We start from the raw sequence: 72,089 nt of genomic DNA, 5'->3' as shown, positions 1-72,089 counted from the left end.
AGTTAATATACATTTAAAAACTTCTGCATTGTGCAGGCAGTCATTTGGTGCAGCAGATTAACTCAGCCATGAAAAACAATGCCATGCTGATATTTGCAGCAAAATGGATGGAACTGAAGATCACTATGCTAAATAAAATAAGACAAACACAGACAGACAAATATCACGTGATTTCTCTTACAAAGGGAAGTAAAACTATGTAGAGTCATAAATATTGTCTTCACTGAATTACACAATCTACATGGAAACATAATCTTCTCTCTTTATCTATGGTCATTGTCATGAATCTCACATCTTGTGATATTAATATTCATACTTTAAAGTAAAACATGCATGTGTATGTACATGATGCCTATATATGACACAAATCTGGCAAAATGCCAATGCTGTTAGATCTTAAAATTTGAAAATATATTTAAAAATGGGACAAAACGGTTGCCATTTATGACACCTGCATTCAATATCAAAGTGTCTTGCTCAAGACCCAACTCTTCGGCCTCAGATACAGCTTTTTGTTAATGCACATCTGGGAGGTAACAGATAATGGTTCAAGTACTTGGGTCCCTTTCACTCATATTGGAAGACTTTGACCCAGCACTGGAAGATTTTTTCTGTTTCTCTCTCTCTCTCTTCCTTTCAAATAAAAATAAATTTTTAATTTTTTAATTAAATTTTTAATTAAATTTTTAAATTAATTTTTAATTAAATTTTAATTAAAATTAAAAAATTCTTCCAACATTGGGAATCCAGGTCCATAGTAGCACAAGGTCATGAGATCCAACAAACATATTTATGGTGAGGAGCTATCCTCTTATCCTTATTCCTGACAATCTGTGGTCTAAATTCTGATAAATTTGTTTAGTCATAGAGTGGTTACTGGCCCAGCCATTTCAGCAGGAATTGTGGTAAACCTAACTTGGCTGTGCTGTTAACTATAATAGTAAAAAGAGAAGCAAGAAATGGGCCCAAGAGAGTGATCATATCCTCCAATTTTCTATATTTATGTACTTGTAAGAAAAACTGACTTTTTGTAGCTTCTGAGCTTTATGACAGCAAGGGAGTACCCCAGCAAAGGAGAGAGATTTCTAGGTTGTGTGAAACTGGTTCTTGTTTCCAGATTGCAGATAATCTCCTTTTTTGCTCCATCTTCTTTCCAGTAAATCTTTGAAATACCTGTAAACAAAGTACTAAAGAGTGGAGTCATAAGATATTGCCTAATAGTAATGAAAGAAGAAACAGAGATTGAAGAGTATCACTTACACTCACATTTATGCTCACAAGTATATGGTATGTTACACTTATAAAGTTGCCAATGTAGAATGAAATAATATAACAATTTGTTAGGAATACATTCAGCTACAAGTAATGAATAGCTTGAATAGCAGTAAAGAGCTTATGCCCTCCACTTACTAAAGACCCAGATCCAGCTGGAGGCAGTCAAGGAAGGCCAGTATGCCTGGGACTTCTGCACTCTCTTTCTACTACTATTGTATCTCTGTAACACTTGTTAATACACAGCCTTAATATGGCTGTTGCACCTGCAGGCATAGCTTTCACATTTCAGCAAGAATTAGGAGGCTTATCACCTGAATTCTGTTCTCTCAGAATTCCTCATCTTCTAAACGAAGTCTAGACACATTAGTGTTTATAGATGGACAAATAACCTCTATTACTAAGGAAGAATAAGGAATGGTAAATGGGGTAAGAATAAAAAAATTGCAACAATCTCAGAAGAAGCTTGGAAAAAAGAAGAGGGTGGACAGTGATATAAACTACAATTTAATATATACAGTACATGAAGGCAAAAATTATAATCTAAGTGGATAAATAAACAGCTAAAGATGGTGGTATAATATTTAGAATTATAAGACATAACAAATGATGAAAAGAAAAGAAAGAAGATAGCAAAGGTTGCCTTTGTAGATTGGAAATGGGGAGGGTGAAATGGGAGAGGTTTTTTTTTTATTTAATTGCAATGTTTTAACCTCTTTGTACACATGTGCATGTGATACAGTTATGATAATTGGAAAGCAGGAGACAAAAATGTGAGCATATTTTATTCTTCAAGTGAGTGAAACAGGATAGATTTATTGTAAATATACCCTGCATACAGCACAATTTCTAGTACATAGTACATACTCAACAAACATGAGTAAAAAATAAATGTATTTACAAAATTATTTTTAAACAAAAAGTAAAAAGAAATCACATTTACACACTCAAAAAAAGAGAATCATGAAAGATTTCAAAAGTTATAAAATGTACTGCACTTCAATTTTTGGAACCTTTGGTAGGGCTTTTGTTTGGAGATCAATATATGTTGGAAGGAGCAAAATATTTGACTGTCTACATTTTTGTGAATTGCCAAAAACACTTCCCCATCTACTACCTTGTGCTTAAAATTCTGTAAAATTTTCATTGCTTTGTCTCAAAGGTTTGTAGACCAGTTTAAATGCCCTAGATGAGCCAATGTTTTAAGGGTGTATATCTCCATGTGAATGCCTTGACTTTGACACCTAAGAACAGATTTTGATGAGCCTTATGGAGAGTTACTATGAAGTTATGTAAAGGAGAGCATAAGGTATCACAACCAAAATGGAGAAAGAGAAGAGTTCAAAACCAGCTTTCTATATTTCATCATTTTGCCAGCATCAAAGAAAAGAATCAGGAAATGACATCTCTGGAGCCAGAGAAGCTAGTTCCTTTAACGTCTTTTCTTCTCAATGTTCCCAAGTGAAAAATGAAAATAAGGCTATCCATGGTAAATTCATTGTAGAGGAATATTTTCATAAAGATAGAGAAAACTATTTACACTGATAATGTTAAACCTGCCCAATAGCGGCCGGCGCCGTGGCTCACTAGGCTAATCCTCCGCCTTGCGGCGCCGGCACACCGGGTTCTAGTCCCGGTTGGGGCGCCGGATTCTGTCCCGGTTGCCCCTCTTCCAGGCCAGCTCTCTGCTGTGGCCAGGGAGTGCAGTGGAGGATGGCCCAGGTGCTTGGGCCCTGCACCCCATGGGAGACCAGGAAAAGCACCTGGCTCCTGGCTCCTGCCATCGGATCAGCGCGGTGCGCCGGCCGCAGTGCGCTGGCCGCGGCGGCCATTGGAGGGTGAACCAACGGCAAAAGGAAGACCTTTCTCTCTGTCTCTGTCTCTCTCTCTCACTGTCCACTCTGCCTGTCAAAAAAAAAAAAAAAAAAAAAAAAAAAAAAAAAAAAAAACCTGCCCAATAGCCTTGAAAAGTAACCAATAGCCATGACTCCCTGCTTTAAAAGTAAAAAAAAAAAAAAATCCAACATTATGTAACAAACAGGTACTGTATAAAAATAACATCATTTCAGGTTATATTATTTGAGATATTCAAATATTTAGTAACTGGTATCATAATGGTAGGCAATAGAAAATATCTGTCAAAAGCCTTAAAATTGTGAATTATCTGTTATTCAACAGTTACATTTCTAGATTTTATCCTAAGGAAATAATCAGAAAGTTTTTGAAAAACTGTTTTACAGTCTATTAGTACAGACTTTATCATATCCAAAATTTGGTTTCTGATATATCAATTTAATAAATCATACTATATCTTCAAATGGAATGCTATGCAGCCATTTATAAACAATTATGCTAGATCTCTATATGTTGACTTAGAAATTATTGCATAGCCAGCATACAGTTAAGCGATGAAGATACAGTTTTAAATGATATACATACTAAAATATTACTGTTATATTTTAAATATTTATTTATTTTATTTATAAGGCAGGTTACAGAGAGGCAGAGAGATAAGTGGAGGTCTTCCATCGCTGCTTCACTACCCAAATGGTCATAACAGCTGGAGCTGTGCCAATCTGAAGCCTGTAGCCAGGTCTCCCACACAGGTGCAGGGGCCCAAGGACTTGGGCCATCTTCCACTGCTTCCCCAGGCCATAGCAGAGAGCTGGATCGGAAGTGAAGTAATCAGGACTCAAACCGGTGCTCATCTAGGATGTCAATGCCACAGGCGGCGGCTTTACCTGCTACACCACAGTGCCAGCCCCACTAAAATATTATTAAAAAATATTTTAATTAACTAATTTAACAGATATGGTGAGAGAGAGAGAAAGAAAAAGAGAGAGAAAGAAAGAGACAGTGAGACAGAGAGCTTCCATTCGCTGGTTTATATCCCAAATACCCTCAAGGGGCAGGATTGGGCCAGACCAAAGCCAAGAACTGAGAACTCAATCCAGGTTTCCCAGATTGGCAGAAACCCAATCACTTGAGCCATCAGTGTTGTCACTAATCCCATTTTTGTGAGAAAATACAGATATGTATATAATAAAGCCTAGAATGAGTATCCTAAAACATTAAAGTATTTCTATGTGATTTATGAATAAATTTTTTGAAATTTTTCTGTATGTTTAACACACTCAGCAGTATGTAATGACTTTTATAATAATTTAATAAAAGTAGATCTGTCTCACTTTTGAAGACTAAAATACATTGTCTACAATCTTATCACAACCCTATAGAGTCCTTTGTCCTGGTTGAATCCTGATGTTCTATTTCCTACATAATGCCCTGCCAACCAAATGAATGAGAACTTAAAACTAAGCACTATATGCTAAAGTTAAAAGCCCCACGCTAATTTCTAAGAATTATATAGTGGTAGTATTTTATACTATGGTATAATTTGAAAGCATAATTACCCACATATAAGCCTTAATCATTAGTAGAAAATGAAAAATGCATTGCATTGGGATTTAGGAAGCTTCAGTTGTTTCCTTCTCAGCCTCTAGCTCATTTGGGTGAATAGCTCTCCAGGAATTCTTAGGGGCCCACTGGAGATTTCACAAGCTTGAGTCTACCCAAATTTTATTTTTATCACTCAAAAATTTAATATTTTTTCTTGTTTTTATCATTTTCTATAAGACTACAATTTAATGGAAATGACTTTCCCTGCTGATTTTTATAGATTTAAAATGGAAGATTTAGATTAAAACATATCTATGTCTATATCTATATCTGAATCCTCACTCCAACACTTATAAATTGCATAGTCTTGGACAAATGTATTAACCTTTCTGAGGTTCATCATCTTAGAAATGAGCTAATAAATTTATCTACCTCTTAAGATTTAAGGAATAAGAGGCCAGTACTGTGGCGTAGCGGGTTAAAGCCCCAGCCGGTAGTGCCAGCATCCCATATGGGTGCTGGTTCAAGTCCTGGCTGCTCAACTTCAGATCCAAATCCCTGCTAATGCTCCTGGGAAAGCAACAGAGGATGGACCAAGAGCTTGGGTCCCTCCACTCCTGTGGGAAACCCAAAAGAAGCTCTCAGCTCCTGGCTTCAGCCTCATCTAGCCCAGGTCATTGAGGCACTTTTGGGGAGTGAACCAGCAGGTAGAAGCCCCCCCCCCCCGTCTCTCTACCTCTCTCTGTAACTCTGCCTTTCAAATAAATAAAATAAATCTTTAAAAAAGTTTAAGGAATAAAATATTACATCTAAATCCCTAGAAACAATTCCTAATACATAGGAAGATCTTGACAAATACTAACTGTTTTGCGTTTGGCTATATTAGTTACCTCTATTCAAAAATTAAGCCCCAGTAATAAAATAATATATAAAATTAGGAAGAGGAAAACCAAAGTTTTGTTAAATAGAGCAGACTTTTATGTTGATGATAAGTAGGAATTTACTGAATTGATAGGAAAAAGACGAAATGACTCTTTACCCAGAATTTCCTGGATATTATAAAACAGAGTCCTTAATGCACAAGAACTTGAGTCAACTTTTTTTTATTAGTAGTAAGACCAATTCTTTTGAAAATACTTAACAGCAACCATAACTTAGAATAATTTAATAGAATCAGCCCTTCATTTCATAATAGTGGTTATGGTTAAACAATGACTTCATTAAAGTATTTATTTTGGTAAACTCTTGATCAATTTCCACTCAAAAGTCTTCCTCAATAAGTTACATTTCAACAGGTTTAATATCCAGGCTTGTACAAAGATTGCCTGTGATCTTAAATAAGCAGTCTTTAAAATGAAAAAAAAAAAAAAAAAACACTTGAAAGTGCTCTTGCAATTCAACCCCCAATTTCTGACTTCCACATGGAGAGTAAGGGATTTATCAGATATGTGATGAAGAACCATGTTTTCATGTTCCTTCATTTTGGCAGGTACTCTTGTTTCAATTGAAAACATTTCCTCACTATTAACAAAAACCTAGAGGGCATTCATGAGTTAAGATCAGGAAAATAAAACTGAGAAAGAAGACTGGAACAACATGTGGTTGTCGTTTTCAGGGCCACAGAGAGGGGAAGTGGTTTTCCACTGCTAGTGAAGCAAAGGCAAGTGCAGGGACCACATTAGCGTAGAGGACAGACAGTGAAAATGCAGAGATGGTGGTTCACCTTTTCATTCATGGTGAAGCAAGCGATGACTTGCCCTGCAGCCAGGACTGCTTCGTTCACAATCTGAGGCCATTTCATATTTGAGATAATCATTTTCTATTTATATTTGTGACCTTTCAAAACTATTCTGAATGATGTGGTCATCTTAGTTCCTCAGGCTCCACTTCCAAAGAGAAGGGCCTTAGTGGTCTAGGACTTTCCCAAGTCTGCAAGTAGAAGTTTGATTGAAAATCACTATGCCTGATTTTTCTTTCTTAGCAAATAATTGTGTTATTATGCCTACAAAAAGAATAAGAAACAAAAAAGGAAAAAGTTTCCTTTGTTTTACAACACCACATTATAAAATGAGTGTTAAGCTATGCAGATCATTATGTCATTCTTCCAGCCTCCTTTATAGCTGTGGTTACCTTTGCTTTCTTTCCTATTTCATTTCCCTCTTCCACTCCACACTTAACTCCTGCTTCTCAAGAAGATATGTACCTAAGATAGCTTAGTATTTCCTTGGGGATGGCAGCTCCCCTTCTTCCCATCCCCTGATGGTCATTGCTACCTGATTACAGCACACTTTCCAGCCAGCCCAGATAAAATCTCAGAATAATTCTCACTCCAGAAGACTTTGTTTGGGATGAAACTTACCATTTCCAATTTAGAGCACAGACTCTTTAACCTTGTACCTCCTTTACCCAAAAACATCGCCCCTGTCTGTTGTGGGTCCTGAGTGCATTTGTTAACCTTCCTGAAGTTCACCTTCCTCACCTGTAAAGTGGAAATGACATCACTAACTCCACATTGAGTCTGGGATAAGGTAATGCATACAGAACACTATAGAATGAGCATTATGTCCTTAACATTATCTAATGATTTCTTATTCCACTAATTTTAATTGTTGCTATCCTAACTAGCTTTCTCCTTCAGAAAATTCTGGCCCATCTTTGACACAGCACAGTGCCAGCACACAATCTGCCTCAAATATAATTACCCATTCCTTACTTGCTCCTGTTGATGTCATTCATTCATCAATAGTTGATGTTTATAGTATATTCACACTATCACATGCCCCAGTTAGATAAACTGCAAAGCATACATTTCAAAAAAAGTGATTTTAAAGCAATATCTTGACTAGTTTCACTACGCACTCACCCACAGGTTTCTGCAACATTATTTCCTTTACAGAGGGAAAACCCTGGTTAGAAGTGTGTCAGCAGCAGCCAGGCCTTCCGCTCCCTAACAAGATAATGATGGAGAAGCTGCTGCTGCTGCCTCCGAGAGTGATGGGGGAAGCAGTGGTTACAAACGCTGACCACACACTTCCTCTTACCAGTCATTGATAACCAATCTTTATAACAGTAATAGGTAATAATCGTGTTGTCTTCACATTAGAGATCAAGAAATTAGTGCATAAATTTTAAACTACTTGCCAAGGTCATGTAACTGCAAAGTAAGGATGTGAACCTACCCAACTCTTGAACCTATACCTTCATCTAAACATATTCCTGCTTCCTCTTTCGCTGCCCCTCTTTAGGAAAGTGTGGGGTTTATGTCAAACACAACTGGGGACCCCTGGAAGGGTGTGCTGATGGAAGCATGGAGGCACAGTCTGCCTTTCTTTCTTGAGCCTCTTACCTTCATCTGTAGAACTCACATACACTGACTTGCACCACTCAATTTTCCTGGCCCTCAAAATGTATGCCTTAAAGTATGAGTTGGGTTTTCCAGTTCTGCATAGAGAATTTTTTGATATCTTGGGTAATATAAAAGTATGTATAAAAATGTGAATACGAATGCAGTGACCCTAACTTCTTTGTTGCTGTTTTTGTGTTTGTACCCTTAACATAGCATCCTATACATGATAAATCTTCAACAAAATTAGGAGGAGCAGGTCCTGTTAACAACCTTTGTTAATTATTAGCATGTGTGAGATCTTGGCAGCCAGCTGAGACAAGGCTCTATGATGGTGCTTAATTACCATAAGAGCAACTAACATTTATTGTATAGTGTCAGGGTTCTTGATACTATCTGGAATGAACACTTTACATGAATTGTGAGCTGAACCCCAGAGAATTCAAATAATCTACATCCATTCTGATTTTTGACAGGAAAAAAAAACTAGCAAAAACATCGGTGGAAATTTGACATAGTGGTTAAAATGCTGTTTGGGAGACCCATCTCCCTTATTAGAGTACCTGGGAATGAGTTCCAGCTCTGCTTCTGATTCTAACTTCCTAGGAATGTGCACCCTGAAGGTAGCAGGTGATGGCTGCAGTAGTTATGTTCCTGCCCCCGCCCCCCCTACCACATAGGAGACCCAGATGGTAAATTGGGCTCTTGGCTTTGTCCTGGCCCAGCCCTGGCTGTTGTAGGCATTTAGGGAGTGAACCAGTAGATGGAAACTCTTCTCTCTCTTGAATTCTAATTCTGATTCTCTGCTTTTCAAATAAATAAAACTGTAAGATCTAAAGAACAGAAGCAACTTGATATTTCTGCAGGTTTCAAAAACTGACCAGTTTCAAAGGAAAAGTACTCCCCTTGCCAACCAAGAAGGGCTACTGCAGATCTCCAATACTCTGAGCCCGAATGTCTCCCAGTGTTGTTTGAATCAAAGCAGCTTAGAGAAACTCCTCAGTGGACCTGATTGGTCAATAAATAGAGAAGACAGGGCTGTGCTTGAAGCAGGAAATCAGGGAGGGAGACATTCACCTGCACAAAAGACTTGAACCCAAAAACTATTTCTAAGGGATCCATGACTATTTGTGAGAACACATGCTGCCCTGACCCCCCTCATGGCCAGCGGTGGCCTCATATTAATCATGACATTCTCCCACAGCACTGGGTGCTCCCATACTCCCACAACAGGCTTTCTGTTTGCTGATTTCTTTCACTACACTGAGAGAAGATTCAACTTCCTGGTATTGTCTTCACAGGGAGAGAAACGAAGTTTCTGAGAAAAAGCCTACTGTGTACCTCTAGGAGTACTCAAATGCTTTTTTGTGATTTCTTCATGCTTCTACCTTTCAGATGCTTTCTTTGCTAAATCAAGAGTCAAAGTTTATCCTGGTACACATCAAAGGCCAATTGTGGCTTCAGAAACATTTCACAAATTTTTCAAAATCTCTGAAAACTTTCATTTATGTTAGTGAATTTAGCAGAGTGATTATACTACATGTAGTCTGTAAGGTAGTAGAATTGGACTATACTAAAATGCACTAAAAATGACAGTAATAATAATGTGGTCTTTTAAAAATATTATTTCAGAAGACATTTTCTTATCCTACCTACACTGACTTGGGATCTACCCCTTAGAAATTACTTTCCACTGAAATACAAACATATCCATAGCAACAATCAGGAATCCATCCTTGACTATTGGATAACAAGGAATGTACAGTATTTTTTTTTAAGTACTGTTTTCTCATAACTAAGAGAGATAACTAAAAATATAGGAGGAAGTGCCTAAATACACTTAAGTTTCCACGTTAAGAATCCACTAAGAGAACTAAAACAAAGTGAGACTGAGTAAAAAGGAATGAGTATACTACTTGGGTCAGAAAAACTGGGTCAGAATAAGGACCAGGTCTTGGTAGCCGTTATACCATGTGGCTGGGCAGTCAATTTCCTTACAACTCAGTTTTCTTCAGACAAAAACTATACCAATAACATCTACTCTTCATGTTAATTGGGAAGATTAAATGAGATATGGTATATAAAATCACAAAGCAAAATGTTAAATACAACATAACCTTAACTCTCCTACCAAAAAATACGCTTAACTTTCTTTACACTTCAGGATAATATTAGTACATTATTTGCCACTTAAGTTGAAAAAAATTAATCAAGACCACATAATTATTTAAGAAGCAATTACAGATGTGAGAAAGACAATATCCATCCACCATAACCACTAACAGGATGAAGTGATACTAGTTACATGAATAAAATTAATCAATTTCTATTGCTTAGGAATAAAAATATTAGCACCAAAGTAAATTGCCATACCTATAAATTATGTAGCTTAATAAGCAATTTTTTGAATTTAAACTATAATATAATAGTGTGCCAGACACTATCTCTACAGATACATACACATAATGTGATGGTTGGTTTTGTAGATCAACTTACTGAGTTAAGGGTTACTCAGATGACTGGTAAACTATTATTTTTTCTCAATTATTACATTAATTTTTTCAACGTCCCAGTAAGTACTCAGCCCATCCCTCTTCTACTGAAAGGGTAATCCAGGTGGATTTGCATTTGGTTTGAATGATTGGGCTGCCCCAAGTGTGTCTGCAAGTGTGTTTCCAAGGAAACTGCCACACGGGAGAGTAGGTGGAATAGTGAAGATCTGTCCTCATTGTGGTTGGTCTCCATCTAGTAGGCTGCGGGACTCGGAAACAAAGAGAAAAGGCAAATTCTTTCTCTGCCTTCTGAAACATGAATGTCCTTCTGCTTCTGTCCTGGAACATCAGAACTCCAGATTCTCCAGATCTTGGACACCAAGACCTGCAGTAGTCCCTGTGCCTACCTCCTAGCTCTTGGGCCTTTGGTCTCCAACTGAGAGTTACACTACTAGCTTCCTTGGTTCTGAGGCCTTTGGACTTGAGCTGGTCCACTCCACTGGCTTCCCTGGATCTCTAGTTTGCAAATGGCCTATCTTCCCAGCCATCTTCCTGGCCTCCGTGACTCAGAGAGTCAATGCCCTTAAGAAATCTCTTCTCATGTATCTCTATATCCTATCAGGAATATCTCTCTGGAGGACCCTGATTAGAACATTCACCAAAGTATAATTTATTCTTCACCATAATGGTATAAAGTTGGAACCATTCCTTTACAAATAAAGAAAGAAGCCTTGAAAGGGATGATTAACTAACCAAAATTCCTTAGGTACTAACTCCAACTTGCTCATCACACTCATTATTTTTGAAAAGATATTTAACTACTTTTAACAATACAACATTATGGCTTAATTATCACTTTAAAATGTTTTCAGTTCGCCACCCATCAGTGTTATCTTCTATCCTGATACTCTAACACTTGTGATGATTGCAATTCCCAAACACTGGTGTTGTCTGCATTTTTTCCATTCACACATAAAGGGTAGATCCATTTACCACTACCAAGTCCACTCAGAGCTAAGCATACAAATCCTGAACCCAGCTCCCAGAATATGTTTATAGCTCATGTTTTCAACTTGGTATCCTCACACAGTGTGAAGACATCTCTCAAATCACCAAAGCCAAAGAGATTAAATACCTAAGCACAAAAGATCTTCAATACAGTGTATTTGGGGTATAACTAACATTTTTTCCATATATCTGATATTGAAGGAACCTTTTGACTAAATTTGTTCTCTTTGAGAGAAGAAATCCTTCAGAAGAGCCAAGTTGAGAATGTGAGGCCAGCTTCCTTCCTACTACACCACTGGAAATAGTTTCCTTCTCCCTTTATTACATAAATCTAATCACCCATTTTCACAGCACTCTTCCCTTGGGTCTTCAAACATTCACAGTCTCCCAAGTGTGCAAAAAAGCCTGTCTTGGTAACAATATCCATGATTTTTCCGGGATGGTATTATTTGCCATCTCCAGGGAGTTGTTATGGGATTATCTGTTGACATTCTCAATGGTAGCTGTTTCAAATGGCATTAAACAGCATTTCATGAGTAGCTGCTCCTCATCTGGCATCAAGCCAGATAGGGTGGAAGTGGGGATGCAAAGATCCTGCTCTCAGAAAGCCTGAAATGGAATGAAGAGGCAGACATAGAAGTAGTATTTACAGGTTATAGTAAATGGAAAGCCTGAACAGGGATGAGGATCCAAGGAGAAGGAGCTAGGATAGAGGCAGAGGACAGTGGTGGGGCACCAAACTTTTAAAGAAGGAGGAAATGGCTTAAAACTGGCAGAAAAGCCAAAATATAAAGAGTGCAAAGCATGCCCGGGTTGGCTGTGAGTGGAAGGAGAGATAAGACAACAGCTGGAGCAAAAGACACAGTCCAGGAGGAGGGCTACTAGTTGCATTTTAACATGCCTTGAGGGTGAGGGATTCAATTGCCTTAATATGATGGTTGTCCCCTATGGCTGACTGCTGCCGAGGAAAATGTAATGGTGATGGATGGGTATCTGAACAGCTTCAGATGTAATTAAATTACATCTGGAAATTGGAGGGGAAAGCATGTCCTCTGAACACCGACTGGAATTTTAGATTCGTGTAAAAACTACCTGAAGTTCTGTTTGTTTGATGAATACCATATTCTGGAGTTCTGAAGCAATTTATTTCGGCATTTGTGAAACAATTATGTGTGCAAAGGCACTGTTAAATTTTCAGAGTAACCATGAGTTCAGATCCTAACTTCACTGTTTGCTGGAGGTATTCACCCTGGATAACTTAAAATATCTCTATTCCAGTTTCCTTATCTGTAAAAATGAGATGATAATAAATAGTACTCCCTTTGCAGTTTTGCCGGAGGGCAAATGAGTTCATTCACATGAAGCGTGTGGAATATTGACTAGCAATAGTCAAACCTTAATATAGTTAGCTACCATCAGCAATTGTTCTAATTATTAATACCATTATCTGGTCTTGCCTCTATCAGTTTTCACAAACATCAGGTCATCTATATACCCAATTTTTCAAAAGAATCAAATTGTCTACCCATGGCAAACGATTTGCTTTGAACACTAGATCAAGCTAGAATGGCAAGACTTCCAAATTTTCATTCATACAAAACCTCTGTTGAACATGAACAAACCTTTACTCCAAAGGTACCACAATTGCAAACAGTCTGGAATTATTTTTACAGAAGAACTGAAGCAGTAAAAAAAAAAAAAAAAAAAAAAAAAAAAAAAAAAAAAAAAATAGGCTCAGGTTTTTCTGTTTATTACAGTTACATTTAATCACAAGGCCTACAAAAGTTAAAGAAAATCTCATTGGGGAACAAAAAATAACAATAAAAACAATTAAAACGCTGGCGCCGTGGCTCACTAGGCTAATGCTTCGCCTGCTGTGCTGGTACCACGGGTTCTAGTCCTGGTTGCTCCTCTTCCAGTCTGGCTCTCTGCTGTGGCCCCAGAAGGCAGCAGAGGATGGCACAACTGCTTTGGCCCTGCACCCGCATGGGAGACCAGGTGGTAGCACCTGGCTCCCAGCTTGGGATCAATGCAGTGCACCAGCCGTAGCAGCCATTTGGGGGGTGAACCAACGGAAGGAAGACCTTTCTCTCTGTCTCTCTCACTGTCTAACTCTGCCTGTCAAAAAAAATTAAAAGTGTGAAATGTTGATAGGTATTGAAACATCCAAATTAATTTCACTTATAAGCAGCCCTGAGCATTAGAAAGTCTTGAGATTATGGCATGAACACAAACAGAACAGCAAGTCAACACTAAAGTTTTATGTAAGAAACACATCAAGGAAACCAGTTTCAAGTTTTCTCATTTCATATAAATCCCTGAAATACCAGCACATATAGCACCTTGCCTGGTCTGTGACACAAGCTGCTTTATTGAATTGAATGGAAAAACAAGTTAAATGGTTAAAAGAAAAATCTAAACTCCCCTTTGAAAATTGACAGGAGTATGTAATATCTATTACAAAACAGAAAGTGAAGTGAAAACATTGAAAAATTCATAATCTGATGCCGGTGCCGTGGCTTACTTGGCTAATCCTCCACCTACAGTGCCAGCATCCCATATGGGCGCCAGGTTCTAGTCCCAGCTGCTCCCCTTCCAGTCCAGCTCTCTGCTGTGACCCGGGAAGGCAGTGAAGGATGGCCCACATGCTTGGGTCCCTGCACCCGCATGGGAGACCAGGAGGAAGCAGCTGGCTACTGGCTTCAGTTTGGCATAGCTCCAGCCATAGTGGCCATTTGAGGGGTGAACCAACGGAAGGAAGACCTTTCTCTCTGCCTCTCTCTCTGTCTAACTCTGTCAAATAAAAAAAAGAAAAAGAAAAATTCATAATCTGTAATTAATGGAGATTATTCTAAAGAAATAAAGCTAAATATATTTATATATGTTATATATAATATATATTTATTAAACATTGGAGTGTACCAAATAATTGCAAATTTAAAGAATAAATTTATTTTCCGTGCTGTGCATAAATGAAAGTAAGACACAAATAAACTTTCCACAGGTCATATTGAAAAACAAAATAAAGAGAGGGAATGAAGAGAGACGGGGAAGACATTCACTTAGAAAAAAGTCCTAAGCAAAATACAGTCAATAACAGTAATTCATATTAATAACTATTAAGTTCTTCCAACTTAAGAAACTTAAGGTCATCAGTATAAATAGCATAATATAGCAAGTTTTATTTACAACTATGACTAGTTCTTTTTTTTTCTTCTTTTTAAGACTTATTTATTCATTTGAAAGGCAGAGTTACAGAGAGGCAGAAGCAGAGAAAAAGAGAGAGGGAGGCCTTCCATCCACAGGTTCACTCCCCCAAATGGCCGCAAGGGCCAGAGCTGGGCCAATCCAAAGCTGGTAGCCAAAAGCTTTTTCTGGATCTCCCAAACAGGTGCAGAGGCCCAAACATTTGGGCCATCTTCTTCTGCTTTCCCAGGCCATAGCAGAGAGCTGGATCAGAAGTGGAGCAGCAGGGACTTGAACTGGCATCCACATGGGATGCTGGCACTGCAGGCGGCAGCTTTTCCTGCTACACCAGAGCACCAGACCCAACTGTGACTAGTTCTTGATAGAGGGTTTAACTGCATTTGATATTATATTTTATAACAATTTCTAAATATTTGCTTTTTTTAGGATTCCTATGATTGCATTTTAACAGTCAATTATGTAGAAAATAAAATTCACCTGTAAAACTAATTTTGATTGTGGACATGATGGGAATAATTAACAACCCACCATAAATAATTTTAAAATTTGATAAAATAGGTGAGTCATCTGTTTTCATGCACTGGGCAAGAGGTTGATGTGGCTGTGATTCCTGAGGAGACTATGTAAGATAAGCTACACATTTGCATTAGATGAGGGCATTCTCCAAATTGTTGCTCAGGAAAGCAAATCCTAAGCAGAGGGCAACAGTCTTGCCAAAGTAGATTTTACCTAAAAAAAATAATAGGAACCTAATCCATCAATATATAAGAAAAGAGGGGAGGTTCCAAGGTGGCAAAATAGTGTCAGGGAGGTCTGATTTAGGGTCAGCGAAATTAATATTAAAAAAATGGAGGGGCTGGCGCCGTGGCTCAATGGGTTGATCCTCCGCCTTGCGGCACCGGCACACCGGGTTCTAGTCCCGGTTGGGGCGCCGGATTCTGTCCCGGTTGCCCCTCTTCCAGGCCAGCTCTCTGCTGTGGCCAGGGAGTGCAGTGGAGGATGGCCCAAGTCCTTGGGCCCTGCACCCGCACGGGAGACCAGGAGAAGCACCTGGCTCCTGCCATCGGATCAGCGCAGCGCGCCGGCCGCGGCGGCCATTGGAGGGTGGGCCAACGGCAGGGGAAGACCCTTCTCTCTGTCTCTCTCACTGTCCACTCTGCCTGTCAAAAAAAAAAATTTTTTTTTTAAATGGAGGAAGTTCACTCTCAGGGTAAAGTTGCAGGGGAAACTGCAGTGGGAAATCCTGCAAAAGCAATAGGAACAACCCAGACCTGTGCAGAAAGTGCAAACATGCAGCAAGTTGCAACAAGACAATGAAAGACCCAGTAGCTTGGATCCAGGGAAGAAAACACCTGCCCTGGCAAACCAGGTGAGATAAGACTGCACGAGCCCACGACACTGTTGATTCAACAGGACTGAGATCTTAGTGAACTGCACCTTTTTGAGTCCAGCCCGGACCCCTCAAGACAGCGGGTGACTGCTCACCCAGAGGTGGGGGGGAGGGGAGAAGCGGAGCATCTCTCTCTCCCTTTCTCTCTGCTACAACAGTGACCTGCAACCGATGGTGAGAGGACTGGCACCATTTTTGAACACTAGAAGTAGCAACTGTTCCAGCTCCTGTGTGTGCACCCAGCAGTTATTGGGGTCATCCTCCACCCAGTCGGATAGGGGCAGCCACAGCAGTTCAAGAGCAACTGACAGTCTCTACCACACCAGCTACACCCACCTGGCAAAGGGAGAAGAGGGGGAGCCATTCCTAAAGAAGGGAAGTGCCATCCACAGGGCTCTCCTACACACACATGGCACAATTGTGAAGCGAGCTGGCTGCAACTGGCAGATATTTTGCACACCTGTGATCCAGATAGCTTACCAGAGAGAAAAACCCACATTGAAGCTGGTTGGGAGGACTGGACTCAATCCAGCGGGCTGGCGCACACACGGACAGCAGCTCTGGGAACACCTCAGCCTCCTGGCAGACAGGATGGGTTAGTGAAGTGGAGTGGCCCCAGTGGCATTCTTTGACCCTGAGAGCCCTGGAAGCTGAGGCTGAGAAAACACTGTGACTGCGTGAGAGGATGCAGGGTGTAGTTGGATTCTGGGCAATCACGGAGTGCTGCTGCACACTTTCAGAGCTCTTCAGTTGCCAAGAGCAGCTCATAGCAGCGGGAATTGTGCTCACAGGAAGGACTGTTCATATCATTTGTGTGGTGCATACGACAGTGTGGATGAGTGTTGAATGCACTGGGGGCTAACACCTAGGTATTCCTCAGCCTGGAGGAGAAGGGGTGGTCGACAACAGAGTTGATCATTCTTCTCCATCCAGTTAACCAGAAGATAGCTACCACGCCCAAACTGGGTGTTAACCTGAATACTCACCCCATCCTGGAGCATTGACCAGAGCTCAAGACCTTTTGGTATTCACTGAAAGTGTAGACATTCCACTAAGCCTCAGAGGCCTAGATCAAAATAAAAGCCATCAGAGGAAAAATGAAACAAAACAAAACAAGGAAACATTTTACAAATACCTAAAACTAAATGCAGAAATTCAAGAAACAAGAATAAGGAAGACACTATGACTCACCAAAAGAACAAAACACTTTTCAAAATTAGAATGTGAGGGGCCGGCGCTGTGTCACAGTGGGTTAAAGCCCTGGCCTGAAGCACCGGCATCCCATATGGGCGCCGGTTCTAGTCCCAGCTGCTCCACTTCCTATCCAGCTCTCTGCTATGGCCTGGGAAAGCAGCAGAAGATGGCCCAAGTCCTTGGGTCCCTTCCCACATGGGAGACATGGAAGAAGCTCCTGGCTCCTGGCTTTGGATCGGCGCAGCTCTGGCTGCTGTGGCCAACTGGGGGGTGAACCATTGGATGGAAGATCTTTCTCTCTCTCTCTCTCTCTCTCTCTCTCTCTTCCTCCCTCTCTCTCTCCCTTTCCTCTCTCTGTGTAACTCTGACTTTCAAATAAATAAATAAATCTTAAAAAAAAAATTAGAATGTGAATATAAAGAGATTGAGGAAATGCCAGAAACAGAATTCAAAAAATTAATCATAAGATTACTCAAAAGCAATCAGAAGCAAATCCACAAAATAAGAAAACCTCCATATGATATGAATAAAAATTTTTCCCATGAAATTGAGATGTTAAAGAGAAACCAAAAGGAAATATTAAAAATGAAAGATTCAATAGATCAAATAAAAATGCAATGGAAAGCCTTAACAACAGATTTGGGGAGGCAGAAGAAAGAATATCCGAGATAGAAGAAAAACCTCTGGAAATTATACAGTCAGACCAAAAACAAGAAGAAATTTGAAAACAATGTTGGAGATATATTGTATACCATCAAACAACCCAACATATGGGTCTTAGGAGTTCCTGAAGGTGTGGAAAGAAAGAAGGGACTGGAAGGCCTACTTAGTGAAATAATTACAGAAAACATTCCTAGTTTGAAGAAAGGAACATCCAAGTACAGGAAGCACATAGAACTCCTAACAGACGTGACCAGAAAAGATCTTCACCACAACACATTGTAGTCAAACTTTCCACAGTAAATCATAAAAAAGATTCTAAAATGTTTAGGAGAGAAATGTCAAATTACTTTCAGAGGATCTCCAATTAAACTCACAGGTGACTTCTCATTAGAAACCCTACAGGTAGAAGACAACAGCAAGATATATTGCAAATCTTAAGAGAAAAAAACTGTCAATGAAGAATAATGTACTCTGCAAAGCTCTCATTTATGAATGAAGGTGAAATAAAGACCTTCCATAACAAACAAAATTTCAAAGAATTTGTCACCACTCATCCAGCCTTGTAGAAGAAGCTAAAGGATATGCTACACAGAGAAACACAGACAGAAAGTCATCATCATGGAATAATGTGAAGGCAGAAAATCCCCCAGTAAAAGTACAAAAGAAATCCAAATAAATGATAGGAATATTTACAGAAAAATGACAGGGCCAACTAGTTACTTATCAATAGTCATCTTGAGTGTAAATGGACTCAACTTTCCAGTTAAAAGATACAGACTGGTGGGATGGATTAAAAAATAAGACTCATCTATTTGCTACCTACAAAGAAACACACCTCACCAACATGGATTGGAAGAATCAACAGCTTCGAAATGTCCATACTACCAAAAGAAATTTATAAATTCAATGTGATCCCAATAAAAATGCCAAAAACATTCTTCTCAGATATAAAAAAAATGATGCTAAAATCTATATGGAAACAAAGAGACTCTGAATAGCTAAAGTAATCTTAAACAATAAAAACAAAGCTGGAGGCATCACAATACCAGATCTCAAGACATACTACAGGGCAGTTATAATCAGAACAGCCTGATACTGGCACAAAAACAGACATGTAGACCAATGGAACAAAATAGAAACTCTAGAAATTGATCCATACATCCACAGCCAATTTATCTTTGACAAAGGAACAAAAATCAACCCCTGGAGCCAAGGCAGTCTCTTCAACAAATGGTGCTGAGAGAACTGGAACTGAACTCCACATGCAGAAGTATGAAACAAGACCCCTATCTTACATCTTACATAAAAATCCACTCAAAATGGTCCAGAGACCTAAGTTTATGATATGATACCATCAAATTACTAGACAATATCTGGGAAGCCTACAAGACATTGGCATAGGGAAAGACTTCTTGGAAAAGACCCCAGAAGCACAGGCAATCAAAACTAAAATTAATAAGTGGGATTACATCAAACTGAAAAGCTTCTGTACTGCAAAAGAAACAATCAGCAAAGTGAAGAGGCAACCAACAGAATAAGAGAAAATATTTGCAAACGATGAAACTGACAAAGGATTAATTTCCAGTATAAAAAGCTCAAGAAACTAAACAAGAACAAAACAAAAACCTAGTCAAGAAATGGGCAAAGGACCTGAATAGATATTTTTGAAGAGAGGAAATTGAAATGGCCAATAAACACATGAAAAAATGCTCAGGATTGCTAGCCATTGAGGAAATGCAAATCAAAACCACAATGAAGTTTCATCTCACCACCAGTAGAATGGGTCTTATACAGAAATCAACAAACAGCAAATGCTGGTGAGGATGTAGGTAGAAGGGTACCTTAATCCATTGTTGGGAATGAAAACTGGTACATCCACTGTGGAAGATATATGGAGATATCTCAGACAGCTGAATATAGACCTACCATATTTTTTTAACATTTATGATATATTTATTATTTTTCTGATCCAAGTGCAATGATTTTTAAATTTCCTTAAACAAATAACTATGAAAAAAGTATTCAAGAAAATAAAATACAAATGGGAACTTTAACCATTAAATTGCTTCTTCTAATTTACCCTATCCCTACATTTAGTATAGATAACAAACAAAAACTTTGAAGTGTTAACTAAAAAGAGAACTGAATTGTTTTAGCATAAATCTAGCACATGTGTGTCAAGGTTCCACCAAGCTCCATACAATCACAAACATCACATCACAGAGCACAAGGAACACAATCCATTAAAAGCAGTTCTTGTCCCATATCTTCAGATTATATCAGAATAAAGCTGATAGTTCTGCCAGGCTCTGAACCTTCAGGACCCCCAACCTAACTCTTGGAAGCAAAGAGTGTGCCCTGTCATACAACTTTGTACAAATTATAATAAAACAAAGCCTAAACTTTCTTACTCTTCTATAGCAAATGGTCAGTTATTTGCTAAATACTAAAACATTGGTAGGAATCCATTTTATGAGTTTGTTTACCAAGCACGTTGTGCAAGGACTGACTACACAGAGTTCCTTTGAAATTTGGTCCACAAATTCACTTAACAGATTGAAAATTTAAAACCTGCAAGAAAACAGGAAGTGGGAGTCCCCAACCCTAACATATTGTAATTACTAAACATGCATATTTAAAAAGTCTTGCTCACAGAAGGCACAGACTATAAGAGATTTTTTTTAATAAAAACAAAGGACTAGCTGGTACCCTTCTTTGTTTTGTGAGCACCATAACTAAGATTAAGTTAAACCTGAATACACTATCTAGTCCTGTGACCAAAACAAATTAACATAAAGAATTTAATTTGTCTTTAACTAAATACTTTCCAGCCATTAATCTGAGATGTAATTTTGAAAGATTAAAATTGTCTTCAAAAGGGTTTGTGACAGCAGCTATCAAAGCAATATTCAAGCATGATGTCAAGGAGGACTTCAAGTTTAGAGTTAGCCTTCTTTGTCAAAAATTTTCACAACTTCATCAAAAACTTCATCAACAGATTTAGAAGCATCTAAAGCCATCCAACTCCTTGGGATTTATCCAAAGAAAATGAAATCAGCATATGAAAGAGTGTTTTGTACCACAATGTTCATTTCAGCTCAATTTATAACAGCTAAGATACAGAATAAACCCAGCAGCCATCAACTGAAGACTGGAAAAAGAAATTATGGTATATATACATTATGGAATACTACATAGCAGTAAAAAGAAATGAAATTGTGTCATTTGCAACGACATGGATGCAACTAGAAACCATATACTTAGTGAAATAAGACAGTCACAAAAAGACAAATACCATATGGTCTCTCTTATCTGTGGTTGCCTATAGAGTACTTAAGACGTAATCTATAAGAGCAAAACTGACACTTTGGGATGTGATTTTGAACAACTCTTGCCTTGACTATCGAAGAATCATGATTTTCTTGTTTGTTTATTTGGTTTTGTTCTTTTTTTCGTACTAATTGGTGAACTCTGCTTAGTGTAGGGGTAAAAAAAACTTAGGAGTATAAAAATTAACTGAAAATTGATGTCTATAAAAAATAAGAAGGGGAAAGGAAGATGGAGGAGGAAGAAAGGCTGGAATATAGGTGGGAGGGAGGTAGGGAGGAAAGAATCATCATTTTCCCAAATTTGTATGTATTAAATGCATGAAGTTGTATTCCTTAAACAAAATAAAAATTTAAATACATAAATAAAAAGAAATATAACATGACTTAGCATGGAGTTCATCCCAGTAATGCCAGGTAGGTTCACCACATTGACAAATATGATCTCAATTGATGCAGAAAAGTCTTCTACAAAATTCCACAGTTGTTCATGACCAAAAACAAAAAACTACCAGGAAATTTAAGAATCAAAGAATATTTCCTGAATCTGACAGAGTATATGCAAAATACCTACTTCTAACTTCATATTCAATGAAAAAAAAAACTACATGATTTCCTCCCTAAGAACAAAAATAAGGTAAGAATGTCTATTCTTAGCACGTCCATTCAACATATGAGAGTATTTTTAAGGCTATGAATAATGGAATTAAAAGATGTTTATACTAGTGCAAAAATATTTAGAAAACTCTGCATAATTTTTTCACAAAATGTACTTCTGTGAGCTTTTTCAATATCACTTACATTACCTTGAGGAGGCAAGCATTTCCTTGCCATTTTTTAAAAAAAAAAATTATTTATTTATTTATTTATTTGAAGGAGACAGTGACAGAAAGATATCTTCTATCACTGGTTTATTCCCCAATGGCAACAGTGGCTGGAGCTTGGTCAAGCCAAAGCCAGGAGCCATCAAGGTCTCCCACATGGATGGCAGGGGCCCAAGCAATTGGGCCATCTTCCACTGCTTTCCCAGGTGCATTAACAGGGAGCTGGATTGGAAGTAGAGCAGCCAGTAATTAAATCTTCACTCTGATATGGGATGCCAGCATTGAAGGAGCAGTTTAGCTTGCTGCACTGCAATGCCAGCCTCAAGGTAATGATTTCTTAGAAATTAACACAGAAAATGGTAACCATAAGGAAAAATAATCATAAATTTGACTTTATAAAATTAAAATTTCCTGTAATCAAAGCACACCATTAAGAAAATGAATATTCACAGATTAAAAGAAGATATTAAACTCATATTTGATAACGTCCTTGTATCCACAACATACAGATTTTTACAGTTCAACAATAAAAAGGCAAGCAATTCTATAAAAATGGATAAAACACTAACATTACAAAGGAGATGTATAAATGGATAATAAATGTGTACTTAACCTCCTAACTCATCCCTCGGAAAATGAAAATTAAAACCACAATGATATACCATTATGCAACCTTGGTATGGCTGAAATTAAAAATGCTGAATAAGAAAATATTGACTAATGAACTCTCATTGGGAATGTAAAATTATATAATTGCTTGGGAAAAATATCAGGCAGCTTCTTATAATCTGAATACATATTTATTCGATGACCCAACAATTCAATTCCTAGGCATTTGCTTTAAAAAAATTGAAAACAAATGTCCTCATGTAGAACATATCCAAGTAGATGCATAGTAATGTTAGTTTTCTTCATAACATTCTAAAATTGGGAATAATCCAAAAGCTTATCAACAAGAGAATGGATAAACAAATTGGATTATAGTCATAAAATGAAGTACTATTCAACAATAAAATAAATGAACCATCAATACAAGAAGCAGCTTGGGGTAATCTCAAAACCATGGTATTGAGGAGAAGAAGCCAGATATAAATGAGTGCATGCTTATTTAACGATTCCAACTATAAGTTCTGGAACAGACAAAGCAAATCTGTGGCAATAAAAATGAGAAGTTGATGTAACAAAACAAACAACCCACTTAAGAGATGGGCCAAGGACCTAAATAGACATTTTTCAAAAGAGGAAATCCAAATGGCCAACAGACACATGAAAAAAATGTTCAGGATCACTAGCAATTAGGGAAATGCAAATCAAAACCACAATGAGGTTTCACCTCACCCTGGTTAGAATGGCTCACATACAGAAATCTATCAACAACAGATGCTGGCGAGGATGTGGGGAAAAAGGGACACTAACCCACTGTTGGTGGGAATGCAAACTGGTCAAGCCACTATGGAAGACAATCTGGAGATTCCTCAGAAACCTGAATATAACCCTACCATATAACCCAGCCATCCCACTCCTTGGAATTTACCCAGAAGAAATTAAATTGGCAAGTAAAAGAGCTGTCTGCACCTCCATGTTTACTGAAGCTCAATTCACAATAGCTAAGACCTGGAATCAACCTAAATGCCCATCAACAGAAGGCTGGATAAAGAAATTATGGCATATGTATTCTAATACTACACAGCAGTAAAAAACAATGAAATCCAGTCATTTGCAACAAAATGGAGGAATCTGGAAAACATCATGCTGAGTGAAATAAGCCAGTCCCAAAGGGACAAATATCATATGTTCTCCCTGATCGGTGACAACTAACTGAGAACCTAAAAGGAAACCTGTTGAAGTGAAATGGACCATGAGAAATAATGACTTGATCAGCCCTTGAACTGACTGTCAAGGAACAGCTTACTACTTTATTCCTTTTAGTATTTTTTTTTCTACTTAATACCATTGGTTGAACTCTTTAATTAACACACAATTATTCTTGGGTGTTTAAATTTAACTGAAAAGTGATCTCTTAAATATAAGAGTGGGAATAAGAGAGGGAGGAGATGTATAGTTTGGGACATGCTCAATCAGACTTACCCCTAATGGTAGTGTTAGAAATGTGCCAGGGTATTCCAATTCAATCCCATCAAGGTAGCATGTACCAATGCCATCTTACTAGTCAAAGTGATCAGTTTCAGTTCATAACTGATCATAATGATAGGATTAAGAGTGAAAGGGATCACATAAACAAGACTAGTGTCTGCTAACACTAACTGATGGAATTAAAAAGGAGAGAACGATCCAACATGGGAAGCTGGATACACAGCAGACTCATAGAATGGCACATGTCCTAAACAGCACTCTGGCCTCAGAATCAGCCCTTGAGGCATTCAGATCCGGCTAAAAAGCCCATGAGAGTATTTCAGGTATGGAAAGCCAAGACACTGTGGCAAAAAAAAAAAAAAAAAAAAAAAACCTAAATGAAGGAACTCTATGAGTGAGATCGCAGCAGAAAGAAAGGGCCATGAAAGAAGGACGCACCTTTTTCTGAAGGGAGGAGAGAACTTCCTCTCTGACTATGGCTTGTCAAAATAAGATCAGAGCTGGCAAACTCAAGTGGCTTCCATAGCCTTGGCAGCTCATGACAAGCGCTTTGGATGATTACTGATGTCATAAATAAGAGTGTCAATTGTTAAATCAACAACAGGAGTCACTGTGCACTTACTCCCCATGTGCACTTACTCCCCCTTAATGTGTTGTACTATGTGAATTAATAGTATAACTGGTACTCAAACAGTACTTTATACTTTGTGTTTCTGTGTGGGTACAAACTGTTGAAATCTTTACTTAGTATATACTAAATTGATCTTCTGTATATAAAGATAATTGAAACTGAATCTTGATGTGAATGGGATGGGTGAGGGAGTGGGAGATGGGATGATTGTGGGTGGGAGGGAGGTTATGGGGGGAAAAGCCACTGTAATCCAAAAGTTGCACTTTGGAAATTTATATTTACTAAATGAAAGTTAAAAAAAAAGAGTTGATGTAGTAACAGACAAATAAAGGCAGGAATAGATTAACAGGAAAAACATCAGAGAATTTTCTGTAGTCATAGAAATATTCTATATATTACGACATGCAGGTTATCTTCACATATAATCTCCAAAATTCATTGAATTTTTTATACTTATATTTGTGCATTTTTTAATGGAAATGATGTTCAGTTTTAAAAGGAAGGACATATTAACCCATATAGGATATCTTATTTCCTGAAGATGCCCTGTGTCTACAGTAAATGAAGTCATAATATTAATTTTGTTACTATTGACCAAGTTACAACTGTTTGTATACATTTCTTGTCGTGTCTGAACCATTGTTTTACAATCTTGATATCATACATATACTACTTCATGTATTGCTTTTCTCTTATAAGAACACCTTACAAAAGTTACATCAAAATAATTGACTTGCCTTTAATTCATTTTAGAAAGAGCTAGAGCTTTTTAAATTTTTTCCAACCTAACGGATATAAATTTCACTTCTGTCAAACATGAATTTTCTATAAATACTAATAAAACTCACTTTCACTACTATTTTTATTGTTTTTCCTAATTAATTTGTTAGTGATTATTGACTCCATGAGGCTATATTGCATTGTCTTAAGATACTTTTAAAGATTTATTTTATTTATGTGAAAGGCAGAGTGACAGGGAGAGACAGAGAGATAAAGAGAGTAAGATACTTTTAACCTAAATTTTTTCTTATATTTAATTATCTGGTAAGTAAAATAATTCCCACTATTCCTCTTTTTATTAATTTCTTTATTGTTCTTTGAAATTTATTTCTCTGTATAAGCTTTAAGATTATTTTATTAAATTTTTAAAACCTTTTTATGATTCTAATTGGAATTACCTTTCATTTATAAGTCTATTTGGGAAAATTTAAATTGAGTGATATTAAGGATTTATACAAGAATATGATATATTTTTCATTTGTTTCGATTTTTATATCCTACAATAAAATTCTTAAACCTCATTTTAAAAGAACCTATATCTGTCTTCTTCATTTCTAAATATCTTACAGTTTTGTTATTGTTGGTGAATGGAACTTGTGTTTTCCTGTTATCTAGCTACAGGATTTATAAAGAAAGCATTTACCATAAGAATGCTTAATTAAGATCGTATCAGAAGTTCTTTCTTGACTTAATTCTATTTGTCTTCCATTCAGCACCACACTTGTCCCTCATGCTGGAAGGATGCCTGCTGCCTCTTAGGGACTGTGCCAGCACACCTCTGGATCAGTCCCATCTCTCAGTGCAACAGAGCCCACTAGAGAAATCTTCAGCTATATGAAATAAGACTTTTATACCAGCCATATAACGCAACTAACCTTCTCCACGATGGTCTTAAAAGTTATGTGTATGGGGCCAGCGCCATGGCTCACTTGGTTAATCCTGCACCTACAGCACTGGCATCCCATATGGGCGCCAGGTTCTAGTCCCAGCTGCTCTCTTCCAGTCCAGCTCTCTGCTGTGGCCCAGGAGGGCAGTGGAGGATGGCCCAGGTGCTTGGACCCCTGCACCCGCATGGGAGACTGGGAGGAAGCACCTGGCTCCTGGCTTTGGATCAGCACAGCACAGTGCCAGCCGTCGTGGCCATTTGAGGGGCAAACCAACAGAAGGAAGACCTTTCTCTCTGCCTCTCTCTCACTGTCTATAACTCTACCTGTCAAATAAATAAATAAATAAATAAAATATAGGGGCACTGGCCCCTATAATTATAAAAATATTTATGTGTATGGAGACCAGTGTAGTGTTGTAATGGATAAAGCCTATGAATGCCTATGATGTCGGCATCCCATTTGGGCATGGGTTTAAGTCCCAGTTGCTCCACTTCTGATCCAGTTTCTTGCTAATGTGCTTGAGAAAGCAGCAGAAGATGACCCAAGTCCTTGGGCCCCTGCACCTATCTGGGAGACCCAGATGAATCTTCAGGCTCCTGGCTTTGGTCTGGCCTAGCCCCAGCCATTGTGGCCATTTGGGGAGTGAACCAGTGGATGAAAGATTTCTCTCTCTCTCTCTCTCTCTCTCTCTCTCTCTCTGTCTCCTTTTCCCTCTCTTTATAACTGTGCCTTTCAAATCAATAAAAATCAATCTTAAAAAAAATCCCTTTAAAAAAAGTTACATCTATGCAGTAAAGATTACTCCTAATGAGCAAATAAGAAACCACTAGTGTCAAATGATTCTAAAAAATACCTTAAACAGACTAAATTTCATTGCAGGGATATCCTATACTCAGCAAGCTAAGTAGCCTACTATTGATGTTAAGCTAGGGGAAACTTTCTGTTCCCTTGACACTGATACCTTATGTGTAAAGATGCAATTTAGCTATCTTATCTTCCATTACTGCTACACCTTTCAGAGATTCAATATCTACCTATCCCCAATACCTTCAGCTGGAGACAAAGGAATCATACTTTTCTGTTGGCACAATGGGCAAATACAAGCATACTTTGCCCATAACATCTCTGCTCCTTCTTTTGTGTAGCCAAAGCCTATCTAGAAAACCAACCCAATGTCAAGGTTTAGCCTTGACTTTCTGATCCATTGTAGAACTCTCCATTTTTGAATCCACGTCTCTTCCTTCTTTCATCCTCTCAGCCTGAATTCACTCACTTCCTCTTTGATGACTCCTTCTCAATATAGAAAAAGCATTCGACATTTTCTGGCTAGAGGTCTAAGATCTTGAATTTCATTTATGATGATGCTTTCTTTGTGTACCATGGCTTAACCCTTCTCTAACCTCACCCTTGAAACCCAGTTCTATCTTCCATGGGCTTCTATACAACTTGACTGGCAGCCTTCAGAGCTCCATTTCAAACTGCTGGAGCATGTTTATTGCTGGGCTTGCCAGAAGCTTGGCCTCATTATCATTGGGACCATGACAGTTATCTCAGCTCATCCTCACATGAGAGGTAGATTGGGGGTTGTGACAGCATTACAAATTGAACGTTTCTACTCTGAAAATCTCAAATCCAAAATATTACAAACTGAAATTTTGTGACACAGTGCCATGAGTGGAAAATTTCACACTTGACTTCATGTCTAAATACAGGCACACTAAAAAATATTATATTATTACCTCAGGTTATGTGTATAAGGGAGCCTGAGAAAGTTTGTAGAAAGTAGCTACTTTAAATAACATTTTCCATAAGCATTAGAAGCTCCCTCATGTGAGGTATATAAGAAACAAATGAATTTTATGTTTCGACTTGGGTCTTATTTTTAAGATATATCATTATATATGAAAATATTCTAAAATTTGAAAAAAATGAAATCCAAAACACTTGTAGGCCCAAGTATTTCAGATAAGGAATACTCAAACTGTACATTCACTTTAAAACTAATGGAGGCTCAGAGAGGCTTTCATATTTGTCCAAAATCACACACAAGTGAAACCTAGGCTTGAACCCAGGACTTCTGACTAAAACTTTTTTTTTTCTTATAACTGTCTCTGAGAACAAGTAAGATACCAATGTTTGGCCTTTTATGAAACTGTAAATTTCTTGAGGATAGAGACTGTCTTTTTGACTGTAAATTCATTCTTTCCCAAATATCCAATAAAGAGCCCACCTAGCAAAGGCTTTACACAAAATGAGTATTTTTGATAAACAAGAACTCTGTGGAAAGCAAACACAAACAGCAGAGTGAAAATACAAAACCACAGCTGTGAAAGAAGTACAAACAATAACAACACTTACAGTTGATAGGCTTTCTTTTTCAGCTTTTCAAGAAAGTATGCATTGGAGTGATTGAAACTGGCCATACAGCAAAGTCTAATGTTTGCTTTCTCACCCAGAAAGTCCAAAGCAGCTATGCCTACAAGTGAGTGCCTGAGGAAGAGCGCAGAACGCAATAAGAAAAAAGTGGGGAAACAGTGAGACACTGATAACAGGCACAGCATCTCAGAGAGAGGAAAAAGAGGAACAAAGCCAAACTGATGGTTTCTGAAGCCCCAGCCCCTTGGCCAGAGTTTCCCCTGTTGCAGGGGAAATGGTGAGCAGGAGCCCATCTGTTTAACCTCTCACCTGGGCCTTCCTCCCTAGAGAGGAATCCAACTACCATGGATGAGCAGCTCAGTGAGGAGCACTCCCTGAAAAACTTGGGGGCCCTCGACTTCAGAAAGGGAACTTGCCCCATTCCTTCCCCCACTCCTCAAGGCAGGGATTGTTGCAGGGAGAGCCATCTGGAGGGAGAAGTCACTCACAAGAAGTCCTTGCCTATCCTCTTCCCAGGGTTCCCACAGACATTCCTGCTTCCAGGAATGGGTCCAGCAAGACCATGGTGGCCCCAGAGCCCAAGCCCACACAGCACTCTGCAGTGCGGCAGATGGCAGGGGCAGGGCAGATGTGCTAGAGACCCCCTTAGACTCTAGAAATACGGAGGTCCCCCCATAAGAATTGGGTACCATCCTATTCCTCACTGCAACCTCTCCCCTGACTACTTGAAAAATTGTGGGTCACAGCTGTTTTCCTGTATACCCACCGAACCTGCCCACTGACCCTAGACAGATCTCACAGTGGGGCTGGAGGGCATATTATGGAGTGAATCAGTATGCTCAACAGTGTGCACCTCTGAGTGGGTGAAGTGTACTGACACTCTTAGCTCACTCCGAGCAGTGAATCAGTTGGTTGACTTTGGCACAGTGAAAGCCTAGGACTCTGAACACACTCATCAGCTCCAACATCCCCTCCCGCCATTAACAGCAGCCAGAGGCACTCCACAATGCCATCTTGGATGTCACTCTGGACTCAAGCCTGACAAACAGAGGCTGGCGTATGTGATCTTCTCCCCAGCCAGGTACAGCCATCCTTTAGTCTCAAGAGATTTGGGCTTCTTGCGGTGACAGCGTAAAGGAGTGGGAGTGGGATGAGTTCATTCTCAGCCTTTACCTTTCAAAGTATCTTTTCATTCCCTAGTGAGGCAATGATTTTAAGACTTTCTCAGGGGTAAAAGGAATTTCTAGGTTCCCCATGACTCTTTTTATGATAGAAAAACTTGGAGAACTGTGCATTGTTTTGCTATAAGCCAGAAGGAAGAAAACTTCAGATACGACAATAAGGTAAGACATACTGGACGGCGCTGCCGTAGCTCAATAGGCTAATCCTCCGCCTGCTGCACTGGCACCCCGGGGTTCTAGTCCTGGTCAGGGCGCCAGATTCAGTCCTGGTTGCCCCTCTTCCAGTCCAGCTCTCTGCTGTGGCCCGGGAGTGCAGCGGAGGATGGCCCAAGTGCGCTGGCCATAGTGCGCCGGCCGCAGCAGCCATTCGGGGGTGAACCAACTGAAAAGGAAAACCTTTCTCTCTGTCTTTCTCTCTCACTGTCCACTCTGCCTGTCAAAAAACAATTAAAAAAAAAAAAAAGACATACCCACAGACAGAATTAGTAGAAAAGATTCTGGGTTGGGAGGAAAAAGATTCTTAAAAAGGAAACACAGAAAGGTATAATGTAGAACGGAAGTGGAAGGGGAGCATATAGAAACAAAAGATTTATAGCATAAGCCTCTGTTGTCTCTCTCCCAAACCTCTACCCCAAAAGCAAACCACCAAGCCGAGCTGGTTTCTATAAGGAAAGGTGATACCTGGGTTGCAAATATAAGCAAACACTCCCTCCCAGTATTGTAAGCCTGAAAAGGAGAGCATCTATAACTTCATGTAGTCTTAGCCCTGCTATAAAAAAATTAGGATTTTGTCACAGAAACTTCCTGAGTGACAAATGAGTATTCATGGGTGTAGTGTCCTACTCTCTCTGAAAGATGTAGGAAAACCTGCAGGCTCTTAAAGGAGCACCACATTCAACACAACATGGAAAAGACTGCATAAATAGCTTGGAATAGTGTGACTGATTCCCAAAAGGTTGCTCCAGAAGTTTGCAAAGGATCTTCCAAGAAGATGAAGAGATGCAGAGAGGAAGGGAGAGGCAGTAGAGGCTCAGGGACAGAAAAGAAACTTTCCATGCAAGGAGAAAAGGCAGGAGGTGAGGGGATCTACAATCAGTAGCATGTGGCACCAGTTCCCTATCAACAGATTCAGTGGGGACATATCTGGTGTACATGTGGCAAAGCCCCTCAACAAGAAGCTATCATGGTCCTTTGGATCTATGTGTACAGATCTGAAACCCAGTTTTCATCTCCTGCAGGCTATGTAAACTTCTCCATACACCAAGGTGCTCAAAGAAACTGGAGAACTTAAAGAAATTGAAGTAGAAAACACCTAATTCCTCTAAATTGAAAAATTTTGTTTTGTATTGTTTTCTTTTGCTAATCAGTGGGATGTGGTTTCTTGGATAAGAATAAATCAATATTCAAAATAAATAATCAGGCCGGCGCCGCGGCTCAATAGGCTAATCTTCCGCCTTGCGGCGCCGGCACACCGGGTTCTAGTCAAGGTTGGGGCGCCAGTTCTGTCCCAGTTGTGCCTCTTCCAGTCCAGCCCTCTGCTGTGGCCCGGGAGTGCAGTGGAGGATGGCCCAAGTGCTTGGGCCCTGCACCCCATGGGAGACCAGGAGAAGCACGTGACTCCTGGCTTCGGATCAGCGCAGTGCGCCGGCTGCAGCAGCCATTGGAGGGTGAACCAATGGCAAATGGAAGACCTTTCTCTCTGTCTCTCTCTCTCACTGTCCACTCTGCCTGTCAAAAAAATAAAAATAAAAATAAATAAAAACAAAATAAATAATCAAAAACCTCCTGACTCTGGCTCTAAACTCTAACTGCTGCCAATGTAGACCCTTGGAGGCAGCAGGATGGCTCAAGTAATTAGGTTTCTGCCACCCACATGGAAGACCTGAATTGTTACTACCTGAATTGTTACTCTCGCAGGCCAGAGCCTCCTGCAGATGGTCTCTGTCTTGATAGCAAAGTAGGGAGCGGATTGATTGTGGAAACAGTGATGTCTCACCCAAGAGATGGCGAAACGGTGCCGGGAGTGCTGAAGCTAATGGAGATGACCGCAACGTGAACAACAGCATCTGCTAGAGCCGGCTACAGGGCAGGGATGTCTGACCCTGGAGGAACTGGAAAAGGTTTGGGGGAGGTCTGTGGATGACCCTCGCTCAGGACCATGTTTCCCGGGGGGCTTTGGGGTTGGCGTCCTCGAGGCCTCTGAAGCCGCCCGGGCACGTTCATTTCTACCGGGTTCGCAACTTCTCAGAGCAGGCTTCCGTAACCAGAGTTTGGTAAATCACCCAACCCCGCGAGCCCGCCGCGCCTCGGCGAGAGGAGTCTGTCTCCGCGCTGCAGGAATGAAAGGCACTTCTCCTACGTCGTTTGCCCAGCGCTCGACCTTGGCTTTTTATTTATTTATTTTTTTTCCTGTTTGAGAACTGCAGAGTGTGGAGAGGTCCCGCCCTTCCGCGCCCGGGGCGCCCCGCCCGCCCACCGGCCCAGTCCCTGCTGCTTTCCGGACGGCGGTGGAGGCCCTGGCGGCGGCGGCGGCGGCGGCGGCCCACGGTGCCCATGGCGCTGCCAGCCTGGCTGCAGCCCAGGTAGGGCGCTCGACCGCGGCTGGAGGGCCAGGTGCCGGGAGGGAGGGGCCGCGGGGCCGGGGGCTCCCCTCGATGGCGGGGACTCCCCTAGAACAACAGCTTGGCCTCACCCAAACCTGCCCCCACATCCCTGACAGCTCGCCATCGGGTATTGGCAAGTTTAACTCTCTGGACAGCCCTAGGAAGAAGGTTCTATTATTTCCCTGTTTCACAGATGAGGAAATGGGAAGGAATGCGCTTCCTCCTTCCCCTCACCGAGAGCCTGTCCATGACTGTTTCAGACGCAGTGTTGCAGGCTGATTTATGGATCGGCCTGCTTTAGGAATGCGTATCACACGTGTAGTGGCCGGGGAAGCAGATTCAGAGGTGTAGGAATCTGGGGATGGGCTTGTTTCAAGGACGGGCCACGGAATTCCCATGCGGGATTTCTTCTTCCCCGTTCGTTCAGCAGTTCGCGTCATCGTGGGATGCCCCCATAACATTTTCCAGCTGCTTGGCATCGCCTTCCCAGCTTATTTGCTTCTTTTCTCAGAGGCGTCAGACCTAGGAGAAAACCCTGTCTGCCCGGACGGGGCCACTCCCACCATGCTGCTGAACCTGCAGGGAATATACCGCAAACAATACTCTTCCTAACTCCCTCAAGCTCTGTATCTGTGATCTTCGCTTAGTCATCTTCCCAGCAACCCACAACACGTTTTTAGCCCAGCTTGACTTCCTTTTTTTGGCCTGAGTAACTCAACTGCTTTCTATGTGTGTCTGATAGGAAAGATGGCCCTTGCAGAATGCAAAGACACGCAAGGGCAGGAACAACAAGCATGCATTCAAAAGTCAGCCCAATTGTGATTTATCCATTTGGTGTTTGCCACCCTCGCTACTCTTCTCTCCCCTCTTCTAACATAAACTACCTACCTCTGCGTTTCTGAACTTAGCAGACTAAACTGCTGGAACACACATTAACGTCATCAACCCTACTGAACCCTTTTTTCTTTACAAAGAAACATTCGGAGCTATCCTCTCTGTGATTGGTTTTCTCTCCTGGTGAGAAACAAGGTTAGCACTTTATCAAAGGTGAAAGATTTTGATAAAGAACTGTATTTGGTTCTAAGAAAATTCCGTAAATAAGGGTACTTACTTCAAAAAGTTAGTGGGGTCAGCGCCACGGCTCACTAGGCTAATCCCACTCCTGCACCGCTGGCACCTTGGGTTCTAGTCCCCGTCAGAGCCCCGGATTCTGCCCCAGTTGCTCCTCTTCCAGTCCAGCTCTCTGCTGTGGCCCGGGAGTGCAGTGGAAGATGGCCCAAGTCCCTGGGCCCTGCACCCGCATGGGAGACCAGGATAAGCACCTGGCTCCTGGCTTCGGATCAGCGCGGTGCGCCGGCCGCAGCGGCCATTGTGGGGTGAATCAACGGAAAAGGAAGACCTTTCTCTCTCTTTCTCTTACTGTCCACTTTGCCTGTAAAAAAAAAAAAAAAAGTTAGTGGACAAGTGGAATCCAGTTTGTTTTGGTGCCATTTTTAAATTTATTTTTTAATTTTAATTTTTAATTAGTTTTTAGCAGATTCAATGTGATTTGTGCTTTCAATACAATTCTGAGAACATAGTACTATTCTCTCCTGCCCTCTCCCTCTCTCCATTCCACCCTCCTTCTTTCTCCCCTTTTTGTTTTTAGTTTTTGAGATAACATTTTAAATGTACATTATAGTAGAAAGGCTTAATACTTCACTGAATAAGAAGTTTAACAAGTAAAAAGCAAAAAAGACCTAGTTTAGTGGGAATATCAACAATGGCTATAAACAATAATTGAATGGAAAAATGACCAATTCACTCATATACAGCAAACTTTAAAGTAATCACAGATCTTTATAGTAGCATAACATTTTTATCCATTGGTTTGACAAAGGTATAAAACAAAGTTTCACAAAACTATATTTGCAGCCATACTGAAACACACAGGCATTTCTTCTTTGTTTGTTTTTTTAATCTTTGCATAGTCCATGAACCTGAAGATCCTGCATCCTCACTCATGGGTATCTTCAAAATCTGATGTATTGGAGCTGGATCCGGTGCCATAGTTGATGTGCTGCTTGGGGTGCCCGGACCCCATATTCCAGTGCCTGGGTTCAAGTCCCAGCTCTGCCCTCCATTTTAGCTTCCTGCTGATGGCACCCTGGGAGGCAGAATGTGATGGCTCAAGTAGTTAAATCTCTGCTCCCTTTATGGAAGACTTGGGCTGAGTTCTGGACTCTTCACTTCATTTATCCTGGCCCAGCTCTTGCTGTTGGAATGTTTGGGGCAAGAACTAGGGGGTTGAAGATCTTTCTTTCTTTTAAATACTAATTTAAAAGAAATCAATGTATATTTGAGAATCACCAAATAAAAGACTCTGATATGGAACCATTTTCTTTTGCTTGTTTAGGCTGGTCAGTGCATTAAAGAACATGTTTAGAATAATGAGATGATCATAAAAGAAGTGTTTAATGATTTTTCCTGTAATTATAGGTATAGGAAGGATGCCTATCTTCTCATCTATTACTTAATCCAGTTCTGTGGCCACTCATGGATATTTACAAATATGACAGTCAGATTCTTTTCATTTGGAAAAGGTAAAACATCAGAAGTTTTTGATTTTTATATTTTAATTCTGGTCTCACCCAGTCTTACTATATTAACTTTAAAATTCTACAAAGCCTACCTAATATCCTCTACTTCTCTGAAATTTATGCTTTTCAGTAGCCATCCTTCTTGCTCATTGCCAAAACTGAAAACTTTTGGAGAAGGGGGAAAGTGGAATAACTGAGAGGGATTTAGCTTCTACCTGAGTAGGCAGATTGCCCCGAAAACAGACATGGGTGGTGGGGTGGTGCCATTTCATCAAACCTTAGAAGATTTCATATATTTTGAGGAAAATTCCCATAAATATCTCATGCAGAGAAATCAGGGATTAATCAAATTCATCCAATTTGTTTCTTATTCCCTAACTTTATGGTAACTGGAGACTACCAGTAACTCAGTTGTATTTCCAAGGCCTCTGTTTTATCTTTTTAAGAAGCAATGTGTAAATGACTCACTTTATAGATGACTAATCATCTGCTTGGGAGTTGGCATCTATGGCTAAGTCATAAGCTTCCTTCAAATTCCCAAAAAAGTAGACACTTTTAAAATAGCATTTTAATATGTTAAAAATGAATCACAAAATGACTGGCAAAATAGCATACTCTTCATGTCACATACCCACATGGGTACATGTCATCACAGTTTACAACTGTTGGGTGACTTGACAATTTAAACAACTGCTGTCTTCAGCTAAAAACAAGCATGTAGAGTATATCTGGGAAAAGCCGTGCTGTGCTCACCAATTGAGACTTGTATCATGAGGAAAGTAATCTACCCATGAGGTACCAAAAACTATTTTATGGTGTTTTTTTCTTATTGAAAGTCTTGTCCAATAAATTCTTTTCCTTATTAAGAACTTCCAAAGATACAACCTGATGCTTGATTTTTGAATTTCAACTAAGCATTTAAGGTCTTTAGGCAGAGGAAAATAGGAGATTAGAAAATTCTTTATATTTTTAGGAAAAAAGTGTAACATTTCCAGGCCTAGGAAGGTAGCAGTGGCTGCGTGTGTATATTGCAGGTCATTCATAACATGAGTCCCAAGAATGGACTCTGTTAGACTGCATCACTTTTCCAGTGAGAAAAAGGTACTTTACTCAGCAGTGTCTTTATTTGTTATAAAAGTTACTTATTATTGAAGAAACACAGTCAGTTCCTATGGAACACAGACTGAAAATGGGAATTCAATGCAATTCCTGAATCATACCTTGAGTAGCTACACAGCAATCTAAAACCCTCCTTCCTTCTCCAGTTGTGTAATTGGTAACATTTTGTTAGGACAGGTGTGGGGCAGTGGTGAGAGTGTGTGGACTAGCTGTGCTTCAGGAGCCATCTTAGAAGTGGACATGATGCCAATAGTGCCCACCTCATGGAGCTCCCAGGGAGCCCTTACTAAGTCCGTGCTTCATGTGAATGATTATTAGGCAGTAAAGAGAGCAAACCTGTCCTTACACATTTCTAAATGCAGCACGATTTCATCTTCAAACTTACAGCAACAACTTTATCCTATTTAGAGGAACATTAACTTCCTTACACATCTAAGTCCTGTATTTCCTTTGGGGCCTCTGCAATGAAAATTCCAAAAGTCCTAATCAGAAGCCCAAGTCCGGCCGACGCCGCGGCTCACTAGGCTAATCCTCCGCCTTGCGGCGCCGGCACACCGAGTTCTAGTCCCGGTTGGGGCGCCGGATTCTGTCCCGGTTGCCCCTCTTCCAGGCCAGCCCTCTGCTGTGGCAGGGAGTGCAGTGGAGGATGGCCCAGGTGCTTGGGCCCTGCACCCCATGGGAGACCAGGAAAAGCACCTGGCTCCTGGCTCCTGCCATCGGATCAGCGTGGTGCGCCTGCCGCAGCGCGCCGGCCGCAGCAGCCATTGGAGGGTGAACCAACGGCAAAAGGAAGACCTTTCTCTCTGTCTCTCTCTCTCTCACTGTCCACTCTGCCTGTCAAAAAATAAAAAAAATAAAATAAAAAAAAAGAAGCCCAAGTCCAGTGTTTTAACAAAAATTCGAGAAAGCGCTAGCCAATAGGTGTAGCAACCAAGCTCTAGATCCATAGTATTTCATACATGGCATCATGAATGCCTTTTTATAAAACTCTGAAATCTCATTTCTTTTCCTCATTTTCATTTTCTTGTAAAGCTATGAGCTCAGCAACTTCTTTGACAAACTTATCTCCATCTTATTTATCCTTGAGGTAAACTAGATTCTATGTGGTCACTTTTAGGTGGGAATTGCTTTATAATCTCAAATATAGGCTATAAATATTTCCTCTTTGGCTATGAAGCTTTCTTGCTCAAGTTTTCTTTTTGGAAATTTATTGCAGTTGTGAAGTGCTTCATTTGATTGATCATATTCTTAGTAATTTTATGGTTTATTAAGAGATTTTTCACATGTATAATGAAAAGAAAATAATCGCAATTTTATTTCAAAGTGTTGCATTATTTGAGTCATGATCTCATTTTTACTTGCTATATTTGTATTTTTAATCTTCTGGATACAGATTCAATGGTTGACACTTTTTATGCTATTGGACTTGTAATGCAACTTTGCCAATCCATTTCTGTCCTGGAGTTACTGCACATATATGTTGGCATTGAATCAAGCCATCTTTTCCCAAGGTTTTTGCAGGTAGGTTTTAGTCACATCATCAACATTATTATAGAATCTGTCTCATATTTATGTTTGTCCTGTTTATAGCCTCTCTTGAAAAGCCAGTGATAAGGAGAATTAATCCCATGGAAGAATTACAGTATTCCGAAACACTGCACGGTTAAAATACCCAATTGGAAACATTCAGGGCAGTATGCTTATTGATCTGTGCAGCTCTGTATTGATCTTATCCTGAGAGGAGATTTTGTGGCCACATCCACCCTCACTATGTCACTGTCTGGGAGAGTGTAAGGCAAGGGAAAAACACAACTTGGGATCATAGCAACCATAACCTCCAGGCTGTTTTAGGGGAAAGGACCCACAAACCTTGAGAAAGATGTTTTTAAAACAATAAAGAAAAAGGTTCAATTCATCCCTATCTAAAGACTAGAATTTCTTATTCATTCCACTACTCTTACTAAGTACAAGTGGAAAAGGGAGATCATTTATGTTTATTTAGTGTTATGTCAAAGTGTTGACTTTGAGATCACACTCACCTGGATTCAAATCCCAGTTCCACCTCTTACTCATTGTGTGATTTTAAGCAAGTCATTTAATCATTTTTAATTTCATTTTCTCATGTGATGTGAAAATAACATGTGACTTACAGAGTAACAGAATTTGAATGGGATAAATTCTTGGCATTTATCCAGGAATATGACAGTAGCTATAGCTATCATTTTCGCCTGTACCATGCCTATAGACCTAGATAGCCAGGTTCTGTTCAATAGCAGGTTGAAAGAAGATTGGAAATTTACTGGTGGAGACTCACTGTAGAAAATCAATGCTGGATTAAGGTACGAAAATTCAAAATGTGGTATTTTCCACAAGGAAGGAGAAATAAAGCTAGGTGACAACATGGCATGTGTTTAAAATCTATAGGAACGGCCGGCGCCGTGGCTCACTAGGCTAATCCTCCGCCTTGCGGCGCTGGCACACCAGGTTCTAGTCCCGGTCGGGGCGCCGGATTCTGTCCCGGTTGCCCCTCTTCCAGGCCAGCTCTCTGCTGTGGCCAGGGAGTGCAGTGGAGGATGGCCCACGTGCTTGGGCCCTGCACCCTATGGGAGACCAGGAGAAGGACTTGGCTCCTGCCATCAGATCAGTGCGGTGCGCCGGCCGCAGCGCGCCGGCCGCGGCAGCCATTGGAGGGTGAACCAACGGCAAAGGAAGACCTTTCTCTCCGTCTCTCTCACTGTTCACTCTGCCTGTCAAAAAATTAAAAATAAATTAAAAATAAATAAAAATTAAAAAATAAAAAAAATCTGTAGGAACAGGAATAGTGTCTATATGAGTATAATCTTAGGTATCCTCAAAATAAATTTGAAAAATTGGTGACTAACCTTAACAAATTTGCATTATAAAAATTATTAAAATGTCATAACTTTACTGCATTGCCAGAACCTAACAAAGATCTTTGAATGTAAATGTATACCTTACATTTTATTGAATAAAGTAATAGCATACATTCCTGAGTTAAAAGTTATTTAAAATGCCATGAAAGTATAAGACTATAGAGAATAATATAATCCTAAGGAGTCTATTAAAAACTCACTACTACAGGTTTATGGGATATTTTTAAATTGTACTTACTAAATGAAAATAAGGAAACAGTATGCATTAAGATAAGGACATTTTACGTGTTGAAATATCAAATGTAAAATAAAAACAAGAACAATAGTATATAATACAGTAATATTATAATATAGTAGTCTGTTGACCAGCTGAAACCTGGATGGAATTCCCATAAGCAAATTTCCTTACAGGGTAAGAAAGGATACACATCTGACCAGAAGCAGCGTAGAATTTGCAAACAAGGTTTATTGGTATTTCTGATTTGACAGGTCTGCTGAACTTTGAAACAACCAAAATCCATATAGTACAAGCATCCCTTAATGCTAATTTTGGAAAACTGAATTAACAGCCCAGGGTAAATAAAGGTGTATTGTATCATATGGAATTATTTTGCTTGGAGTAAGGTCAATTTCATATAAAGTCAAAGTCAATTTTATTTTGTTACACATTTTTAAAAGTTTTTTTTTTACTACTAACAGTAAAACACCAGTATTTTCAAAATAAAGAGTAGTATTGTTTTAGTTATTGTCATTGTAGGGAATGTTCCCAGTGAAAATAGGTTATATTGTAAGAAAGGACAGTGAATGAGCACTTGGATATGCCAGGGAAATATGCATGTACCTTATGCTTTACAAAATTATCTGGACTTCCTTAATAACAGAAATAATTATATACATTAGAAATCTGGTTTCTTGGAGTTCTGTAAATTCCAAAACTTTTAAGTATTAGTTTCATCACTGCTAATTGAAACTCTACTGGCTATAGAGACATATGTATATGGCCTCTGCAATCAAAGAACCAAATCCTGGGTTGGTAATTTAAAAATAATTGTAAATACACATGGACTTTCTTTATTCAACGTTGAGTTTGCAAAGTCTACTATTCATAGTGCTCAAATAATTTTGAAGTTTTAGTCCTTGGAGGGATAACATATCAGTGATCATTGCATTAAGAAAGACAATTACAATTCTCATCCAGGGCTGATTATTAATAATTTTTATTGTGTTTTCTCCTCTTATTTCTTCTTTTCTAAAGATTATTTATTTATTTATTTATTTATTTGAAATTCAGAGTTACAGAGAAAGAGGGAGAGACCGAGAGCGAGCTCTTCCATCTGCAGGTTCATCCCCCAGGTGGCCATAAAAGGCCAGGCCGAAGCCAGAAGCCAGGAGCTTCAGCTGAGTCTCTCACGTGGATGCAGAGCCCCAGGCATTTCAGCCATTTCCCCCAGCTTTTCTCAGTCTGTTGGCAGGGAGTTGGATTGGAAGTGGAGCAGACGGGACACTAACCTGTGCCCATGATATATGGGAGTAGCAAGCAACAAATTGACTCGCTATGCCACAATGCCTGCCCATCTTTTAATCTCTTTGAGACTTTGTCTGCTATCTAATTTTTTATTCACTTATCCTTTCCATGCTTCTCAGAATGGAAATGAAGGTAAAGCTTCAAGATCATTCCTTTATTATCATTCTGCAGACAATTAGGATTCCCTCATTATGAGATGATTCTGAGACTGCTGCTTTAAAATAATGAACTAAGAGTGTCAGATTGTGTAATCATTCATGGATTTCCTGTTTCACCATTTTTTAAATGAAGAAACTATAGTTGAGAGCGTGGTTGAGTTACTTCTATGCTAACCACAGCTGACGGCATACAGAAAAAATGCTGTCCAGCTGCATTCAAAGAGGCCTAAACCATGTGTACGAAATTGTGATGCTATTTTGGTACTGCCTTCGAGAGATTGCTAAGCCACAACTAAATTCTGATTATGGGACTAGTCTTCCAATGTGACAAGAAAAATAATTCTGGAGCTGATGTTCTGGCACAGCAGGTAAAACTGCCGCTTGGGACATAGTATCCCATATGTGAGCACTGGCTTAAGTTTTGGATCCTGCGCTTCCAAGCCAACTGCCTGCTAATGCACCTGCAAAAGCAGTGGAAGATGGTCCAAGTACTTGAGCCTCTGCCACCTACTTGGGGGATCCAGAGTTCTGGGCTCCTGGTATCAGCCTGGGCCAGGCCAGCCATTGTGGCCTCTTGGAACGTGAACCAGCAGATGGAACATCTCTTTCTGTCTCTGTTTCTCCCTCTCACTCTCTCTGTCACTCTGCCTTTCACATAAATAAATATTTTTTCAAAAACAATAAACAGTTCCAATTAGCAGTCAGCACTAACTCAGCAGTTAATATCAGATATTTCAAGTAGTGTTTGTATGTATAAAGAGGGTATGTCTTTTTCCTGTGCTTTGTTCTGAGTGTTTTTTTAGATGTGTCCCAAGAATATCTTTGACACTTAGGGAAAAGCTATTATGAATTTCTAAAATTATACACAACCGCAAAAGGAAAAAAATATCTGATTAACTATGAGGTTGCTTAGAAAACTTCATTGTAAAATAAAAAGGTAAGTTTACTTTGACACAAAAATGTTTAAAATCCATGTGTAGTTAATTCATAATATGCATTTTCTGTAAACTTTTTGAAGATCCCCTCATGAAAGACAGTAATCACTTAACATATGTTTGTATGGGAATATATATACTTGTATGGGAAGAGGGCAAAACAATAATATAAATAGCTATTTATAGATTTCTACTTTTGGAAATAATTACATGCCAATTAAAATTATATAAGGAAATATAGTGAACTTTGTTATCTTTAAAATAGGAAAGTAAAAAAAAATACTGCTAACACTGAAGTAGTGATTTTTTTAAAGATTTTTTTTTAACTTTTATTTAATGAATATAAATTTCCAAAATACAGCTTATGGATTACAATGGCTTCCCCCCCATAATGTCCCTCCCACCCGCAACCCTCCCCTTTCCCACTCCCTCTCCCCTTCCATTCACATCAAGATTCATTTTCGATTCTCTTTATATACAGAAGATCAGTTTAGCATACATTAAGTAAAGATTTCAACAGTTTGCTCCCACACAGAAACATAAAGTGAAAAATACTGTTTGAGTACTAGTTATAGCATTAAATCTCAATGTACAGCACACTAAGGACAAAGATCCTACATGAGGAGTAAGTGCACAGTGACTCCTGTTGTTGACTTAAGAAATTGACACTCTTGTTTATGGCATCAGTAATCACCCTAGGCTCTTGTCATGAGCTGCCAAGGCTATGGAAGCCCCCTGAGTTCACCGACTCTGATCATATTTAGACAAGGCCATGGTCAAAGTGGAAGTTCTTTCCTCCCTTCAGAGAAAGGTACCTCCTTCTTTGATGACCCGTTCTTTCCACTGGGATCTCACTCGCGGAGATCTTTCATTTAGTTTTTTTTTTTTTTTTTCCAGAGTGTCTTGGCTTTCAGATAATTTGTCAGCTAGATTGACATTGTATGTATATGGGGCAGTTTTCACATTCCCACAGTATGTGCAGATGCACTTTGATTTACAATGGTGTTTCCCCCAATAAGCCCATTGTAGTTGAAAATATCTTAAATGTAAGTACATTTAGCACATCTAACCTACAAAACACCATACGTTAATGACACAGTACATGGAGAAGTAGTGATTGTTAACCCTCATGAGCATATGGCTGACTGGGACCTGCAGCTCCTTGCTGCTGCCCAGCATCTCAAGAAGGCACTGTATTGCATGCACCAGTCCAGTGAGGAACAAAAATCAAAATTCAAGGCACACTTTACTGAATGTGTATTGCTTTAACACCACTTTAATATATCACTATCACCCATCAGGGACCATCTGCATGCATGTTATGCTCTGTTTTTTTTGACATATTGATTGCTGATTTCAATGCAACTGGGATTTCACCACTAGCATGCCATAGATCCTCAAGTGATGATTTTCAACAGGATGAATTTCATCAGGCAGCTCCTCTGTCTTTCTCTTTTAGGAGATTCCTTGCTTTGTACTCATCAGGTAAGGAGCAGCCTAACATTGACAGTTTGTAACTCTGGAAACCAAGAGGAGACTTAGGATATATGTTTCCAGGTCTGTCATTGGTTTGGGGAAGTCACTTAAATTTTTGAGTTCTCAAATTCTTTAATTCAAATTTAAAAAAAAATAGTGACATTGGGCTAGTTTTAGAATGTCTTATCTGGAGGGGACCCTATAGATCATTTTATCAAGAAGTATCTCATTTTTTTTCAATAATTAGTCATGTAATCAGAAATCTATGCTGTATGCATACTTTGTGTGTATGTAGCCCCTGAGATTTTTTTTTTCTTTTAGCAAAAACTGGAAGGTTTTCCTAATTACCAGGCACTGATCAGATTTAAGATGCCTAAGTACTTGTTTTCTGCTAAGATCTTGGATCCAAAGGCCATTAGTGTCATGACAACAAGGTTGTCTCATTTGGTAGTTATATTGCAGTTCAGTATAATTCATCATGTATAGGGTGGCTATTGTGCATAGCAAGTTAAGCCACTGCTTGGGATGCCTGCATCCCATAGTCGAGTGCCTAGTTTTAATCCCACCTCTGCTTCCCATCCAGCTTCTTGCTACTTAACCTGGGATCCAGCAGATGATAGCTCATATACTTGAGTCCCTATTCTCTATATAAGAGACTCAGATGGAGTATCTGGTTCTTAGTTTTGGCCTGGCCCAGCCCTGGCAGTAGTGGGAATTTGGGGAGTAAACCACTAAATGGAAGCTCACTTTCTCTTTCTTTGTGTCTGTCTCTGCCTTTAAAATAAAAATGAACATTTAAAAATATATAGTTAATTATATAATTAAATAAAGAACATAGGACATTATATTATAAATTCTGACTACAGAAAAACAGCCCTGTAGGTAAATCTCACAAATTGAGATTTGAATCATACTGAATCATATGATCTGAATCAAATCATAAGGTTTGAATCATATCTAATTTCCCTTGGCTACACAGAGACCCTTGTGACTCAGAAACATACTGAAAAGTATATCCATGTGGATTTCTTTTTTTTTTTTTTTGAGGGGGAGTTCTTATTTTAATTTTTTAAAAAAATTTAGTTTAGGAATACAAACTTCATGCATTTCACATTTATAAATTTAGGAACATAGTGATTTATTTATTTATTTATTTTTATCTTTTATTTAATGAATATAAATTTCCAAAGTACGACTCATGTGTTACAATGGCTTCCCCCCCCCATACCGTCCCTCCCACCCACAACCCTCCCCTTTCCCACTCCCTCTCCCCTTCCATTCACATCAAGATTCATTTTCGATTATCTTAATATACAGAAGATCAGCTTAGTATACCTTAAGTAAGTATTTCAACAGTTTGCTCCCACACAGAAACATAAAGTGAAAAATAATAGATGATTTTTTTTAAATGATGATGAAATCAGATCAGACCTATTGTCATGTTTAATCCCAGTGAGAGTCAAGTTGGGAATTGATAATTTCTTTTTTTTTTTTTACAGAAGATCAGTTTAGTGTACATTAAGTAAAGATTTCAATCGTTTGCACCCCCATAGAAACACAAAGTGAAATATACTGTTTGAGTACTCGTTATAGCATTAAGCCTCAGTGTACAGCACGTTAAGGACCGAGATCCTACATGAGGAGTAAGTGCACAGTGACTCCTGTTGTTGACTTTACCAATTGACACTCCTGTTTATGGCATCAGTAATCTTCCTATGCACCAGTTATGAGTTTCCAAGGCTATGGAAGCCCCTTGAGTTCTCCGACTCTTATCTTGTTTAGACACGGTCATAGTCAAAGTGGAGGTTCTCTCCTCCCTTCAGAGAAAGGCACCTCCCTCTTTGAAGACCTGTTCTTTCCTCCATGTGGATTTCTGATCATGGGGCCCACTCTTGGCAAATAATGGATTTCTCTATACTAGATGATTTCTAGGACTAATAGATTATGATTCTAAGTTATAGGTTATCCCAGTCTTTTCTCCTTGATCTACTTTAAAAGTAAAGAGGGCTATTTAAAAATAGCTCTATTCCCCACTAATATACTCCTTCAATGCCAAGTATATTTTTCTTTGCCCGCTGAGAGCAAAGTAGCCTGTTCTATTAAACACACACAAAAATGCATGATATTTTAATGTAAGAAAACACTATATTGAGATTGGAAAAGAGGAATATACTTTTTTAGTCTAATATTTGGAGCTAAGCCAAAAATGTGTGACTTCTCAATGATTTGTAAATGCCTCCTGACTTAGAATATATGAAGAGTGTGCAAGAATTTAATCAAAAAGATATATTATGAAAAAACTATGCATGGATTTCAAATGTTTTTGTGCCAAAATAAACCTATCTTTCAATTCCATTTGTCCCAACTATTTGAAGTACTCTTGTGTGTGTGTGTGTGTTGTGTGTGCATGTGTGCATACATGTGTGTATATATATTTCAAAAACATATTGAATTCTTTTCAATTTCTTCTAGTGTATGAGGGTTAGGATTATATCCCTCTACGTGCCCACTTCTTCCCTTCAAAAAAGCTGCAATGACTTCTCTATTGGATGAAATTGAAATTTCCTTGCCTGTCATTCAAAACCCTGCATAACCCAGCCCCAAATATGTCTTCAGTTTTATCTACTGTTAGTGCCTTCTCTGCACTCTCCATTCTAGCCCTTCATTTGGTTCTCATCACTCCCTAAGGTACCCTGCATTTTCAAACATCTAACTTCTATTCTGCTGCCTTTGCCTAATGCCTCTTCTTATGTGGAGTCTACTTGACAAACACCTAATGTTCAAGATCCAAGTGAAATGTTGCTTGTCCTCAAAGATCCAAGTGAAATGTTGCTTGTCTTCATAAATTTCTCTGCCTTATTTCTCTAGGTAGAAGGTATCTCTCTCTGTCAACTGTGCTCCCATATCTAGCACACACTGTGCTAAAGTTAATTGCTCCACATTCTCCCACTATTGCTGCCTATTCTGCAACAAGAACCATGTTTTCATTACAGCATCAAATACATAGTAAATACTCAGTAAAAGATTGCCAAACAGAATAGAAACATGTGTTCATGTGGCAAGATGAATAGAAATATCCTGATTCAGATAAAACACATGTTATCTTTTCACTCATTATATATCATTTGGAGAGTAGAAAAAAATAGAGGAAATGAAATTCACCTATAACCCTAATCTCTCAGAAAAAGTCATGGTTAACACTTTAGTATACATATTTTCAGGTAAGTCATATTTTTACAAAGACATCTGGTTTTTAAAATTAGAAAATTACCCACATGGCATAATAGGTTATCCTAATTCTTGACTTTTCTGTTTCTTTCTTAGCTCACAGAGAGAATCATCATTCTTTTTGTTGTGATCACCAGTCAAGAAGAAGTTCAAGAGAAGTATGTGGTGTGTGTTTTGTTCATCTTTTGGAATCTATTGGATATGGTTAGGTAAGAAGGCAAAATAATATTTTAAAACAAGGCCACATTGCTTTCTGTAGTGAAGCCAGCAAGAGCCGCTTAGAATTGCATTCTCCGAATAAGAGAAAAAACATACAACTCCTTTTCAAACAATTTTATCTTGATGCAGAAATGTGTTTTTAGTGTTTTCCATAATGGGCATATCAAAGATAATGAAAACCTGTGGTGGTATTACAAGAGCAAATCAGTGCATTTAGGTTTCCACTAGAAGGGTTGGCTTAACATCAACTTGGAATAAACCTCACAGCTGTTTGCTAATGAAAGGCATTCCTTATGCTTGCTTTAGTACATGTGAATTTGATAAGTACAGCAGAACTTCTATTATATGCCAGAATTTACAATGTTGGTTTCTGTATATTCAAGAACATTACAAATTTAGGGCTTCATCTCTCTGGGAAAACATGCAGTTCCACATATATTTTTGTATACAGTTTGTAAGTCCTTAAGCAGAGCCCCAGAACCCTTGCTCTAGATAGCCTTTCGTTTCCTTCTAATTTTAAAGAATTGAGTGGGATGTGCTTAGTCTTCTATCAGCAGTGATGTAAAACAGCACCCTTTGCTCTGGAAGTCCTTCTCACTCTTTGGGGAAATGGCCTATCTGCAACTTCAGCATTCACAAGTGAGAACTTCTCCTTTCACTTGAAGGACATGTATATGATTAGGTTACAAGAGAGTCCTAGTTTTCTGGTTGCAGTTATATACATTCCATATGAATTATACTGTCAATAACTTAGCTAGATTAAAAATGTCTACATAATATATTGAGTCCCACATCAGAAAGATCATTCACCTGGGCCAAGTGGGATTTATCCCTGATATGCAGGGACGGTTCAAAAATTGCAAATCAATAAATGTGATACATCACATTAACAAACTGAAGACCAAAAACCATATGGTTATCTCAAAGATGCAGAGAAAGCATTTGACAAAACACTATATCCTTTCATGATAAAAACCTTAAGAAAACTGGGTACAGAACAAACATTCCTCAACACAATCAAGGCAATTTATGACAAACCCATGGCCAGCATCCTATTGAATGGGGAAAAAGCTAGAAGCATTACCCCTAAGATCCGGAACCAGACAAGGATGCCTGCTCTCACCATTGCTATTTAATATAGTCCTGGAAGTTTTAGCCAGGGCCATTAGGCAAGAAAAAAAATCAAAGGAACACAAATTAGAAAGGAGGAAGTCAAACTATCCCTATTTGCAGATGACATGATTCTATATATAGGGGATCCCAAAGACTACACTGAGAGACTATTGGCAGAATATAAAATGAACACACAAAAATCAATAGCCTTTGTATATGCAGACAATGCCATGGCTTAGAAGGAACTTTTAAGATCAATCCCATTCATAGTAGCTACAAAAGAATTAAATACCTTGAAATAAATTTATCCAAGGATGTCAAAGAGCTCTACAAAGAAAATTACAAAACACTAAGAAAGAAATAGAAGAAGTAATTTAAAAATGGAAAAATCTTCATTGATCGGAAGAATCAATATCATCAAAATGTCCATAATACCAAAAGCAGTTTACAGATTCAATGTGATCCCAATCAAAATACGAATGACATTTTTTGCAGATTTAGAAAAAATGCTAACATTCATATGGAACACAAGAGAACCCCAATAGCTAAAGCGATCTTATATAACAAAAACAAGGCTGGAGGCATCACAATACCTGATTTCAAGACAAACTACAGGGCAGTTATAATCAAAATAGCCTGGTACTGGCACAGAAACAGACGTATAGACCAATGGAATAGAACAGAAACTGCAGAAATCAATCTTTGCATCTACAACCAACTTATCTTTCACATAGGAGTTAAAATCAATCCTTGGAGCAAGGACAGTCTATTCAACAAATGGTGCTGCGAAAACTGGATCTCCACATGCAGAAGTATAAACTAGACTCATACCTCACACCTTACACAAAAAAATCCACTCAAAATGAATCAAAGACCTAAATCTATGACCTGCTACCACCAAATTATTAGAAAACATTAGGGAAACCCTGCAAGACACTGGCATAGGCAAAGATTTCATGGAAAAGACCTCAGAAGCACAAGCAATCAAAGACAGAATTGACAAATGGTATTACATCAAGCTGAAGAGCTTCTGCACTGCAAAAGAAATATTCAGCAAAGTGAACAGACAATGGCCAGAATGGGAGAAAATATTTGCAAACTACACAACTGATAAATGGTTAACATCTAGAATCTATAAAGAGTTCAAGAAATTCAACAACAGGGGCCTGTGCTGTGGTGCAGCAGGTTAAAGCCCCCACCTGCAGTGCTGGCATCCTATATGGGCACTGGTTCAAGTCCTGCCTGCTCTACTTCTGATCCAGCTCCCTGCTAATGTGCCTGGGAAAGCAGCAGAGGATGGCCAAAATCCTTAGGCCCCTGCACCCACATGAGACCCAAAAGCAGTTCCTGGTTCCTAGCTTTGGATCAGCTTAGCTCTGGCCATTGTAGCCAATTGGGGAGTGAACTAAGGAATGGAAGACTTCTCTCTCTCTCTCTTTTTTTTTTTATTTATTTTTTTGACAGGCAGAGTAGGCAGTGAAAGAGAGAGAGAGAGACAGAGAGAAAGGTCTTCCTTCCATTGGTTCACTCCCCAAATGCCCACCATGAAGCCAGGAGCCAGGTGCTTCCTCCCGGTCTCCCATTGGGTGCAGGGACCCAAGCACTTGGGCCATCCTCGACTGCCTTCCCGGGCCACAGCAAAGAGCTGGACTGGAAGAGGAGCAACCAGGACTAGTACCCGGCGCCCCAACCGAGACTAGAACCCGGGGTGCCAGCACTGCAGGCGGAGGATTATCCAAGTGAGCCATGGCACCAGCCAACCTCTCTCTCTCTCTAACTCTTTCAGATAAATAAAGATAAATCTTTTTAAAAAACATGAAATTCAACAACAACAAAGTAATCAGTTAAGAAATGGGCAAAAGATTTGAACAGGCATTTTTCATGAAAGGAAATTCAAATGGCCAACAGACAAATGAAAAAAATGCTCAGGATCACTAGCCATCAAGGAAATGCAAATCAATGTCACAATGAGGTTTCACCTCACTCCAGTTAGAATGGCTCTCATACAGAAATCAACAAACAACAAATGCTGGCAAGGATGTGGGGGAAAAGGTATCCTAATCCACTGTTGGTGGGAATGTAAACTGGTGCAGCCACTGTGGAAGATAGTATGGAGATACTTCAGAAATCTGAATATAGACCTACTATATGATCCAGCATTCCCTCTCCTGGGAATTTACCCAAACCAAAAGAGAGTGGGAAAGGGGAGGGTTGTGGGTGGGAGGGACGGTATGGAGGGGAAGCCATTGTAATCCATAAGTTGTACTTTGGAAATTTATATTCATTAAATAAAAGTTAAAAAAAATCAGCATCTGAAATAGTTTCTGTACCCCCATGTTCATTGCAGCACAATTCACAATAGCTAAGATGTGGAATCAACCCAGATGTCCATCAGCTGTTGACTGGATAAAGAAATTATGGTGCATATATATACTATGGAGTACTACTCAGCCATTAAAAAAAAAAAAACACACAAAATCCTGCCTTTTGCAACAAGATGGGCACAACTGGAAACCATTATACCTAATAAAATAAGCCAGTCTCAAAAACATAGATATCATATGTTTTCCCTGATCTGAGGTAACTAATAAAGTACCTAAAGTGTATTGTATTATAGTGAAAAGGACATTTTGAGATTTGATGATTGTTTACAGCCCTTGTCTTTTACATTGAAGAATGCTATTTTCTTCTTCATACTCTTTGTTGAACTCTTCTACTTAGTGTAGGGTTAACTATATGATCATTAGGTAAACTGAATTAGATCTTTGTAAAAATTAAGAGTGGAAATATTCCTAAATCTATATATGCAAAATGTATGAAATTTGTAAAAGCTAAATAAAATTTTAAAAAATTGAAAAAAAAATCCTACCAAAAAATTCTTAAGTCCCTCTCAGAAATGGTAAAAAAAAAAGATTCTAAATCTTCATATTTTCTGGATTGACTATAATTATAGAATTAAACAAATGAACACAAAAATATTCTGATTTTGAGAAATATTAAGCAAAAACAAAAAATACATTGAGTCCAAAGTTAAATAGAATGAAACATTTTGATGAATTAAAATGATTTTTCATATATATACCTCAGTAGTCATAAGTTATTTCTCATTTTTTAAATAGCTTTATAGACTTGGGGCAGATTTTGTGACTTTTTCTAGCTCATGACTTGCTATTTATGAGACTTTGGAGCCTCAGATGGGACTGTAGCTGTCCATATATTGTTGTTGAGTAGTCCTCATTCTTTTAGTATTGATTCAGTCACAGATAAGCTTAATAGACCCACTACAAAACAACTTCCTCAGTGAACGTGGTAGTGTGCTGTCATGGGAAGACTTTTGGACACAGTGGCAGGAGATCACAGGATGAAACCCACGTCCACTACCTACTTACTAACTGATCTTGGGCAATTACTTAACCTTTTAAAAAACATATTTATTGTCGCCAATCAGGGAGAACATATGATATTGCAACAACTAACTGAGCACCAAAGGGGAAACTTGTTGAAGTGAAATGGACACTATGAGAAACAGTGACTTGATCAGTTCTTGTCCTGATGGTTGATGTACAATGCAATACTTTATCCATTTTAGTATTTTTTTTTGTTCTAGTACCATTGGTTGAACTCTGTAATTAACACACAATTATTCTTAGGTGTTTAAATTTTAACTGAAAAGTGATCCCTGTTAGGAATTTGGAAAACATTATGCTGAGTGAAATAAGCCAATCCCAAAGGGACAAATACCACTTGTTCTCCTTGATAGGTGACAACTAACTGAGCACCAAAAAGGAAACCTGTTAAAGTGAAATGAACACTATGAGAAACGGTGACTTGATCAGCCCTCGCCCTGACTGTTGATGAGCAACTTAATACATTATCCCTCTTAGTATTTTTTTTGTTTGTTCTACTTAATACTTTTGGTTGAATACTGTAATCAATACACAATTCTTCTTAAGTGCTGAAACTTAACTGAAAAGTGATCACTGTTAAATATAAGAGTGGGAATAAGAGAGGGAAGAGATGTGCAATTCGGGACATGCTCAAGCTGACTTACCTCAAACGGTAGAGTTAGAAACATACCAGGGGATTCCAATTCAATCCCATCAAGGTGGCATGTACCAATGCCATCTCACTAGTCCCAGTGATCAATTTCTGTTCACAATTGATCATAATGATAGGACTAAGAACCAAAGGAATCACATAAACAAGAATAGTGTCTGCAAATACTAGCTGATAGAATAAAAAAGGGAGAGAACGATCCAACATGGGAAGTGAGATACACAGCAGACCCATAGAATGGCAGGTGTCCTAAACAGCACTCTGGCCTCAGAATCAGCCCTTAAGGCATGCGGATCCAGCTGAAAAGCCCATGAGAGTATCTCACGCATGGAAAGCCAAGACACTCTGGAAAAAAAAAAAAAAAACTAAATGAAAGATCTCCACGAGTGAGATCCCAGTGGAAAGAACGGGTCATCAAAGAAGGAGGTACCTTTCTCTGTAGGGAGGAGAGAACTTCCACTTTGACCATGGCCTTGTCTAAATATGATCAGAGTTGGTGAACTCAGGGGGCTTCCATAGCCTTGGCAGCTCATGACAAGAGCCTAGGGTGATTACTGATGCCATAAACAAGAGTGTCAATTTGTTAAGACAACAACAGGAGTCACTGTGCACTTACTCCTCATGTAGGATCTCTGTCCTTAATGTGCTGTACATTGAGATTTAATGCTATAACTAGTACTCAAACAGTATTTTTCACTTTATGTTTCTGTGTGGGAGCAAACTGTTGAAATCTTTACTTAATGTGTGCTGAACTGATCTTCTGTATATAAAGAGAATCGAAAATGAATCTTGATGTGAATGGAAGGGGAGAGGGAGTGGGAAAGGGGAGGGTTGTGGGTGGGAGGGACGTTATGGGGGGGGAAGCCATTGTAATCCATAAGCTGTACTTTGGAAATTTATATTCATTAAATAAAAGTTAAAAAATTTATTGAGATATTACTTATGTGCCTAAAATTCACCCCATTAAAACATAAAATTCATGGTTTTTAGTATAATCAAAGAGCTGTGCAAATGCTTTCCGTAATTTAAGAACATTTTCATCTCCCTCCCCCAAAAAGAAACAACATACAATCCTCTCTCCCTCCTTAACCCCACCCTTGGAAACCAATCATAATATCTCTATGGATTTGTCAATCTTGACATTTTCATATCAATTGTATCATCCAGTATATGGCCTTTTTTTGATTGCTTCTTTACTTAGCATTATGTTTTTATGGTTTATCCAATGTAGTATGTATGAGAACTATACTGTGTTTTGTGGCTGAAGAACATGCCATTATATTGATATACCACTTTCCATGTATCCATTTATGAGTAGATGGACATTTGGGTTGTTTCCACCATTTGGCCATGAATAATACTACTATGAACATCCATGTACAAGTTCTTATGTGTGCATGTTTTGGTTTTCTATTCTTAGGAGTGAAATTCCTAGGCACCTCCACTTTTGTAGCTCTAGTTTTTCTCTCTTGTAAACTGAGGAAGAGTTACCTTCCCAACACACCCTAGAATGGCTGTAAAAAGTAAAAATCAAGGAACTTCCTTTCTGATAAAGCATTTATGAAAAATCCATAGCTAACATGATGGTTACTAATGAAAGAATAATGATTTCCCCCTACGTTCAGAAACAAGACAAGGATATCCCTCTTATCAACATGGTTCTATTCAACATAGTACTGAAAAGCCTACGCATGGCAATTAAGAAAAAAATGATATACAAGGCATCCAGATTGGGAAGAAGTAAAACTATCTTCATTGGCAGATGACATGATCTTATATGTTAAAAGTAATAAGGAATCCACTAAAATATTGGAACTAATAAATAAGTTTATTACAGCTGTAGAATATAATATAAATATATCAATATACCAATGTTATTTTAATAAAATGAACTATGCTAAAAATTAAATTAAGAAAATACAATTTGTAATAACATAAAAACCAAAAAAAAGTATTTAAGAATAAATTCAACAAAAGATGTACAGAACTTGTGGCCAGTGCTGTGATACAGTAGATTAAGCCCCTGCCAGCAGCATCAGCATCCCATGTGGATGCCAGTTTGGAATCCAGCTTCTGCACTTGCCACCCAGCTCCCTGCTAGTGTGTCTGCGAGGGCAGCAGAAGATGGCCCAAGTGCTTGAGCCCCGGCACCCATGTGGGAGACCTGGATGAAGCCTCTGGCTTAAGACTTTGGCCTCTCCCAGCCCTGGCCTTTGTGGCCATTTGGGGAATGAACCAACAGATGGAAGATTTCTCTCTCATTCTGCCTCTGCCTCTCTGTCTGTGTAACTCTGCCTTTCAAATAAATAAAACTTTTAAAACAATTTGTATTTTTATACTGAAAACTACCAAACATTAAGATCTAAATAAATGTAAATGATATCCCACACTGAAGACATAATTTTGTGTTTCTTTTAAAGATTTGTTTATTTTGAAAATACACAGACACACACACGGGGTGGGGGACGGTATTTCCACCCACTGGTTTATTTCCCAGATGGCTACAACAGTCCCAGCAGTGAGCCAGGCAAAAACCAGGAGCCAGGAGCTTCATCCGGGCATCCCATGTGGGTGGCAGTGGCCCAAGCAGTTGGGCCATTTTCTGCTGTTTTCTTTAGGTCATTAGCAGGGAGCTGGATTGGAAGTGGAGCAGCCAGGACTTGAACCTGCACCCATATGGGATGCCAGCATTGCAGGTGGTGACTTTACCTACTATGCCACAATGTCAGCCCCCCAAATACTGTTAAGATGCCAGTATTCCTCAAACTGACCTGGAGATTCAGTGAAATCCCTATTGGAACTCAGGTGGTTTCTTTGTAAATATTGAGAAATTTATCTTAAAACTCATATAGAGGGGCTGGTGCTGTGGTACAGCAGGTTAAAGCCCTGGCCTGCAGTGCCGACATCCCATATGGGCACTGGTTCGAGTCCTGGCTGCTCCACTTCTGATATAGCTCTGTGCTATGGCCTGGGAAAGCAGTAGAAGATGGCCCAAGTGCTTGGACCCTTGCACCTGCATGGGAGACACGGAAGAAGCGCCTGGCTCCTGGGCTTCGGATCAGCTCAGCTCCTGCCGCTGCAGCCATTTGGAACCAATGGATGGAAGGACTCTCTCTCTCTCTCTTTCTCTCTCTCTCTCTCTCTCTCTCTCCCCCTTTCTCTGTAACTCTTTCAAATAAATCTTTAAAAAAAATCTCACATAGAAAATCAAGGAACTCAGAATAGTCAAAACAATCTTAAAAATGAACATAGTTGGAGGAATCACACTTCCCAATTTCAAAACTTATCATAAAGCAAAAACAGTCATATTATAGTACTGGCATAAGGGTCAATCATGAAATGGAACTGATATTCCAGAAATAAACTCTCACATTTTCAGTCAATTAATTTTCAACAAGGGTGCCTCAATGGGGAAAAGATAGTCTTTTCGACAAATGCTGCTGGCACACTGGATATCCACATGCAAAAGAATGAAGTTGGACCTCCACCTCATTTTTAAGAACTAAAAGTATAAAACCCTTAGTAGAAAATATGGGAGGTAATTTCTTATGACTTTAAATGTAGCAATGGAATCGTAGATATTACATGAAAGCAAAAACCACCTAACCTATTCAAAGAAACAGAAAGGTGTAGACTACTTCATCTGTTTTTTCTCAGTGGTAGGTTTAAAGGTATCTACTATTCCCAAAGCCAGCTCTTGGTTATTTTTTTTTAACTGAACACATAAGATGGCACAAAAATAGGGGGAATATAAATAAGGAATTGAAGTCACATTTTGGTTATTAAATTCATTCCTCAGATGTTTACAATTAAGTCTATCTTAAAACACCTGTGTGCTACATAAAATGGGTGTGGCTTTTAAATGAAATTGAAGTTACTAATCAAGGACTCTTGTAACTAATTTCTTGAGGGTTAACAGTTATATTTTTGCTGTTCAGCTCTATATTCCTGATCCTCTTCATCAGACAAGACTGACATTTTTTTAACCTATTACCTTGCCTAAATTTAATTAAATAAAGTATGTAATTAGCACATCTTCCAGTTTTGTTCCTGTGTTTATTATTTAGTAAGGTATTTTCCATTGCTGTTATTTCTCAGACATCAGCAGCAAATGAGACTTATGACTCTCCTTGTCTCCTTTTAGATACACTTACAGCATGCTATCAGTCATCGGAATGTCATATGCTTTCTTTACATGGCTCAGCCAAACACTATGGATGCCAATTTATCCTCTGTGTGTTCTTGCTGAAGGTAAGACAAGAGTGATTCTGTATTACTTACTGGCAAAAGCTACCTAGTTTTGATGATTAAGTTTTTTGTAATTACATTTTGATGGTGAGTTTGTTGGTGATAAAAATGCCATTTTTGCTAGTGCTTAGCTCACTCAGTGTATCTTTCCTGGCATATTACCCTTGATGCAAAGATGTAAAACATTAAGAAGCAAAGTTGGGTAAGGAAGCAGCTCTTCACATAGACAACATAATGGATAAGAACCAAGGCCAACTGGGTTCACGTCCTTAGCCTTAGTGGCTCCCTAGATGAGTTTTGGGTAACTCTTGAATCTCCCTGAGTCTTCTTCCTCATCATTTACATTTAGAGATCCTCCGAGGTTTTACTTTTAAGGCATGTAAGCAGTTCTTGCTGGCTAGATTACATTCCTTACTTTCCACCTCCATTCAACCCACCCTCTGCCAACAACTAGTTAAATTGTATCTTGAGGTTAGTCATCACTTTTTTTTTTAATTTAATGAATGCATTTTTACATAGATGCAACTTTAGGAATACAGTGGTTCTTTCCCTCATATCCCCCACCCTGCTCCCTTCCCACCTCCCATTTCCTCTCCCATCTCCTTCTTCATTGTGGATCATTTTTAGTATGACTTTATATAGAGAGAACCATCCCTATGCTAATCATAGAGTTCAACAATTTGCCCCGATGCCTACACACAATCTATAGAGTACAGTTTGAGGAGAGAATTTGCAGTCACTTCTCATATTGCAATTCAATAGGGACAGAGGTCCTACCTGGGGAGCAAGTGCACATTGACTACTATTGTTCCTTTAACAATTAACACTTTTTTATGACGTCAGGGATTAATCGAGGCTCTTGTCGTGAGCTGCCAGGGCTATGGAGCCCTTTTGAGTCATCACTTTCTGAGGGAAGTTGTTCCTGAATTCAGCTAGGTTAATTTAGTCTAGTACAGCATCATGGGTATCTTTTTTATTGGTCCTATCACAGTTGTAATTAGACATTTGTATTCTTTGCTTAAATCAATTTATCTGATTAGGCTCTAAATGCTGTGAGAGTACCGGGGTGTCTGTCTGGTTTTGCTTCCTCCCTTCCTCCATTATACATAATAATAAATAAATACTGAATGAACTACTGAATACATATGGACTAGGCTAATTATATAGTCCAAATATAAATCTAAAATTTTAAATCAAATAATTTAAGAAGCTTAAGGATATCTGAAGATCATATGCTTTCTTCTATAATGGATTTGGTGGATTGGTAGTGAACTCTTGAAAGATAAAAATGTTTGAAAACTAAAGACATAAAATAATTAAGAAAGCATTTTATAGTAACTAAAGGAAAACATAAGGAAACAGATATAACATGAGATGGTGACACTGGCAATACTTCTAAAGTATTTAAAACCCAGCACTAATTAAAACCACATGTTTTCTGTCTACTGATGGCTAAAGAAAATGATTTTAACTTATAGTAAATTATATTATACTTTTAAAAGCTTCTTTCAAAAGGAAGAATTTTTAAAGTTTGGAATAGACTATGCTAAGAGAATATGAAGAACAACCTTGAAAAACATACACACACACACACACACAGAGAGAAAGAGAGAGAGAGAAAGAGAAAGACTGCCCATTCTTTAAGAATGAAATCCTTTACACATTGGAGTATGTATTAAATATACTCTTTGTTATTTAATATGAAAATATTATAAAAATAAATGAAATGGGTGATATTGAGGAGACATCATACAAAGTATAAGTTAGATCAGGGCAATATATTTTTCCCCAAAGATTTATTTATTTATTTGAAAGTCAGAGTTACACACAGAGAGAAGAGGCGGGGGGGGGGGGGGAGAGAGAGAGGTCTTCCATCCGCTTGTTCACTCCCCAATTGGCCACAACTGCCAGAGCTACGCCAATTTGAAGCCAGGAGCCAAGGGCTTTTAAATGAAATTGGTCCAGTTCTCCCACGTGGGTGCAGGGGCCCAAGGACTTGGACCATCTTCTACTGCTTTCCCTGGCCATAGCAGAGAGCTGGATTGGAAGTGGAGCAGCCAGGACTTGAACCAGCGCCCATATGGGATGTTGGCACTGCAGGTAGCAGCTTTACCCGCTTTGCCACAGCACCGGCTCCAAGCCTTCTCTTTTCTAGGAAAACCGTGTTCTTACATTATTGCCATACAACTTATGTTCTTTTATTATATACATGAAATTATTCTTGTAATTATACAGTAAAGTACTTACAGAAAAAAGTCTAGAAACATATGTGACAAAGTGTTAATAATGATTAATTCTGAGTGATGGGATATGGATGATTAAGACTTCATAGGTTTCTATATAATTCCAAAGCCCAAAGTATAAAAAAGTTAAGAAACCTACTTAACTTTTGATAACTCTTGCTTTATATGCTTTAGCAAGTATAATTTTCCATCTAAAGGTAAGGCAAGTAATTACACATAAATAGCGAAATTAACTAATTATATTGATCAAGTATATTCTAGAGTCTTAGGTGCAGTTCATGTTAATCTTAGATGGCACGTCTGGTATCAATTTAAGGTCCTGCACTGATGTTACTCATACCCCGGTCCTGTCTGACTCTAACACCTGTGAGATAATGACTTTTCTTCATTTCTCTCTTTTTAAAAACTGTAAAAATTTTTAGATTCACAGAAACTACAAAAGTTATACTTCATCTAACTTACCCAATTGATAAATCTTATATAACACTAGCATCATATCAATTAATTCCATGAAATGTTATCAAAAATCTATACCTAGGTTACAATTTCATAGAACCTCTTTCTCTTTTATCTGATATCAGCCTTCTCCCTCATAATAAGTAGACCAGCATTTCTCACAGAATTGCTTAGAATTTTTAAATACTATGGGGACTGGGGAGGAAGAAGATATTTCTAGGCCAGCTAAGTTGAGGAAATGTTGTAAGAAACCAGTTTTGTTATTGCAGAACTCAGAAATCCTACTAGGCTAATGTATATTGTGAAACTCTAAAAAGAAAGTATATGCAGCATTTTACAAATTTCTCTGTCACCCCTATTTGTAGCTTAGGGAACAGATATATGTTGAGTTCTACTTCAAGAAACAACTGTAAACTCTTTTTATGTAGGCATGATAAAGTATACTATGGACAAAAATTCAACAAGTCATACAGCTGTGACAGCCCTGCCAACTTAATCACTCAGTAAATTTCTATATCAAATTGTAGCTTTAGCAAAAGACTTCAGCCATCACCACAACCTGTTCAAAGCATCTTTCAGCTATGGAGACACACAACCCTGTAACAAGTTAAGGAAGGAAACCTTGTGATGTGGTTTTTGTTGTTTTGTTTTAAACAGCATTTGCCATATATCAGTCTCTGCCTTACTTTGAATCACTTGGCACTTATTCCACCAAGCTGCCCTTTGACTTATCCATCTACTTCCCATATGTGCTAAAAATATATCTCATGATGCTCTTTATAGGTAAGTAGCTTTTCTGTTTTATTTTTGCATTCTTCCATGGCTTTGTGATTTGTGCTACCATCCACCAATAATAGGCAATTTGATAAACATAGAAGAGACCAAGGAGGAAGCCTGACACAATGAACTTGGTCTTGGTAATAAAATAACTGAAAGTTATAATGCTTTATGCAGGACGTCATCAGATCAAAAATATCACTGTTTCACTGTATGAATCAGATATAACTGCATTGTGTATAAAATACAAAACTTTTGATCATGGCACAGTATCTACTAACAAAACCAGATGTCAAATTAAATAGTATTGTCTGTTTCTGATTTTTACATTTATATCTATTTTGTTTTCTGTTTTTTACTTGCTAATACTTTCTAGCAGGTGAAAGAGAGTAAGTGCTAAAGACTCAAGAAAAATGTATGGAATAAAACCTTAATTTAAAAAAATTTGATCAGTCAGCTCAATTGTTTTCCAGGATATTGAGAAAAATATTTCCATTTTTAAATTTTACTTTCCTTAGCTGTAACTTTCTTTAGATTTTAAAAAATTTATTAATTTTTCTAATATTTTTTCATGTTAATATTATATTAATACAAAGAGAACAGATTCAATATAGTTCATAAGTAGAATTTTTTTTTTTTTTGACAGGCAGAGTGGACAGTGAGAGAGAGAGACAGAGAGAAAGGTCTTCCTTTTTCCATTGGTTCAACCCCCAGTGGCCGCTGCAACCAGCGTGCTGTGGCCGGCGCAGTACGTTGATCCGAAGCCAGGTGCTTCTCCTGGTCTCCCATGTGGGTGCAGGGCCCAAGGACCTGGGGCCATCCTCCACTGTACTCCCAGGCCACAGCAGAGAGCTGGACTGGAAGAGGGGCAACCGGGACAGGACCGGCACCCCAACCGGGACTAGAACCCCGGTGTGCCGGCGCTGCAGGCAGAAGATTAGCCTATTGAGCCATGGCGCTGGCCTCATAGATACAATTCTAAGAATATAATAATATTCTTTTCCTTTCTCCCATTGTTTCCCTTTCTCTCTCTCTCTCTCCCTCTCTCTCCCTCTCTCTCTCCTTCTTTGTTCTTCCTTCCTTTCTTATTTTTTGAGATGACATTTTTTTAAAGATTTATTTATTTATTTGAAAGGTAGAGTTAGAGAGAGGCAGAAGCAGAGAAAAAGATCTTCATCCACTGGTTCACTCCCCAAATGGCTGCAATGGCTGGGGCTGGGCTGATTGGAAGCCAGGAGCCAGGAGCTTCTTCTGGGTCCCCCTTGCTGGTGCAGAGGTCCAAGCACTTGGGCCATCCTCTGCTGCTTTCCCAGGTCATAGCAGAGAGCCAGATTGGAAGTGGAGCAGCCAAGACATGAACCGGCGCCCATATGGGATGCCGGCCCACTATGCCACAGTGCAGGCCCCAAAAATAACATATTTTTAATTAACATTACACTCAAGGACTTAATCTTCCACTAAATAAAGGATCAACATGTAAAAAAACCATAGTTTAATAGTAATATAGGCAAGGGATATAAACAATAATCAAATGGAAAGATGATCATTTTACCTAATCTTCACAAATCAACAAAACAAAGATTATATGGCAACATGTATCACAAAAACAGTATGTACAGAAGAAAGACAAATGTGAAACTGTAGAAGAGGAAGAGAGAACTACCCAAAAGAAAAGGGAAACAAATTCCTTGCAATGTAAGCACAAGGAGTTTGTTTTATTTCTCTTGCTGCATAAAATGTAGGCACCTCTTTCAGTATTTCTCCTTCTAATTGTATTTGAAAATCAGAGTTATTTCCAGAAAAATGGTTAATTAACCTTACTTACTTTGCCATTTCTTTCTCCACATTAGGTATGTATTTTACCTATAGTCATCTTTACTTAGAAAGAAGAGAAGTCCTCAGCATCTTTCCCGTGAAAAAGAAGAAAATGTGAAGAAGAGCATTCCAGTGTGCATGAGAAAAGACAAGCTTGTGGATTCAGCTGCAGGAAATACAACACGGGAAAGTATTCTGGTGGAAAAATACCTACTATTGGACAAAAATTCATGACATGAAATAATTGCATTTATCCCTTAAACTATCTAGACATATCGCAGCAATCAATGTTTCTTGCACATTGTATTTTCAAATATACCCTTGCATTCCCTATATCACCAAAGCTGTGGATTTGATACAAGTTGCATTTATATTGTATGAAGTATGTTTTCCTGTAAGATTAATGAGAAAAAGGAAATTGACTGAAGTAAATTCAATTATATTGAGAAACTATACCTGATAATCTGAATTATTTCTTTTCAGTTCTGAGTTCCCAAACAGCAGCCAATCTATAGGAAAGCCATGTAAAATATACTCTAAAGTTTTCTAGAATAACATTTTATATACAGAAGTCCTTGTTGTCCCCAGAGCTACCCACCTTAAACATTACACACACTTAAAATATTGAGCAAACATCTCTCTAAACATATCTTAGTTCATTCTTCTATAAGAAAACACCAAAAATTGGGTGACTTATATGACAGCAAACCGATTTCTCACAGTTTGGAAGCCCGAGAAGTCCAAGAACGAGACGCCTATCACTTTCATAACTGGTGAAATCCCTCTTTCTGATGTGAAGATGAATGCTTTTCTTGTTGTATCCTCACATGAGAGAGGCAGCAAGAGCGAGAGGAGAGATCTACCCACAAGCTAATTACTTCCCAAAAACAGCTACCTTCAGATACCACATTGAGGGTTAGGGATTAGCACAGAAACTTTAGGGAAACACGAACATTGAGTCCACAACACTTTGATAGAATACTTTAGTATCAGTTAAGTTATTCAGTTTTCATGCTAGAAGAGAGGACCCTGATGAAAACAAGAGAGATTTGGCAAAGATACAAAAAATGTCTCATACTGTACCTCATTTTTCTTCTTAACATTAGAACACATACATTCCTTACAGGGAAATAAATGTACCCAAATGTAGGTAATTCTTTAAAGGCAGGGAAAAAATAAGAACTAATAGTATTTTTATTATATATTACTGATTTATTATTATTAACTACTAGAATGTATTTCATCACTTAGATTTGAAAAATGTCCCTTTCTCTGAAGATCTAAAAAAAACTTGATTAACTAAGAATAATTTCTGTACCATCAGTAAATTACTTAATTTTTAAAAGGAATTTCAGACCTGTGCTGTGGCATAGTAGGTAAAGCCACTGTCTGCAGTACAAGCACCCCATTTGGGCTCAGGTTCGAGTTCCGGCTGCTCCACTTCCCATCCTCTGCTATGGCCTGGGAAAGCAGAAGACGGCCCAAGTGCTTGGGCCACTGCACACGCATGGGAGGCCTGAAAAAGCTCCTGGCTCCTGGCTCCTGGCTTTGGATTGGTGCAGCTCCAGCCGTTGTGGCCATCCCAGGGAGTGAACCAGCAGATGGAAGATCTATCTTTCTCTCTGCCTCTCTGTAACTCTGCCTTTCTAACAAATAAATAAATCTTAAAAAAAAGATTTGTAGAGATCTTATTATCAAGTAATGATATGATATTAAATGTGTTGAGACATAAGAATGTAATTTGTGAAAAATACGTAATCATTTCTACTAAATAAAATATTTGAAAATATTGATTATTTATAAAGTAACTTGATATCTTTATAAGTGCAATAATTTAGAATTTTTAAATAAAAATTTTAAAGTTACGTTTTTATTTTGCTTTTAAAATTGCTTATCTTCTAAAGCAAGAAACATTACCAAAAGTCAGCCTTAGTGTGCAAAGAGAACAGAATCCCTTTGCAGACTTTAGGTGACTTGGTCTACATTGAGCCCAGTAGACGTGGCTACTTATATTGTTGAATTATACAACTAGATTCACTAAAATGAAGAACAGAATTAAAGAAACTTCATTTTACTGGGATATTACAAGAACTTCAAATTTCATTATTAAGTATTACTTGGGTTTTTTTTTTTTAAACTAGATTAACTTAGGAAACTGTCTACTTTTTTTTAAAAGAAAACCAAAAGAAACATAAGTGAATTAACAGTTATTGTAATTTCAAAGAAGCGATGAGGATGGGCAGTAATGTAAGATATTTGCATCGATTATTACAAACTAAGATGTATGATCTCCTTTGATAACAGAGTCACAGTTGTTAATAACCATTGTGGTTGGTTGCCAATGTTCTTGTTGAAGAAATACTAAAATTTCATTAGAGGTTAGTGAAAATGAAAATATGCAGCCAATTTGTCTTTCCACTCAAATTCATGTCTCCCAAGTTAAGAGATCCAGACAAAGAGAAGTTGAAACAGTAAAGAGCAATTGGATTACAAAGTTGAGTTCCTGGATGTTTTAACTATGTGTTCTTCAAATCTCTTTCATTTTGTAGTGTAGACAAAGGCTAACTTCTCAAATATAAGTAATATAGGTGAAATAGGGGCCATTAGATATTTTAAAAACTTAAGAACACTTTTTTACTCAATTGCCATTCATCATCTTAATCACTTCTAGGTGTGCAATTCAGTGGCATTAATTATGTTCATTTTATAGTGCAACCATCACCATCTTTATCTCCATAATTCCTTTCATCTTGTAAAATGGAAACTCTGCCAAAAGGCTGAGAAGTGATGCATCCGTTAACTATTAACTCTTCACACCTGCCTTGCCCCAGCCCCTGGCAACTACCATTCTACTTTCTGCCGCTATGATTTGTGACTACTCTACCTCATATAAATGGAATTATATAGTATTTGTCTTTTATGAATGGCTTATTTCACTTAACATACCTTCAGGGTTCATCCTTGTTGTAGTGGATGTAGAAATTTCCTTCCTTTCCAAGGCTGCCTAATAACAGAGGAATTACTTCTGTCAGTTTGCTATTTGTTTTCTATTGGTCTTACAGGTTTTCTGATCCCCTTTCCCTGCATGACTGTTTTCTTTTGTGTTGATTTTTTTTTCTGCAGTGAAATGTTTAAATAACTTTCTCATTTCTTTTGTTATCACAGCTATTTTCTTTGTGGTTACCATGGGGATTATCTTTAATATCCTAAAGCTAAGACATTCTAATTTGGATTTATACCAACTGAACTTCAATAACATACAAAATCTCTGCTCCTTTACATCTCCATCAGCTACTTTTTTCAGTTGTTCATGTCAGAAAACCACATCTTTATGTATTGTGTATCCAAAGCCATAAATTAATAATTTTTAAAAATTCATTAGTCTCTTAAATTATGTAGAAAACAGAAAGTGGAGTTACAAACTACTGTAATAATAACACTAGACTTTATTATAACTGCTGGCGTATTTCTTCTACAGCGATTTCATTTCTTCATATGCCTTGTGAGTTACTGTCTCATGTCTATTTCAAACTGCAGGAATCTCATTAGCATTTCCTGCAGGAGCAAATCTGATGGTATCATATCTAGGATGTTTTAATTTCTCCCTTACTTTTGAGGACAGTTTCACAAAATGTAAGATTCATGCTTAATAAGCTTTTTTTAAAATACTTTGAATAAATCAGCCTGCTGCCTTTTGGATGAGAAATCTATTGATAACCTTATTGAGGATCACTTGAATACAACAAATTGATTTTGTTTTTCCTTGCTTCCAGGATTCTCTCTTTGCTTTTTTTTTTTTTAAGATTTTATCTATTTATTTAGAGTTAGAGAGAGGGAGAGACAGAGAGAAAGGTCCTCCATCCACTGGTTCACTCCCAAATGGCTGAAACAGCATGGGCTGAGCCAATCTGAAGCCAGGAGTCTCTTTGGGGTCTCCAAACCAGGTGCAGGGCCCAAGCACTTGGGCTATCCTCCACTGCTTTCCCAGGCCCCAGCAGAGAGCTGGATCAGAAAAGCAGCATGGACTGGTGCCCATATGGGATTTCGGCACTGTAGGCAAAGGCTTAGCCCACTACACCACAGTTGTTGAGTATCATGGATGTTTATATTCATCTGTCTCATCAAATTTGGGAGGTTTCTGGTCGTTTTCTTTCTTTTCCTAGGACCCCCATAATGTGTTTGTGGAATCTTCAAAAAGTCTATGCAAAATATGCACTATCTTTTAATTCTATTTTCCACTAAGATTTAGAAGCTGCCTGTATGTCAGCCTGCTTTGTTTCCCTCAGATCCCTTATACTCTGTTTCTATTTTTGCAATCTTTATTTTCTGCTGCTCAGACTCTTTAATGGTTTCCATTCTCTATCCTCATGTATGCTGATTCTTCTGGATGCTCAAATATGCCTTTGAAGAACTAACGTAGATTTTTTTTCATTCTGATTATTGTGTATTTTTTCAGCTCCAGAATATATTTAAAGAGGTTTTTTTCTTATTTATTTTTATTTATTTGTAAGGCAGACTAAGAGAGAGACAGAGAGACCAAGAAAGATCTTCCATCCACTGGTTCACTTCCCAAAGGCTGAAGCTAAGAACCTGGAACCTTACTTGGGCCTCCCATGTAGGCGGGAGGGACCCAAGTACTTCAGTCATCACCAACTGCCTACCAGGCACATTAGCAGGAGGTTGGATTGTAAGTAGAGGTACGACTCAAACCTGGGCACTTCAATAGAGGATGCAGTTGTCCCCAGTGGTGGTTTAACCCACTGTGCCACAATGCCCACCCCTTATATTTTAACCCAGTTTGCCACAATACCGCTTATATTTTTATTTCTAAAAATATTTTAATAACATGCAATATTTACATATTTTTATGGTATAGAGTACACTTTTAACAGATATACCAAGTGTAAACCAATCAAACTAAACCACTAGCCTTTTTATTTTCTTATCTTTTCTTGTGTTTGGAGCCTAAAAGCTTCTCTCTTCCATTTCCTTATACAGATTATAATACATGGTTGTAAATAATAGTCATCTCTCTCTGATATGGAATACTAGAACTTGTTAACTCTTCCTGACTTTGTTTGGTACCTATTATCCAACTTCCCTACATCCCCTCTCCACTCACCCTTCCCAAACTCTACCAATCACTATTATTAGTTCAGATCAACTCTTTTTTTTTTTTTTTTCACTTCCACATATGAGAAAGAACCTGTGGTATTTGTCTGTATGTGTCTGGTTTACTTAAAATAATGATCTTGGGCTTCATCCATTTTGCTGCAAATGTAAGGATTTCATTTTTTTTTTTTTTTTGACAGGCAGAGTTAGTGAGAGAGAGACAGACAGACAGAAAGGTCTTCCCTCCGTTGGTTCACCCCCCAAATAGCTGCTACAGCTGGCACGCTGCACAGATTGGAAGCCAGGAGCCAGGTGCTTCCTCCTGGTCTCTCATGCGGGTGCAGGGCCCAAGCACTTGGGCCAACCTCCACTGCCTTCCCTGGCCACAGTAGAGAGCTGGACTGGAAGGGGAGCAACCGGGACAGAATCCGGGGCACCAGCGCCACAGGTGGAGGATTAGCAGGTGGCGCCGGCCAAGATTTCATTCTTTTTTTGCTAATAATATTCCACCGTGTATAAATACCAAAAAGCTTTTTTTTTTTATTTGAAAGACAGTTGTTTTAAATTATTTTTCTAATAGATCCACCATCAGGTCTTTTTCAGGAATAGTTTGTTGATTTATTCTTTTCCTTGGAAAGGACCATACTATCCTGTTTCTTTTTTCTTCTTTTTTTGGACATTTGAATCTAATAAGGTAGTAACTCTGGAAATCAGATTCTTCTCTTTCCCTGGGCATGCAGTTTTTTGATTTTGTTTTTTGATTGTTGTAGGCTGTATCTATGCCAAGGATCACCCTGAAGCATAAACTGAAGGCTTCTCAGCTCTTTTTTGAACCTGCACTTTTCCCTGACCTCAAAAGTCACTTTCTGATTTTCCCCAAATATGCAGCTGTTTCTGAACATCCCAGGCTTCAAGGTCAGACTCTCGTAAGGTGAAAAGAGAAAATTGCAGATGGGGAAAAGGATGGTGGCTCTTCACAGCCCTCGGGAGTTACTTGGGGGAGTAGGGGGTACAACAATGGGGGAGGGTACAATGACATTGGGTGCCCACCTCCTTGTCTGAACATCTGTGATGGCAGCAGCAACCAGCAGTCAGAGCACAGACTCTCAATATTTGAAGAACAATGTCCTTATTGCACACCTCAGCTCCCATACATTGTGTGCATGCTGCTCCTGAAATGTATGCACAATTGCCTGCCAAGAATTTGAGATTGCAGGATCAGTAGTTGCTATAGTGCTAAGAGCTGATGTTGGCCAAACTCAAACACAATGTACACTTAAAGTCTTCCTCTGGAAGTTGCAAGCCTCCAATACATTCTAGAATTACAGAACAGTTGTATCAGATACTGCCAGTTCAACTGTTTTCTAGGTATATAAACAGATTCCCGGTGTTTCTTACTCTACCATCTTCCCAGAATCCTCCTCTCCAAGATATAGCTTTTAGAATGTTTTTTCAAATGCTAAGTTGAATTGCCTGAACTTAAATTAATCCCATCCAACAAATAAACAATATCACCAGTGCCTCTGGTATTCAGAGGAAAAAAAACTACTGACTCAAAACTGCTTTGGATTACATCACTCAATACATCTACTTAAAAAATACAAGTGAAACACACACATGAAAGTAGTACCATGAGACCTGGGTTCATTCCTTATCAAAATAGTTGAATGAAAAATGGTAACTAACTTCCTCCAAAAATATCCATTGAGTGTGGATGTGTTTTATTTGTACTTTAGTGTGCTTTTCAAGAAAATACTCTTATCCTGGTCTTGAGTTTTCATTTAATAGGCCAGTGTTAACAGATGAAGCTGATCTCTAGTCTGCTATATGCACATACCTACATTCATTCCAGAAACACTTATTTGGTACCTACAATATGCCAAGCATTACAGAACATGTTAAATCTGCACTAGGCTTCTTACAAACAAAGTTGTTACTAATGAAGGTACTGCATCTTGCAAACCAAACCCAAATCTAGTAGGAGAAGAGAAATAATTAAAACCAGAGAAGAAATTAACAGGATTGAATCCAAAAAAAAACACTACAAAAAATCAGCCAAGCGAGAAGCTGGTTTTTTGAAAAAATAAACAAAATTGACACCCCATTGGCCCAACTAACTAAAAAAGGAAGAGAAAAGACCCAAATCAATAAAATCAGAGATGAAAAAGGAAATGTAACAACAGACACCACAGAAATAAAAAGAATCATCAGAAATTACTACAAGGACCTGTATGCCAGCAAACAGGAAAATCTATCAGAAATGGATAGATTCCTGGACACATGCAATCTACCAAAATTGAACCATGAAGACATAGAAAACCTAAATAGACCCATAACTGAAACAGAAATTGAAACAGTAATAAAGGCCCTCCCAACAAAGAAAAGCCCAGGACCAGATGGATTCACTGCTGAATTCTACCAGACATTTAAAGAAGAACTAATCCCATTTCTTCTCAAACTATTCAGAACAATCGAAAAAGAGGGAATCCTCCCAAATTCTTTCTATGAAGCCAGCATCACCTTAATCCCTAAGCCAGAGAAAGATGTAGCACTGAAACAAAATTACAGACCAATATCCCTGATGAACATAGACGCAAAAATCCTCAATAAAATTCTGGCCAATAGAGTACAACAACACATCAGGAAAATCATCCACCCAGACCAAGTGGGATTCATCCCTGGTATGCAGGGATGGTTCAACATTCGCAAATCAATCAATGTGATTCACCACATTAACAGACTGCAAAAGAAAAACCATATGATTATCTCAATTGATGCAGAGAAAGCATTTAATAAAATACAACACTCTTTCATGATAAAAACTCTAACCAAATTGGGTATAGAAGGAACATTCCTCAATATAATCAAAGCAATTTATAAAAAACCCACAGCCAGCATCCAACTGAATGGGGAAAAGTTGGAAGCATTTCCACTGAGATCTGGCACCAGGCAGGGATGCCCACTCTCACCACTGCTATTTAACATAGTTCTGGAAGTTTTAGCCAGAGCCATCAGACAAGAAAAAGAAATCAAAGGAATACAAATTGAGAAGGAAGAAGTCAAACTATCCCTCTTTGCAGACGATATGATTCTTTACTTAGAGGATCCAAAGAACTCTACTAAGAGACTATTGGAACTCATAGAGGAGTTTGGCAAAGTGGCAGGATATAAAATCAATGCACAAAAATCAACAGCCTTTGTATACACAAGCAATGCCATGACTGAGAAAGAACTGCTAAGATCAATCCCATTCACAATAGCTACAAAAACAATCAAATACCTTGGAATAAACTTAACCAAGGACGTTAAAGATCTCTACGATGAGAATTACAAAATCTTAAAGAAAGAAATAGAAGAGGATACCAAAAAATGGAAAAATCTTCCATGCTCATGGATTGGAAGAATCAACATCATCAAAATGTCCACTCTCCCAAAAGCAATTTATAAATTCAATGCAATCCCAATCAAGATACCAAAGACATTCTTCTCAGATCTAGAAAAAATGAAGCTGAAATTCATATGGAGCCACAAGAGACCTCGAATAGCTAAAGCAATCTTGTACAACAAAAACAAAGCCGGAGGAATCACAATACCAGATTTCAGGACATACTACAGGGCAGCTGTAATCAAAACAGTATGGTACTGGTACAGAAACAGATGGATAGACCAATGGAACAGAATTGAAACACCAGAAATCAACCCAAACATCCACAGTCAACTTATATTTGATCAAGGATCTAAAACCAATTCCTGGAGCAAGGACAGTCTATTCAATAAATGGTGCTGGGAAAACTGGATTTCCACGTGCAGAAGCATGAAGCAAGACCCCTACCTTACACCTTACACAAAAATCCACTCAACATGGATTAAAGACCTAAATCTACGTCCTGACTGTGGGGAGCAACTCGGACTAGACTGTTACTGGAATTAAGACTTATTCTATGCATCTGCTCTCCCACAATATGGCGCTGGGAGAGGAGGAAACAGCTTCTACACAGCTGCCTCCAGTTCAACCAATAAACAGCAGGACCTGCTCCTGATTGGAGGAGAGCAGCGTACTCGGCGTGTGGGTAGCAGAGTTGGGATTGGTGGAAGAGGACTATAAAGGAGGAGAGAGACAACATGCACCAGGGAACATCTAAGGGGAACACCTGAGCAGCCCCCAAGAGAGCCGGCCGGCGGTGTGCCGCTCCCCCGCGGAAGTGGGGAAAGTGGCAGGGGGAACCGCCCTTCCACGGAGGTGGAAGGGTCGGTAGCCAACCCGGGAAGAACCAGCTCTCCACGAAGAGGGGGAGCGACACTGACACCATCAAGTTATTAGAGAACATTGGAGAAACCCTTCAAGATATTGGCACAGGAAAAGAATTTCTGGAAAAGACCCGGGAGGCACAGGCAGTCAAAGCCAAAATCAACTATTGGGATTGCATCAAATTGAGAAGTTTCTGTACTGCAAAAGAAACAGTCAGGAGAGTGAAGAGACAACCGACAGAATGGGAAAAAATATTTGCAAACTATGCAACAGATAAAGGGTTAATAACCAGAATCTACAAAGAGATCAAGAAACTCCACAAAAACAAAACCAACAACCCACTTAAGAGATGGGCCAAGGACCTCAATAGACATTTTTCAAAAGAGGAAATCCAAATGGCCAACAGGCACATGAAAAAATGTTCAAGGTCACTAGTAATCAGGGAAATGCAAATCAAAACCACAATGAGGTTTCACCTCACCCCGGTTAGAATGGCTCACATACAGAAATCTACCAACAACAGATGCTGGCGAGGATGTGGGGAAAAAGGGACACTAACCCACTGTTGGTGGGAATGCAAACTGGTCAAGCCACTATGGAAGTCAGTCTGGAGATTCCTCAGAAACCTGAATATAACCCTACCGTTCGACCCAGCCATCCCACTCCTTGGAATTTACCCAAAGGAGTTTAAATTGGCAAACAAAAAAGCGGTCTGCACCCTAATGTTTATTGCAGCACAATTCACAATAGCCAAGACCTGGAACCAACCTAAATGCCCATCAACGGTAGACTGGATAAAGAAATTATGGGATATGTATTCTTTAGAATACTATACCGCAGTAAGAAACAACGAAATCCAGTCATTTGCAACAAAATGGAGGAATCTGGAACACATCATGCTGAGTGAAGTAAGCAAGTCCCAAAGGGACAAATACCATATGTTCTCCCTGATCGGTGACAACTGACTGAACACCAAAAAGGAAACCTCCTGAAGTGAAATGGACACTATGAGAAAGGGTTACTTGATCAGCATAGCCCTGACTGTTAATGAACAACTTAATACATTATCCCTCTTAGTAGTTTTTTTTTTTTGTCTGCCCTACTTAATATGACTGGTTTAATTCTGTAATTAATACACAGTTATTCTTAAGTGTTAAAAATTAACTGAAATGTGATCCCTGTTAAACATAAGAGTGGGAATAAGAGAGGGAAGAGAT

At 38.7% G+C, this 72,089-nt stretch overlaps 1 protein-coding gene across 7 annotated transcripts; it reads left to right on the top strand.

Moving 5' to 3' along the window:
- Positions 1–32,332: 32,332 nt before the first annotated feature.
- On the top strand, positions 32,333–61,964 carry HACD4 (3-hydroxyacyl-CoA dehydratase 4). Of its 7 annotated transcripts, none has more exons than XM_070065963.2 (7): positions 32,333–32,649; positions 35,149–35,252; positions 37,762–37,889; positions 46,681–46,793; positions 56,117–56,223; positions 59,577–59,702; positions 61,547–61,964. In XM_070065963.2, exons 1-7 carry the CDS (start codon positions 32,621–32,623, stop codon positions 61,627–61,629), a joined length of 690 nt encoding a protein of 229 aa, XP_069922064.1. In that variant the 5' UTR covers positions 32,333–32,620; the 3' UTR covers positions 61,630–61,964. The 7 variants fall into 7 exon arrangements, 6 of the variants coding, with proteins under 6 accessions (XP_069922064.1, XP_008252420.2, XP_089173905.1 ...); XM_089317779.1 differs by having other exon boundaries at positions 32,371–32,649; positions 46,681–46,742; XM_008254198.5 differs by lacking the exon at positions 35,149–35,252 and having other exon boundaries at positions 32,367–32,649.
- Positions 61,965–72,089: the final 10,125 nt, after the last annotated feature.

This window comes from Oryctolagus cuniculus, chromosome 1, assembly GCF_051225735.1.
Source record: "Oryctolagus cuniculus isolate XC-2025 breed Fujian yellow rabbit chromosome 1, ASM5122573v1, whole genome shotgun sequence".
Taxonomy (NCBI): Eukaryota; Metazoa; Chordata; class Mammalia; order Lagomorpha; family Leporidae; genus Oryctolagus; species Oryctolagus cuniculus.
The sequence above is the reverse complement of the archived record's forward strand: the minus strand, read 5'-3'. Positions and strand labels throughout refer to the sequence as shown.

Coding starts and splice junctions, on each gene's coding strand:
- HACD4 (XM_070065963.2), top strand. CDS start 32,621: ATGGCGCTGCCAGCCTGGCTGCAGCCCAG. Junction 46,794..56,116: donor AATCTATTGGATATGGTTAG/GTAAGAAGGCAA, acceptor GTCTCCTTTTAG/ATACACTTACAGCATGCTAT. Junction 59,703..61,546: donor TCTCATGATGCTCTTTATAG/GTAAGTAGCTTT, acceptor TCTCCACATTAG/GTATGTATTTTACCTATAGT.